The sequence below is a fragment of the Myotis nattereri genome, assembly GCF_964212035.1.
Source record: "Myotis nattereri genome assembly, chromosome: 9".
In the NCBI taxonomy this organism is placed as follows: domain Eukaryota; kingdom Metazoa; phylum Chordata; class Mammalia; order Chiroptera; family Vespertilionidae; genus Myotis; species Myotis nattereri.
The window spans coordinates 39,672,307-39,743,612 of record NC_138084.1 but is presented as its reverse complement, the minus strand read 5'-3'; the positions used below and the strand labels follow the sequence as shown (position 1 = coordinate 39,743,612).

General features: G+C 44.7%; 6 protein-coding genes across 9 annotated transcripts in view; 4 read left to right on the top strand and 2 right to left on the bottom strand.

Annotated features, from left to right (window-relative positions):
* Positions 1-1,860, top strand: part of LOC308525437 (olfactory receptor 56B4-like) — a gene marked incomplete at both ends in the record, with an annotated part of 6,951 nt that extends 5,091 nt beyond the window's left edge. Inside the window, one exon of the mRNA XM_081100258.1 lies at positions 865-1,860. Coding sequence (XP_080956384.1) covers positions 865-1,860 — 996 coding nt within the window. The remainder of the gene's footprint in view (positions 1-864) is intronic.
* A 9,398-nt stretch (positions 1,861-11,258) lies between these two features.
* Positions 11,259-12,233, bottom strand: OR52B2 (olfactory receptor family 52 subfamily B member 2; the record flags this gene model as incomplete). Its single annotated transcript, XM_081098300.1, has 1 exon — positions 11,259-12,233. Exon 1 carries the CDS (start codon positions 12,225-12,227, stop codon positions 11,259-11,261), a length of 969 nt encoding a protein of 322 aa, XP_080954426.1. The 5' UTR covers positions 12,228-12,233.
* Positions 12,234-26,676: 14,443 nt separating this feature from the next.
* On the top strand, positions 26,677-27,639 carry OR52W1 (olfactory receptor family 52 subfamily W member 1; the record flags this gene model as incomplete). The annotated part of the gene is made up of 1 exon (XM_081098219.1): positions 26,677-27,639. The coding sequence occupies one exon, from the start codon at positions 26,677-26,679 to the stop codon at positions 27,637-27,639; it is 963 nt and encodes a 320-aa protein (XP_080954345.1).
* A 6,584-nt stretch (positions 27,640-34,223) lies between these two features.
* Positions 34,224-37,573, top strand: LOC308524650 (uncharacterized protein C11orf42; the record flags this gene model as incomplete). Its single annotated transcript, XM_081099232.1, has 3 exons — positions 34,224-34,295; positions 36,408-37,206; positions 37,443-37,573. The coding sequence occupies 3 exons, from the start codon at positions 34,224-34,226 to the stop codon at positions 37,571-37,573; spliced, it is 1,002 nt and encodes a 333-aa protein (XP_080955358.1).
* A 541-nt stretch (positions 37,574-38,114) lies between these two features.
* FHIP1B (FHF complex subunit HOOK interacting protein 1B) lies at positions 38,115-62,094 on the bottom strand. Of its 4 annotated transcripts, none has more exons than XM_081099229.1 (12): positions 61,979-62,094; positions 51,804-52,133; positions 51,033-51,671; positions 50,529-50,687; positions 50,255-50,341; positions 49,882-50,049; positions 45,899-45,978; positions 45,551-45,714; positions 44,348-45,127; positions 41,432-41,610; positions 41,113-41,275; positions 38,115-38,637 (listed from the first exon to the last, which is right to left on the bottom strand). In XM_081099229.1, exons 2-12 carry the CDS (start codon positions 51,939-51,941, stop codon positions 38,276-38,278), a joined length of 2,919 nt encoding a protein of 972 aa, XP_080955355.1. In that variant the 5' UTR covers positions 51,942-52,133; positions 61,979-62,094; the 3' UTR covers positions 38,115-38,275. The 4 variants fall into 4 exon arrangements, with proteins under 4 accessions (XP_080955355.1, XP_080955353.1, XP_080955354.1 ...); XM_081099227.1 differs by having other exon boundaries at positions 45,509-45,714; positions 49,849-50,049; positions 61,979-62,077; XM_081099228.1 differs by having other exon boundaries at positions 45,509-45,714; positions 61,979-62,077.
* A 3,203-nt stretch (positions 62,095-65,297) lies between these two features.
* Positions 65,298-70,266, top strand: CNGA4 (cyclic nucleotide gated channel subunit alpha 4; the record flags this gene model as incomplete). The annotated part of the gene is made up of 6 exons (XM_081098391.1): positions 65,298-65,359; positions 65,493-65,594; positions 65,784-65,890; positions 66,208-66,853; positions 67,593-67,942; positions 69,806-70,266. The coding sequence occupies 6 exons, from the start codon at positions 65,298-65,300 to the stop codon at positions 70,264-70,266; spliced, it is 1,728 nt and encodes a 575-aa protein (XP_080954517.1).
* Positions 70,267-71,306: the final 1,040 nt, after the last annotated feature.

Genomic DNA, 71,306 nt, shown 5'->3' with positions numbered 1-71,306 from the left:
CGGCAAAGGCGCCTGATTCTCCGATCTCTTAGCTCCCCCCTGGGTTTCAGATCACTGTCAGTGGCAGGGGGCTTCTTCCTGCTTTCCCTTTCGCCTCCCTGCATTGTGCCTACATATGCAAATTAGCCGCCATCTTGGTGGCAGTTAATTTGCATATAGCCCTGATTAGCCAATGAAAACGGTATCGCCGTACACCAATTACCATTTTTCTCTTTTATTAGTGTAGATAAAGTGCTCATTAAAATTAAGACTCCACATTGCTTTTAATGATACTGGAAAGTCATGTTTCATTTATTTATTCATGTAGTAAATTTTTACTGAGCTCCTTTTTTAGGTCTCAGAACATATTGTTGAAGTCAAAGGCAAGATACAAAATTATCTCCAAATGATGTAAACTGCTGAAACCTAAAACAGAAAAATGGAAGTCAGTAAACCAAATATGAATATTTCTTATCTGTTGGTGATAAGATTATTGTTGATGGATTTGGACCTGCTTATTAGGCATTCAAGTGGTGATGACAAACTGCTATTCCAGCCTTTCTGTGTAGAACCGATCTTGGCTTTTTTTTTATTGCTCCTCTGTAGAATACTTCCAAGAGCCAAAAAAAAAAGTTGACAGTTTGTCACAATTAAAGAAACTGGGTCATTCATGGACAACAGTGTGGTGATTGCCAGGGTGGAGGGGGATCAGAGGAGGTATTAGAGGACACAGAGAGAATAAAAGGTGATGGGGAAAAAATAAATTTTAAAAAATAAGAAATAAGAAGCTGGGTCATTGGTAGGAGTCTCTAATTAGGGCCCTCAGCTGAATTTTCAAATGTAACCTCCTTCATATTTTAGTTTTAGGAAAGACACTGAGAACAGGGAACCTGTGCCGTGGACACCTCCACCAGTGCTACCAACAGTTCCAGCCTCCACATCTCCCAGTTCATCTTGATGGGGCTCCCAGGCATTCACGAGTGGCAGCACTGGCTCTCCCTGCCCCTGGCTCTGCTCTACCTATTAGCTCTTGCTGCCAATCTCCTCATTTTCATCACCATCCAACATGAGCCCACGCTACATGAGCCCATGTACCATTTCCTGGGTGTATTGTCACTCGTCGACATTGGCTTGGCCACCACCATTATGCCCAAGATTATGGCTATCTTCTGGTTTGATGACAAGGCCATCAGCCTCCCTGAATGTTTTGCTCAGATGTATGTCATCCACTGCTTCTTTGGTATGGAGTCTGGTATCTTCCTCTGCATGGCAGTGGACAGATACATAGCCATCTGTCACCCTCTTCGATACCCCTCCATAGTCACTAACGCTTTTATGGTCAAAGTCACAGGATTCATGGTGCTCAGAAATAGCTTGTTGACCATCCCAGTGCCTGTGCTGGCTGCCCAAAGACTCTACTGCTCCAAGAATGAAATTGACCACTGCCTGTGCTCTAACTTGGGGGTCATCAGCCTGGCTTGTGATGACATCACTGTGAACAAATTTTACCAACTGTTCTCAGCATGGATCATACTTGGGAGCGATATGGCTCTGGTTTTTTCTTCCTATGCACTGATCCTTCACACTGTGCTGAGGCTGAACTCAACCAAAGCAATGTCCAAGGCTCTGAGCACCTGCAGCTCCCATCTCATCCTCATTTTCTTCTTCTACTCAGGTATCATTGTGCTATCTGTCACACACCTTGTAAAAGAAAAGATTCCCCTTATCCCTGTACTCCTTAACGTGCTGCACAATGTTATCCCCCCTGCTCTCAACCCCATGGTCTATGCTCTCAGGATGGGAGAGCTCAGACTGGGTTTCCAGAGGATACATGAGTGGGTGAATTTTCCACCCACATCAGAAGTAACCTTAGCTTTATAAGGCCATACAGATGTTAATACGACAGAGGTTGTGGCTCTGAATAGGCCTAGATTGTAAAAAATTGGGGAAAAATACAATAACATCATGAAAACTGTCAGCCTCACTTATTGAAATAGGCATTTGAAAAGTATAATTCAATTGTCTATTACTAAAAAAAAGAGTAAAAACATGAAATATCTCTGACCATTGTTGCACCTAGAGATCAACACACTTATACACAGCTACCATACATTCAGATATAATATATATATATATGGAAAATTTCTTTTAATTGTGTGGTAAAGTGTTCTTCCTAGGAAATGAAAACAAAAATGGCCTGAGAAAATGCTCTAGAAAAGTAGTTCCAAATAACCAATTAATTAAGTATAAATTAATTTTAGCATTTGCACATCTCATAAAAATGCATACTTTTGATTACAAGGATCCTCAACCATGTTCATGTTGTACCTTCTCTGAGCCTAGTACACCTTTGTACATAATACCTGCTTAATAAACACTTCATTAATGATACAGTCAGTCAGGAGGCATAGGTCTGCTGAATCCTATATAGTACAGAAAATGTCCTGGACCATGGTCTGAAGAATGACCTCAGGAGGTCACCTTGGAGAACAACCTCTTAGAATCAGCGCTGTGACTGAAGCAACAACAGAAGCCACGAGCTCATACACTGATGGTGGGAATGTCAACTGGGGCAGCTCTTTTAGAAAAGAGCCTGGCAGCTTCTCCAATGACTGAACAGAGTTACCATAGAACCCAGCTATTCCACACTTAGGTGCATACCCAAAAGAAATTGAAAACATACATCCTCACAAAACCTTTTTCCCAAAATAATAAGACACATCATAATACCAAGAAATGAAAACAACCCAAAAGTGGATCACCTGTTGAATGTGTAAACAAAATGTGATATATCCATACAATGGAATAATAGTAGAAAAAAAGTAAAGAAGTAATTATGCTATCTGAAAGAAGACAGACAGCAAAAGACACATTTTATTATTCCATGTATATGAAATGTCCAAAATAAGCAAATCCATAGGACAGAAAGAAGATAAGTGGCTGCCATGGGTGAAGGGAAAGGAAAAGTGGGGAACACCTATTCAATAGGTACAGGGTTTCTTTTGAAGGTGTTGAAAATTTCTGTAGTTAGAAATGAGAGCTGCACAACATTGTGAATGTACTGAAAGCCACTTTAAAATGGTTACAATGCTGAATGTTATGTTATGTATATTTCACCTCAATTTAAAAAAACATGCAACTTACTTCTTGCAATTTTTCTTCATTCTTTTCCTGCTAACAAAACTGAGCATCATTTCAGCTGACAAAGGCATTTACAGGGGCCAGATGCACTTTCACAGAGCAAGCCAAAAAGCATGAGTTGGTAACTGAGTCACAATAAGTTGATTACCAGCAAGACTCACACCTTTGACTACTCAACTTCCATATAGACCCTTTTATATACATTTTGAATTCTCATACAACAATGAAACAATCGGATTTTAAATGATAAAGCTATTCTTCATACAAAGGAAGAAATTTTCAATTTTTCCCAACAGTAACAAGATGCACAGTTCCAACAGTCATTATATGCATTGCTGGATATATTACCTATTCCTCAAATTCAGTCACAGTCCCATTGAATAATTCTGTCACCCAGAGACTAAATTATGAAGTTAATTTCTAATAATGTATATATAAAATAAAAATTGAAAGGAGAGAAAAGAAAATGATTAGCATATAGAAATAAAATCTTGCATATAAAAAGCAAATAGAAGATAATCAAAGCTACTAGTTTTAATGCCTATAATTGTTTACTAGTTCATAATTGATATGTGCCATATATCTTCCAACTTTGTCAAAACTTGGTAGAGTAACCAAAACCTTTATTCCTAAAGGGTCTGAATTCTCATTCATCCTGCTAAAGATTTAGAATCCTGCTGTGGATTTAGCGTCTTTTTTCATTGGTATACTTTTCTATTAACCTTTACTGTTGGGCATGGAAAGTACTAAGAGGTGCCTCAGAGAATACCCTGCATTTCCAACACAGTCTACTTGCTTCCATTCTATAGAAGCAACCTCATTTGCTCTTTGGTAATTAGAATTAATCACTCCAGGTAATATATTAATCTTTTCTTTTTTTGGATTTATGGTGTAAGGTAGTAAAACGCATCCCTTGATATGAGGATACATAAACAGAGAGCCCATTAAAATATTTTTTTCTAATCCTCTGATGATATTTGAAGTATTTGTTTTCATTACCAAAAATGCAAATCCAAATCTAGGATATGTGCCTATCCCATTTTTCAAGATATGTCAGTACCCTCCTGGGCATGAAATCCACTGAGAGCGTCATGTCAGTCTGGATAGTGTTCCATGGTGGTCTTACGTCTCTGGTTAGGACTGTTGACAAACAGAAATATTTTGAGCTTCAGAGGAAGTCAGTGGATTCAACCGAACACTTATCTATTTATTTGCTTATTGCCCATTATAGCATCATCAGAATAACTTCATAACTTCTCATCTCACATGCCTAGGAAGACGCCCCCAGAAAATGGATTAGAGCATCCACCTGTTGATTCTAGTCACTTCGGAAGTCAGAAAAGGGTTTTTCTGATGAGCATAAATATGCTCCTCTTTAAATTATCCTTTTCCAAGTTCATAATATTCCACATTATTTTGCGCACCATACTGAGACTCCTTTTATTATTTAGTCATCTGAGATCCATTTTTGATAACATCAGCAATTTATTGTCTGTCATCAAAAAAATAGATAAAATTGTATCCTCTTATATTGTCATCATCATTTAGTTTCTCTAATGCCATGAAGAAACCCATGGAGCAGACCCACCCTTCCTTTGGGTAAGTTGATTGTTGAAAACTCTCACAGAGAACAATCTTTCCCAGAGCAGACTGACATTCTGTTAGAGAAGGTAATTTTAGGTATTTATAGATTTTCTGAGTTATCTTTTGATGTCAGCTGTAAAGAATAAGCCCATCTAAGAAACGTTTGCCCATGTTCTTCCTTTGGAAATCTATGCTATTCTCTCCATAGACTTTTTAGTGGCCTGAACAATACATTATTATTTCCAAATACTTCTTGATTAAAAATTCACATTTTTTATCAATATGTAAATTTATTGTTACCAAACATAAGAATGTAAATTACTGTTCTGCCTGAACTACTTATTTTCCTGACCATGTTCCTTTACAGTCAAGAAGCAAATTTCCCAAATGTTCTGACAAATCTGTGATTTTATTTAGCTATAACTTGGCAATAATTTATGACTCAACATACCCTTTTTTAATTTTATTTTATTGCTTAAAGTGTTACAAAAATGTAGTACATATGTTTCCTTTTTTCCCCATTGACCTTCCCCCAGCCTCCTCTACCCCCAGTACCTTTCGTCCATTGGTTATGCTTATATGCATGCATACAACTCCTTCAGTTGATCTCTTACCTCCCCCACTCCAAACCTCCCCAGCCTTCCTGCTGTAGTTTGACAGTCTGTTCAATGCTGCTCTGCCTCTGTATCTATTTTTGTTCATCAGTTTATAATGTTCTTTATTGTCCATAAATAAGTGAGATCATGTGGTATTTTTCTTTCATTGACTGATTTATTTCACTTAGCATAATATATGTTAATTTTAGCAAGCTGCAGCTCACCTTACATCATATTAAAACCTAACCAACTTAATATTCTACTTAACAAAATTGCTGAAACACTAGGTATATTTGGTGTGGCAAAAAAAAAAAAAAAAAAAAAAAAAGATGTTTCACATATTGATCAAAAAAAATTAGGGAAACTCCAAAAATGAAAGGTAACTATGATGGAATTATGAAAGAATAGATGCCAAAAGGTATAGGAGAAAGCACTAATACAAAAATAAGGTATATGCAGATAAGAAATGTCTGATACTAATAGAAACAGAAGGCTATGAAAAAAACAACCTGGGGATTAATGGGTAAGAGAGCAGAAGTAGTCAGGCATGTCTATCCTCCTGCACATACATTCTTGGACCAAGAAGTGGGCTAAAAGTCAAGCAATAGTGGGGGGTGTGCCCAGCATATTGGAGATTGGGTCAGAAAACAGGGCAGTGATCAACATGGCTATAAACAACCATGCCCCATGAGCTTCAACCATAAATCAAGCCATAAGCACACCTCTTACCTCCCCTACCACAGATTGCATCAAACAAATACAGCAGCCAGAGATTGCCTACTAGAAAGGAAATCAACTAACCAATGACCAAGATGGCTTGATCTAAGACAAATTTCTTCCTGACTATATTGCTTCCTGGCCTCTCTTTTCTTATAGCATTTTCTTCAGAAAACATGTAATTGTAAATTCATTCACTGCCCCTTTGTAGTGTATATAAATCATCTCCTATCTTCTTGCCAGTTATACACCCAGGAAATGTCTTTCTCAAGGACCTGGAAACTATCTCCTGAAATGTAAACATTGAAGGAGATACCCCATCTCTCTGTCTCTGTGGAGAGTAGGAGCCTAACTTCCTTGGGTGCCAATTAGCAAACACAGATGGCCTCATCACAGACAACAAGATGTGCAATCTCAGGAATAACTCAATGTGCTTGACACATCTCATTGATCAACCTCCTACTAAAGTCCTTCAGTATTTTTCCACTAGCTCACCCCAGGGCTTAAACCCATTGTACCTGACACCTTACCTCAGCCCAATCTGGTCTTTTGTTTTACTAGAACTGGGTATCCAGACTTGTCTGTGTTCTCTTCCCCATTGCTGGCAATAGTATCAGTATAAAATCAACTTCTGTTTGCTCATCCTGTGTAGTGCAATTTTTCTTTAACACCAGATACAACCATCTATTTGAGCAAAACCAACACAAAGAGTGGCATTGAAGTTAATAAGCCCAACTCACACCGAAAGAGATAGAATAAATTCAAAAAGTTCTTCTGGAAGTAACCTCTCTATGCCAACTCTCTACTTCAGGATTTCAGGGTCACTCATCCTTTCAGGTCTAGAGGTGGTGACAAGTGCTATTATTAGCCCTAGGTAACTGTACTATCACTTTGGAGCTTTTAGTGATCACATCCTTATAAATAGGCTCTTTGTAAGTAATCCCTTCTCAAAGTATTCTAATTTGAGAAATAACCAGTGTTGACAAGGTTGAAGAGAAAGGGATCTCTTGTGTACTGTTGGTGGAAATATAAGATGGTGCAACCACTATAAAAAACAGTATGAAGGTTCCTCAAAAAATTAAAAATAGAACTTCATATGACCCAGTGATTCCACTTCTGGGTATTTAACCAAAGAAAACAAAACACTAATTTGAAAAGATATATGCACCCTCATGCTCACTGCAGTATTATTTACAGTGAACAAGAAAAACAACATAAGTATCCATCGATAGGTGAATGAATAAAGAAAATGTGAGATTTTATATATATACTAGAAGCCCATTGCACAAAGATTCACCTGGGACCCAGGTCTTTGGTCCGGCCTCAGAGGAAAAGCCAAGCCTCTTCAGTCTTCAGTCTTCACTCCATGCCTGCATATGCAAATTAGCCGCCATCTTTGTTGTGTTAATTTGCATAATCATCTGATTGGCTGGTGGACATAGCAGAGTGACACCAATTTGCATGTTTCTTTTTATTAGTGTAGATAAAATTCCACCATATATATGTGGTGGAATATTATTCAACCATAAAAAATAATGAAATCTTGCCCTAACCGGTTTGGCTCAGTGGATAGAGCATCAGCCTGCGGACTGAAGGGTCCCAGGTTCGATTCCGGTCAAGGGCATGTATCTTGGTTGCAGGCACATCCCCAGTAGGGAACGTTCAGGAGGCAGCTGATCGATGTTTCTCTCTCATTGATGTTTCTAACTATCCCTCTCCCTTCCTCTCTGTAAAAAATCAATAAAATATATTTTAAAAAAATAATGAAATCTTGCCATTTGTGATAATATGTATGGACCTTGAAAGCATTGTACTAAGTGAAATAAACCAGACAAAGACAAATACCATATGATCTCACTTAAATGTGGAATTTTTTTAAAAAAACATGTTTATGGATACCGAGAATGGATTGGTGGTTGCCAGAAGCAGGGACAGGGGTGGGAAGGGAGTCAAAAGGTACAAATTTTCAGTTATAAAATAAATAAGTCACGGCATGTACAGTGACTATAATACAGTTGATCCTTGAACAGTGCAGTACTAGAACTGTGCAAGTCTACTTACACGTGGATTTTTTTCAATATATATATATTGTGTGCAATCTGTATTCTGAGGTTTTCCATCCACAGATTCAACCAATATGGATCACAGTGTTTTTGATCAACAGATGGGAATCTGTGGATGCAGGGGGTAGACTGTATACATTGTTTTATTCCATGTTATATAAGGCACTTGAGCACCACAGAGTTTTGGTATGGGGCTGTGGGGAGTCCTAGAACCAGTACACATGGATACTGAAGGACGAATGTTGTTAAGTTTTGAGGGAATCAAAAGTTATACGCAGATTTTCAACTTCGCTGGGGTTGGCACCCTTAACCCCCATGTTGTTAAAGGGTCAACTGTATTGCATTGCATATTTGAAAGTTGCTGAGAGAAGGTAACTCTTAATAGTTGTCATCATAAGAAAAAAAAATGTTTATAAGTATGTGTGGTGATGGATATTAACTAGACATGGATGCATGGAGCAGACTGGTAGATCTCAGAGGGGGTGGAGGGAGGGAGGACTGAATGGGGGAAGATGAAGAGATTAGCCAAAGAATATATATAGCTCATGGACACAGACAATAGTGTGGTGAAGGCTAAGGGAAGGGGGTGTGGGCTTGGTAGAGGTGGATGAAAGTGGAGGTGGGGGAATGGGAGACATCTGTAATAGTGTCAACTATAAAAATACATACATAATAAAATTTAAATATATATATTTAAATTCATGTCCTGGGTGTGCTAATCAGTAAACATCTCAAATAAATCAAGCAACTGAGGGCAAAGGTACCTTCCCACTAAAGCATCACTATCCCAAATTAGCCTTTATTTAGTTCAGAAAGATGTACATGGAAATAATGAAAGGAAATATAGAAAACATTTGAGAATTATATATTTAAGAGATTTGGGGGTGGGGGGTGTTTACTAGCACATAAGTAAAACCACATAGATGAGAAGCCTACTAGGTTATTAATAAACATATAATGCCAAAGAAACCAAGAACTCAGCTAAGAAAGACTTTGACTAGTCAAGAGCTAATACAACTCTTGGATCCAAGCTTTCAGCACCAGGAAGTAGACTGAGAAAGCTGTGCTGTCACCAAGAAGAACATATTCCCCAGAGCCCATTTTAGATATGGCCTAAGAAGATAATGGAAAACAATAGGGACAGGACTGGAATCCCAGTATCACTCCAAATACTATCCAGATAACTATTTGGTTATTATCAATATGAGTAACAACCAATAACTTCTTGATGAGCAGTCCAGGAAGGAAGAAATTGAGAAACTCCCCCAGGGTTTCCAGCTTAATGAAGTTGATGGGATCCTCATGATCTAGTTTCCAAGGAAAGGAACAGGAACATGAAGAAGTGCTAGCATGAGTTCTATATCCTGGAGAAGATATTCAGTTGACAGATGAGTTTACGCATTTAAAACTCAAAAGAGCTCTAGCTCAGTGAATAGAGCTTCAGCTTGCAGCCAAAGGGTCCCAGGTTTAATTCCGGTCAAGGGCACATACCTTGGTTGCAGGCTCCTCCCCAGCTGGGGTCATGGTCAGGGCTCGTGCAGGAGGCAACCAATCGATGTGTTTTTCTTACATCGATGTTTCTCTATGTCTTTCCCTGTCTTTTGACTCTCCCTAAAAATTAATGGAAAAAATATCCTTGGGTGAGGATTAACAAAAAATAAAAAACTCAAAAGAGTTCTAAGATGAAACGAGAGATGTGGGACTCATTGGTAAAGGTGGAGGTGGAGGAAATGAGTGTAGATGACCTTTGCTGGAAAAAAAAAAAATGAAAGAATGAGGGTCAAGAGTGTGAACTCCAAGAGCCTACTCTATTTTGCTAATCTGGCCATGAACAACATGCTATGATTCCTAATAATGTGGATGTTCAAAAGCCAGGTAGAAGAGAAAATCAAAAATAACCTGTGTCCTCCTACTCTTATCTATTCCCTGGAGTTGAAAACACTGTAATGAGCAGCATATTTGCCTCCATGATACTTACACTGTCTTTGTGAGGACCTAGTTTACTAATCACTAGGTTTGTGGACACATTAGCTGATCATTTCAGTGCATGATAGAGATGCATGTTCTAACTTCAGGGAGGTAATTATGCTTTCATTCATTTCTCAAACATTTATTATGTACCAGGTATTTTATAATGTACTAAGAGTACAAATATTAATGACACACACTATTCTGGTTTCAAAAAGTTTATATAGTCAATTGAGGGAATAAATAAATAAATAACCCATTATAATTCATTACTATATTTGGAGACTTGTACAAGATACAATAGACATACAAAGATGACTCTTGGATTGCCTAGAAAAATTTAGGAAACACTTCTCAGGGAAGACAATACTTGAAATTTGAAGAAAGAACAGGACTTTTCCAGATGGCTAAATGGCATGCATGCATGGTTGTTTTTCAAAAACACCTGCCAGGAGCTGCTTCGAACAGACTGTCAAACTACAGTGGGAAAGCCGGGGAGGGTGGAGGTGGGGGCAGGAGGAGGGGGTAAGAGATCAACCGAAGGACTTGTATGCATGCATATACGCATAATCAATGGACATAAGACACTGGGGGGTAGGGGAGGCCAGGGGATTGTCAAGGGCGGGGGGAAAAGGAGACATATGTAATACCCTTTGTAATACTTTAAGCAATAAAACAATTTAAAAAATAAAAAAAATTAAAAATAATAATAAAAAGAAAAAGAAAAAAAGAAGAAAAAAAAAAACACCTGCCAGTATAGAAGTGGATGGAGAGCTACTTGAACCTGTACAAATAATAAATGCACATTTGGGGATAAAAACTGGAACCCTTTCAGATATTAAATATAAAATTATTTTTATCCATTCATGCATAACTTACTTTATGTGCTGTTCAGCTCCCTGTATTTCTGGAGTACATCTGATCTACTGAGGATACCAAATGTTCATAATTAGAAGCATGAACACTTGGTTGTTATTTGTGGGTTGTGTGGGAGGAATATGAGAAAAGAAGAGGATAAAGGAAACAAAGAAACAGGGGAAGGAGGCAAAGAGGAAGAGGCAGAAAAGAAAAGAAAAAGAGATAGAAGAGGATAGGATGATGAAGAAGAAGGAAGAGACTGAGGAAGAGAAGGAAAAGCCTTCTCAGGAAATCTCTATATTTTATACCTAGTTTCCTTGGAAAGCTGGGAGTGGGGATTTATGGGGAGCCATCAGCCCAGAGGGGAAGCACAGCACCAAGCCTTCATGTCAAAGAACCGGTTGGCTACACCCTCCCGGATCTGCTTAGTCTTCACACCATAGACAATGGGGTTGAGCATGGGTGGCACCACTATATAAAGATTGGCCAGCAGGATATGGACATGTCGAGGAATGTTATGTCCAAAGCGGTGGGTCAATAAGGTAAAGAAGGATGGAACATAAAACATGAGGATGACACAGAGATGGGAGCCACAAGTGCTGAGAGCCTTGTGCCGGGCATCCTGGGAAGGTAAACGAAACACTGCTCGGAGGATCAGTGAGTAAGACACAGTGATGAGGATTACATCCAAGATGACCATGACAATGGGCACTGAGAAGCCATACCAGATATTAACAGTGATGTCAGCACAGGCTAAGCGGGCCACTCCAATATGCTCACAGTAGGAATGGGGGATGATGTTGGTCCGGCAGAAGGGCAGCCGCTTCAGCAAGAAAATCACTGGGAAGATGATGCAGAAGCTTCGGGTGACAATGGCCAGAGCAATTCTTCCCACAACAGGCCATGTTAGCACTGTTGAATAATGCAGAGGAGCACAGATGGCCACAAAGCGGTCGAAGGCCATAGCTAATAGGATGGCTGACTCCCCCACAAACATCACATGGACAAAGAAAACTTGGGTGACACAGGCATCAAAGGCAATGTCATGGGAATGGAACCAAAAGATGGCTAGGGCCTTGGGTACAGTAGTGGTGGACAGCAGGATGTCCGTGATGGCCAGCATGGAAAGGAAAAAGTACATGGGCTCATGAAGGTTAACGCTCTTGATGATGACCATTATCAGGACGCTGTTCCCCAGGACGGCCGTGATATACATGAGGCAGAGGGGTATGGACAGCCAGCTGTGATACGCCTCCAGCCCAGGGATGCCGAGTAGGACAAAAACTGCAGGGTGGAAGATGGTAAGGTTGGTGTGAGTCATGATGAACTTTAGGATCCTCTCTATAATGACTTAGAAGTTGATGGGTCTGCTGAATATAATAGGAACAGAAAGCATCTCTGAGTGTGAGCTGAGATCACAGAAGACAGCATGGATTTCTAAACTGTGGGATTCTCCCGGGGAAAGTCCTTCCAGAGACTACTCACTTATAGGGATAACCTCTGGCCCTTTGTGCTTATTTGCACGTAGAATGTCTTCATCAGCCATGCTTCACCCTGCCTCCACTTGCACGTAGAATGTCTTCATCAACCATGCTTCACCCTGCCCCCAAAGTCTGGGCCCACCCACTTTTCTGTCCTCATTCTGCATTTCCACACAAGCAGCATTTTCCCTCTTACCCTTGCTATACTTTTCCTTCCAAGACTTTGCTCATTCTGTGTTTACAGGAATTTCCCTTCCCTTCCATTTCTGCTTATTCAAATTTTAAGACAAACCACTTTTTTAAATGGCCCATGTCCATAATAATATATCTCCTTCCTGAAGACCTATTAGGCAAATTGTATTTTAACTTGATTATATGTAATCACATTAAATTTATCTGGCTATTACCTTGAAAATTTCACATGACACTTACCTAATAACTTGGCACTTGTGGCTCCCTATTCATGTAAGTGGAGCACAAAGTAGAAATCCAGAAGGAGCCTAAGGGATGTGTTTCTCCATGCTGATCTAGATCGAGATCTTCTCTAAAGGCAGTGAGGAGTGGGGCAGCTGTTGAAATTGAGAAGCTATATTCATTACCTGCTCTTTGTGAACTTCTCGCGCTCCTCCCCAGATAATTCCATAAAGGTTGTGTTTAGATCTTCATGTCCTTAGGAGCCACCAGGAAAACTATTCTGAGTATAAGAAATCAATACACTCCCCTCTGGCTCCATTAATATAGCCTTCCTCTGGCCCTTGTTCCTTAACCCTCAAAAATATTTAGTTTTCCCTCCTGCTATGAAGGATTAATCCTAGAGACCTTCTTGCCTTGGCTTTTACCACCATTCATGTAAGATTTGTCTGCTTCTGAAGCTCTGTTAGCTATCAGGGCTAGGGAAAGAATGAGTGATTAAGATTCTGAAGGGAACATGGAGAAAAGAGGCCATGGAGAGGATAAGAAGAGAATCAGGAGTATAAAGGAACAAGATAAACATTAGGTGGAACTACTGATACGGATTTTCAGAGGGTCCCTTGGAGGAAGGCATCCAAAGAAATAAGAGACAAAATTTATGAGTCTATCCTTCTTCCTCAATGCAGATGCACTTGCTCAGATCATGATGGCTGTAGGGAGGAAGCAATGGGTCTCCACATAGATACAGGAAAAGGGACAGAGCCAGATTCAGACAAGTAAGGGTCCCTAATAATTTGATACCCTTCCAGACAATATATTCTAAATATTAATTTATCTTCGATTTATAGGAGAGGCTGAACTTTACTGGCATAAGCACCAAGAGGCCACATTGTTCTGTCTCTATTCTAAAGCATAGGCCCCAAATTTATATAAACAAAACTTCATCAGAAATCAAATTCAGGGGAGAAACTAAGATGGCGGCATAGATAAACACCGGGAAATAGTCGCCTCTCACAACAATTGAAAATTATCCCAAAGGACAGAGCAAACATCGTCCAGAACAACAGGAAGGCTGGCTGAGTGTAATTTCTACAACTAGAAGAAAAGAAAAGCACGCTGAGAGCCAGAGGAGCTGCGGAGGCTGAGTGTAGAGGTACGGCGGCGGCTCGCGCGCGCGGAAAGGGGGTGGCACCTGAGGACGCGGCTGTCTTTTTGAATCACAAGCTCCCGACTGCTCTGATCTCCGGTTCTGGGAAGTCTCTGGGGACCCAGGACTCTTACGGGGAGAGGCTGCTCTGTCAGGCGGCAGCAGGCGAACTTGAGGGCGGATTTCCCTCAGAGGTGCTTGCAGCCGTTACGGGGACACTGAGACGCGCGACTCCGGGCACGGAGAATCAGCCATAGCTTCTTTCTCCGCCCTTTTGACTCCCTGAGACCCCGCCCCACCCAGGCTGCAGCAGAGGCTTTTGCATGTGAATGTACCTAACTACAGCCCAGCCAAGCAGACCCGGAACTTCCAAGAGAAGGCCCAAGGCCCCGCAGCGGCTTGCATTGCTTCACAGCTGAGCCTCTTCGTGGCCCCGGCTGTGAGGCCTCAGGCAGGGTCTGAATTAGCACCTCCTTAGATCCAGGAGCCACTGTACCCAGTGGTCAGAGGGGGACCATTCTCCCACTTCAGACACAGCTGCTTCCCACAGCCAATTGGCCTGGAGGTCAATTCCTCCCAGTGATCCTACATCAACCAAGGCACCAAGAGTGCACCAAGAGTGTCCACCCCAGGTAACTGGGGAGGCTGAGCCACTGGGCCCTACAGGACACCTGGCGTGCAGGGCCACTCTATCAACACAGGGAAGCAGCCAAAATGCGGAGACAAAGAAACAGGTCACAATTGGCAGAAACGGAGGAGGGCAGACGACTGGATATAGAGTTCAAGGCCACGTTTATAAGGTTTGTCAAGAATTTTATGGAAACCGCCGATAAATTTAATGAATCCCTCAAGGAGTATAGTGAGACCATGGAGGACATGAAAAAGGACCAACTAGAAATTAAGCATACACTGACTGAAATAAAGAATAATTTACAGAGATCCAACAGCAGACAAGAGGATCCCAAGAATCAAGTCAAAGATTTGAAATACAAAGAAACAAAAAATACCCAACCGAAAAAGAAAAAAGAAAAGAGATTCAAAAAATATGAAGATAGTGTAAGGAACCTCTGGGACAACTTCAAGCGTACCAACATCAGAATTATAGGGGTACCAGAAGGAGAGAGAGGGCAAGATATTGAAAACCTTTTTGAAGAAATAATGACAGAAAACTTCCCCCACCTGGTGAAAGAAATGGACCTACAAGTCCAGGAAGCGCAGAGAACCCCAAACAAAAGGAATCCAAAGAGGACCACACCAAGACACATCATAATTAAAATGCCAAGAGCAAAAGACGAAGAGAGAATCTTAAAAGCAGCAAGAGAAAGAAAGTCAGTTACCTACAAGGGAATACCCATACGACTGTCAGCTGATTTCTCAACAGAAACCATGCAGGCCAGAAGAGAGTGGCAAGAAATATTCAAAGAGATGAATAGCAAGAACCTGCAACCAAGATTACTTTATCCAGCAAAGCTATCATTCAGAATGGAAGGTCAGATAAAGAGCTTCACGGATAAGAAAAAGCTAAAGGAGTTCATCACCACCAAACCAGCATTATATGAAATGCTGAAAGGTATTCTTTAAGAAGAGGAAGAAGAAAAAGGAACTCTTACCATTTGCCACAGCATCGATGGAACTGGAGAGCGGATAAATACCACAAGATCTCACTTATTTGTGGAATTTAATGAACAACATAAACTGATGAACAAGGACTGATCCAGAGACGGAGAGGCTTTGATTGGACTGTCGGGCCTTGGAGGGAAGGTAGGGGAGGGTGGGGGCCAGGGGGAAGGATCAACCAAAGGACTTATATGCAAGCATATAGGCCTAACCAATGGACACGGACAACGGGGGATGAGGGGATGAGCTGGGGGGGGGGGGCAGTAGAGGGTACACATATGTAATATCTTAATCAATAAAAAAATATAAAAAAAAAAAGAAGAAAAGAGTAAAAAAGAAAAAAAAAAAAGAAATCAAATTCAGCCCTAACTGGTTTGGCTTAGTGGATAGAGCTTTGGCCCACTGACGGAAGAGTCCTAAGTTCAATTCCAGTCAAGGGCATGTACTTTGGTTGCAGGCTCTATCCCTAGTAGGGGGTGTGAAGGAGGCAGCTGATCAATGTTTCTCTCCCATCTATGTTTCTAACTCTCTATCCCTCCACCTTCCTCTCTGTAAAAATCAATAAGATATATTTTTAAAGAAAGAAATCAAATTCATTTTCCTTTTATATATTACTTCTCAATGCAAGATACCTAATATAAGTCATCAAAAAAGAAAAACCAACTCTGGCTCTGCTTATAATTCTAACAATGCTTTATAACCTCAATAGTGAAGACAGCAAAGGCAGGGAAAGATTTGGTCCAGGCTAAAAAGAAATAGAGCCACTTCTTCAATTTTCTGCTTTCTCTTTTTCTTCCTAGTATCTTTTCCTCTTGTGACTTCCAAACCTATTTTTTGGTTATACCCATTCCCTCCTTAGGGGAAGGCCCTTTATATCTTTATACAACCTTAAGTTTGGAAGACTCCTGACATCACAACAACATACTAAAATGTGCCCACAATCCACCTCAAATATAATTGTTAGATAACTATATAGGGGTAGAGTTGGTTATTTTTTGTGTAGTTATATTATTTAGACATTTATTTAAACAAGCATGATTTTCATTTTGCTATTTTCCTTGTACATGTGCTTGTGGTCTCATATTTTTCACCACCTACAAATGTGCAGGCTGTACACCCTGAAGCCATGTTCCTAATGGGTAAAATAGCCTGCCCCCCACACTAGGCTATAAGGGTGGCCTCTGTTTGCAGCACAATATATGGAAGGATTCATTGTGAGATGTATCACAAGAAAATTATTTCTAATAACAAAAAATAAGGCATCAAAATTTGTAAATGTTTACCCTTTTAATAAATTGAAACTAATTCAAATTTATAGCTCTAATAACCTTACTCTTGCTCACATACACTCAAAGCCAGCATGTAACATGGTTTTATAATCTAAAACCAGTCTTACTGCACTGCAGAGGCACTGAGATACCCTTAATCCACTGACTCGTCCTTTATACCAATTCATTTTTTAAATAAACAAACATCTCAAGAAAAATTTCTATCTACCCATTTGTTTCACCCCCCACCCCCCATAAAAATTTTCGGGTTTTTGTCAAAATTTGAGTAAGCATATGATGGTGTATTGTGTGATTTTCATGATTTTATGATGTGATGGAAAACGTGATGGAGAATCCCAACTTCAAGGCATAACTTCTCCTTCTCCCCATCGCTATACCTGTTCTACAAAATGCAGGATGGGAGACAGACGGAGGAGGACTTTTCAAATTTAGACACTCCTGAAATCCAGATTACAAAGAGAAAGTTCCCTCAAGAGTCCCTACCTTGGGACTGGGGAGTTCACAGCACTAAGCACATAATCTGGCACATTGTAGATACAGTGGAACTATTTGAACAAATGGACCATGGAATTGGTAAGTTAGCCTTTTACTAGTGGATTTGTTTGTTGCACCAAGGTGGTGATCAAAACCTGAGCCATTTTCATGAATAGCCCCCCAATGATAGCTTCCATCCTGGTACAGTCTGCTCTTTGAACTGCACTCAAACATTTTATTAAAAAGTCTCCCCCGCCCCGCATTCTCCTAGTGCTTTTCCTGACCCACCTCTGCATGCCCATTTCTTTCTCTAACCAGTGTCATCCTCCTAGTCCCGCTGACATCCTTTGACTCACTGACCCCTTTTATCCCACATATCCATTTCCTCTCTCCAAGCTCTAATCTTTGTCTTTTATATAAATTTCTAAATACACACACACACACACACACACACACACACACACACACACCCCTGTCAATCCCTCTCCCTGACACCGTCAGTGCTCTTAAACTCACATTCTACATCACAGTATTAGCTGAAGGATCAAGGAAGTGGTAGAGAAGAGTTAAAAACTTTGCTTTTTCTAAGAGATGAGGAATGAGAAGACAGAAGACTGGACCGATCATGTTGGCATGCGGCGTGTCACTAGTCCTGCCCCATACAGAGTGCTTATATTTAGAGACAGAGAGGCCACATGCTTCCTCCTTCTGGAGGCAGGTGCCAGAGTCACCCATGGGATCACTGAGCATCTAGGTCAATGAACCAATGGAGAAATGAAAATTCTTCCTCTAATGCCAAAAGGGAGCACTAACTCTAGAGGTAATTAGTAGCTCCAGACAAAATACATTTGAAAACACAGCATAAGAGCAGTGACAAAAATCCTACTAGTAAAATAATAACAGCTACCATTTGTTGAGCCTTTACTATATCCTGTCACTGTGTTAGGGTTTAACATGAATTTTCTCACTTAATTATCAGAACAACCCAATGAGATAAGGCATTGTTAATCTTTTCATTTGGCATTTTTATAGAGGTTTAGAGAGACTAAGTAGCTGATAGGGAGAGAAGACAAAAGCCCTCAGATGAGCATATCAAAGTGTTCAGACTCAGTCCCCAAATACTGATTAAGGGAGATGAGAGGGGTCATTTTGAAGCAAGCCTGCAGGCTCAATCACTCAAGGTAAGTTCAAGAAAAGAAAAGGGACAGAATACATGAACGCTGAATAAAATGTTTACACTCTTAAAACCAAATTTTACTTTGTGTGCACTTAATTAAAGCACTCTAACATTGTTGGGAGGAGAGAAATTCTTCCCAACTCATCTTGTAACTTTTGGAGCAAAGAAAGTTGTTAGGAACCAAATAAAGGGGGGAACCGAATATTGCGGGAAAGACATTAACCCAGCAATTCCACTCTTAGTTTACAGCAGTTTAATTTATAGTAGCCAATAACTGGAAACAACCCAAATGTCCATAAAAGAAGAATGGATAAACAAATTGTGATATACTCATACAATGGAATACTATTCAGCAATTAAAGTGAACAAACTACTAGAACATGCAACAACACAGATGAAACTCAAGATTATTCCATGTGTGAAAGAGGCCAGATACAAAAGAATCATACACTGTATGATTCTATTTATCTATATATATAAAAGCCCAGAACCAAATGGCAAAACAACCAGAACGGCGACCAGGAGCTGCCCCTTGGTGGTCAGTGCACTCCCACAGTGGGAGTGTCGCTGGGCTGACTAGGATGAGCAGCACTCCCATAGCGGGAGCAGCCACTCAGAGGCCGGGTCCACAGTGGGCTGATCCCCACAGGCCACACCCCTCCACCAGTGCATGAATCTGTGCACTGGGCCTCTGGTATTTATATAAGGTTCTACAACATATAAAAACTAGTCTGTGGTAATAGAAATCAAAATAGTAATTGCTTCCAGGGTAGAAGGAAGCAGAAGGAAGTTTCTTTTTTTTTTTTTTATTAAATCTTTATTGTTCAGATTATTACATTTGTTCCTCTTTTTTCCCCCCATAACTCCCCTCCACCCAGTACCCACCCCACCCTCCTCCCTCACTCCCCACCAACTGTCCTCATCCATAGGTGCACCATTTTTGTCCAGTCTCTTCCCGCATCCCCCTCATCCCTCCCCCTCACCCCAAGAATAGCCAGTCCACTCCTTTTCTATGCCCCTGGTTCTATTATAATCACCAGTTCATTCTGTTCATCAGATTATTCACTTGATTTTCAGATTCACTTGTTGATAGATGTGTATTTGTTGTTCATAATTTGTATCTTTACCTTTTTCTTCTTCTTCCTCTTCTTAAAGGATACCTTTTGGTATTTCATATAATACTGGTTTGGTGATGATGAACTTCTTTAGCTTTTTCTTATCTGTGAAGCTCTTTATCTGACCTTCAATTCTGAATGATAACTTTTTCTGGATAAAGTAATCTTGGTTGTAGGTTCTTGGTATTCATCACTTTGACTATTTCTTGCCACTTCCTTCTGGCCTGCAAAGTTTCTGTTGAGAAATCAGCTGACAGTCGTATGGGTACTCTCTTGTAGGTAACTGACTTTCTTTCTCTTGCTGCTTTTAAGATTCTCTCTTTGTCTTTTGCTCTTGGCATTTTAATTATGATGTGTCTTGGTATGGTCCTCTTTGGATTCCTTTTGTTTGGGGTTCTCTGCGCTTCCTGGACTTGTAAGTCTATTTCTTTCACCAGGTAGGGGAAGTTTTCTGTCATTACTTCTTCAAATAGGTTTTCTATATCTTGCTCTCTCTCTCTTCTTCTGGCACCCCAATAATTCGGATGTTGGTATGCTTGAAGCTGTCCCAGAGGCTCCTTACACTATCTTCGTATTTTTGGATTCTTTTTTCATTTTGCTTTTCTGGTTGGGTGTTTTTTGCTTCTTCGTATTTCAAATCATTGACTTGATTCTTGCAATCCTCTAGTCTGCTGTTGGGAGTCTGTATAATATCCTTTATTTCAGTCAGTGTATGCTTAATTTCTAGTTGGTCCTTTATCACAACCTCGAGGGTCTCATTAGATTTCTTGTAGATCTCATTAAGTTTATCGGCAGTTTCTAGAAAATTCTTGAAAAACCTTAAAAGTGTGATTTTGAACTCTATATCCAGTCGTTTGCTTTCCTCCATTTCTGTCATTTGTGTCCTTTTTCTTTGTCTCTGCATTTTTTATGCTTCCCTGTGTTGATAAAGTGGTTTTCTGTACTAAGTGTCCTCGAGGGCCCAGTGATTCAGCCTCCCCAATTACCTGAGGAGGACACTCTTGGTGCACTCCCTTGTGGTCTTTGTGCACAGTCTTGTTGTAGTTAAGCCTTGATTGTTGTAGGTATCACTGGGAGGAATTGACCTCCAGGCCAATTGGCTGTGAGAATCAGCTGTGTCTGCAGTGGGAGAACTTCTGTGCTGGAGACACCCCTCTGGGGCAAGTCTTGCTTCAATGGGGCTTTGGTGCTCACTGAGTCTGCCCCCTAAGTGTGTCCTTTATGGTTCCACGGAGCTGCAAACTGGATGGTCCCACTCTGACCCCTGGGTTTCCTGGCTCCTGGATTTCTAGGGAGTTGCTAATCTAGCCTTTGCCTGAGGCTATCCAGCAAAAGCCTCCCTGCAGGGCTTGGGCAGGGCGGGTCCCACAGGATCAACAGGGCAGGGCTTGCAGTTATGGCTGCTCTCAGTCCTGCCCTCAGAGGCTCTGCTTCTCAATGTCCCGGTAATTGCTGCAAGCCCCTCGGAGAGAAAGCTGCCCTCGAGTTCCGACCAATTCTAGACAGCCCCGCTTCTCCCGTATGAGTCTGGGTCCCTAGAGACTCGCCCGGAACTGGAGCTCAGAGCCTGAGACTCCCTCCTGATTGAAAACGATAACCGTGCCCTCAGCCGCCAGCTCTCTCCGCATGCACCTCCGCACCTTAGTATTTTACTTCCGCACTGCGCCTCCTCTGAAACTCGGTATGCTTTTCTCTTTCCTTCTAGTTGTAGAATTTCCACTCAGCCAGCCTTCCTGTGGTTCTGGATGATGTCCGTTCCGTCTTTTAGTTGTATTTTTGAAGTTGTTGTGCAAGGCAGCAAACTCCGGTGTTTACCTATGCTGCCATCTTGGTTTCCCAGGAAGTTCCTTTGATGGGTATAGTATATATAGTGAAAGGAATGTGAATTACATGGTGTCTGCATTTGTCAAAAAAAATAATTTAGGGGAGCATCAGAAAGGAATAAAGAGAAATGGAAGGAGCAGAAATATGGGTAAATTCTTCTCTCGAGTTTTATTTCACATGCAATGATTAAAACAAAAATTATAACATTATCTGATATTAAAGATAATGATATTTAAAAGTGAGAAGAGTAAAGGGAACAAAATGGAACCAAGGTTTCTACTTTACTAAAAGTGGACTATAAGTCACAAATATATTTTAATAGAGCAACCTCAAAGAAAACTACACAAAACCATACACTCAAAAACTCTATAATTAAATCAAAAAGGCCCCCTAAACATGTTCAAATAACCCACAGAAAGGCAAGAAACCAGAAACTGAGGAATGAGACACAGAAGAAGCAAACAGAAAACAAATAATAAAATAGTAGACTTCAGCCTTAATATATCAATTACTTTAACTGTAAATGGTCTAAATACACTAATTAAAAAATAGAGATTACTCTTCAGTTGCCTAAGAAGAAGGAACGAATGGTTTTGGCAATTTCCATCATACCAACTATCACATTGTTAATTTATTGGTCTCTGGTCTCTGTCATGTAACTTAAGTTTTAATTTCATTATGTGTTTATGATATTATTCCATTTAATTAATACCTGAATTTTACATCACACAATCATGTTGACTTGGCTCTGTGACTTTTACATGGTTCTCCAACTGCGACTTATTTAAACAAGCAACAAGTCCTAACATTTCAAAGTAAAAATGGTCTACGGCTATACCACCCTGAACGCGCCCGATCTCGTCAAAGTAAAAATGAAAAAATCTAACCTGAAATTTCTTAAAAGGGAAGAAGTGAGTTTCCAAGGGTAAATCAACTGGTAATTTTTGGAGCACTGAGCAATTTCTATGTTCCTTCCTTTCCCCTAACATATCAGTGCAGGATAGCATATAAAAATTGTCAAATGTAGCCCCTGATATGGGATTCTAACTTAGCAACACTACTTATAAAAATTATATTTAGTTGATTTAAAGGGCTCATCAATCCACTATCCTGGGTACTGGGGACTCCCAATGCCCTAGAGAACTATGGAATATTAAGGACATTTTCATGAAAGAATTGGGAAGCCTCAGATGGATGGGAAGTGAAGTTAGAAGACCAAGAAGACAGAATGGAGTGATGGGTTTAATGATTCTTCCACTTCTCCATAGGATAGTGATACCTGATCTTACCTTGGGATTCCAAGTCCCTCTTCCCCTTCTGAAACTGAGGGAAGGTGAAGCCCGGACTACTGTGGTGCTACTGGTCACAAAGGGGACATATTAACCTGAAAATTGTGACAATTGAGAGTTTGCTGTAGGAGGTTTCTAGAAGAGGATTCAGTGTCAAGTGGTACCACTTGGACCCAAGGCTTTGTGATCTGTAATCTACTGTGCAGATGGATAATCTGCTCTTACGTGTTGTTGTTCATTGGTCATTGTAAACAGGAAACCATAGACCCACATGGACACAGGTGTTGGTGGTAGTAGCTGCATTAGTCAAAGCAGTGAGAAAATCAGGGTCACTTCCCAAAATAAGAGGCGTCTCCTATCCCATGCCAGTAGGGAGCAACCGAGAGACCCAATGAGCCTTTCTTCCTCCTCCCATTCTACCTCCACTCCTCACAAAGGGCTGGAACTCACCTCTGGGGAGCAGGCTCTGGCATAAAGTCCCCCAAAGCCACAGGTGTATTGTCAAATACCTTCTTCTAGTGGCCAATGTCACAGGGAAAGATCAGCCAGGTGCTCCCCAACATGTGTTTAGAAACCTCCTATAGTCTTGGGCTGGAGCCTAGGAGACCAACAAAGAAACTTTCCTAGAGACAACGTCAATGATATCCCCCAGTACCTCCTGGACTACTAGGCAATGAGAAACACAGAATACATCCAATTTGCAGGAACTTAATTCATTTTTGTTGGACTTAAGGGGCCTGTGATTTATCTTATGAACCATCTTTGTACAAACAGTGCCCAGGATAGGCACATGTCAGCCAAAATCCTGTTAGTGTTCTCTTGAGGTTGTTTGAATATAATGGCATTCGAAGGCACTTTTTCCCAACCCTCTCCTTTATGGCTCTCAACCCACTGCTCCCACCTCCCAAGAGCTCCTCTCCTCCCTCACCATTGACTAACAGGTCATTGCAGCTCTTTCTACATTTCCCCATTCAGCATCCCAGACCACCTGCCAATCTGTCTCTGAACTACTACTCCTAGAACACTATTCATGTGCTAAATCTCAGTAGAAATGTTCGAAGTACTGGCCAAGAGCAGGGATGTTAGAGCCACACTGAGCTAGTATCCTGCTAATTACTAGCTGTGTGACCTTGGGCATGTTACTTTATCTCTTTGTGCCTTGGTTCTTTGTCTGTACAAAGATGGGGAAAATAATTGTACCTACTGCAAATGCATGTTGTACTAGAGCAGTAACTGCACATAGGACACTCCAGAGGACTATAGGCATCACTGTCATTCAGAGAAGACTTCCCTGACTCCTCCAAGAAGGGGGCGAGGCTTTCTCTGTGCTCCCACCATGCCTGGTACTGACCTGAGCTAACACAGTTACTTTAATTGTTCTCTGCCAACTGTGGGCATCACTGTGTCCACTAGATCATGAGGTCCTGCAGGGCAGCAGGGTCTTGTTATTGCCACTGTATACTCACCACGAGGCACAGGGCGAGGTACGAAAGAGATTCAATCAGTTCTGCTATAAAGCTGGTTTTGAAATGCAGATTTGGTCCAACCAATTGGTGTATTAGGGAACTGAGCATAATGTGAATATTCTGTTTACTTATGTGTGATTTCATTTGCAAGAAACTAGATGAACATGGAAAACTGCACCCAGCTGAACCAAACTGCATAGGAAAATGCAATGAGCACACATGCACATACGCTAACATTCATCAGCTGCCTCAGTTCACTACACCTGTACACATCTGGTGTTACAGCATCTCACCTGATTGCAGATTAGTGTCTCCCACCTCTTCACAATAATTCACAAGCTACTTCCAACACTCACTTCCACAAGGAAAATTCCAAGTCTTTTTCAAGGTGAAGTGTCATATTTATTGGTGCATGTGCTAATATGTACTTTGTAATCATTTAACATGTGCTACCATTTTTGTTGGGTCCTATCCTTTTTATTTTTAATATATTTTTATTAATTTTTAGAGAAAAGTGACGGGAGAGGGACAGAGAGATAGGAACATGAATGAGAGAGGAAGTCATCGATTGGCTACCTCCTGCCTGCACGGCCCCCACTGGGGATCAAGCCTGCAACCCGGGCACATGCCCTGATCAGGAATCGAACCAACAACCTGGTTCCTGAGTTGATACTCAACCACTGAGCCACACCAGCTGGGCAGTTCCTACCCTTTTTAAATATGTCACTGACAAAGTTTGCGAATGTTGTGTCCCTCCTCCCATTTTTTCTGTAAGCCCTGTGTTTTTTATTGCATTACTTTGCATATTGTGGTGATATTTAGGATATGTTTCATTATAACAAAAGGAATCATACTCAATGGATGTGGTTGATGGCAATTAATTCTTTCTTGTCTCCATGGATACGTAAGGCTCCTGAAGCTGTAGGAGCCCCTGTTAGTCAGCAAACACTGTTTGGGCCAGCACTTCTGCCCCACAATTAAAAGCTATAAATATTTATTCATAGACAACCGCATGCCAGGCACTGTGATGCATAACGGAGGTACCGGGGCTAATAAGAAATACTGCCTCTAACTCTTTCAGTCTAGTGGGAAAAGGAGAGACAAGTAATTATAATAAAGGAGATGCTATTAAAAAATAAAGCAAGGTCTTCTCTGCAGCAAAGACCTCCCAGGGGAAGTAGTCCTCTTTCCCAGATCTTCCTACTCCCCTAAGTTAGTCTCTTTCTTTGTTGCCCTAGCTCTGCCTTCTTACTCTACTTCCCGGGTTACCAGACCTATCAGCAATGAGCAAAGATGGAGCAGGGAAGAGTTAATGTGGCACAGGTGGGAGGGGTAGGGCCTGAGGGAAGCAGGTGTAGCAGCCACATAAAGGGCCTGGTAGGCACTGGCCAAGGCAAAGAACAGCTGCCAACACACCGCGCTCAGGATCCCTCCCCAGTCAAGTCTTCTGTTGTTTTCTTCCTCCATTTATTCAACCAAGAGGTACAAGCTTCCGCCGTGGGCTAGACTCCGGAGGAATCGGTTCTGCTCACCGTGACTCCTTCAGCACCAAGGATGCTTCTATCTCGCATGACTGCTCCTCTGAGTTGACTGCCATTTCCTCCCTGTCACCTCTCCCTCTGGCACATGAGGAATGAGACTCTAATGGGACCTCTTCTGGATTGTAAAGAAGGAAAAGAGAGAAGTTCCTTTTTCGCTGCTATTTCTCCCTTTCTTCATTGCATCCCAGGCCCAACTTCAACTCTTCGGCCAGTGTTCAAGTTCACGATTTCAGCATCGAGTTAAAGGAAATGTAAGCACCCCACACCCCAAAAACCTACCAGTTTTCTCCTGTCACACAAGGCTTCCACCTTCACTCCAGGTTCCACCTACCTCCTCTTCCTGTTTCTCCCTTTCTCTTTTAACTCTCCCCCTTTCTTCTTGGAGGGTAACTGCCCAGCATGTTAAAGCTGAGTGATGCTTAAATGCACCCCCATTGTAAAGATGAGGAACCTGAGGCCCAGGAGTTGTTCCTAAGGATACACAGTCAGGGACAGAACCAGCCTAAGGCCTGATCCCCACCCAGCGTTGGCTTTCTCCCCATCACCAGAGACCGAGACTGACTCTATTTGGACCCTGAGGGAGAAAAACATACATCTCAGCTCCACTCTCAGCTGACCTCCCACTGAGGGGCTCTGACTGTACCAGCCACTATAGCAGTGACCATGCCCTTCCTCACTGCCACTGTCCCCTCTCTCTCCCTACCCTCATAGCTTTCAAGTGCAAAGGATTCTCCCATCCTAGCTAGGTTATGGTCTTGATTATCCATTCAAATCCCCAACTAAAGATAAAAACCCTGTGATCTTCCCAGCCCTGTACTACCCTTTACATACTCTATGGATAGGTCTGTGCCACTGTGGCACCCCCAAAAATTCCTCCGTTTGTCCTTCCCTTCTCAGGAGTCATGCCCCCATGAGCCCTAAAGCTTTACCCCACACAGGATGGCAGAAGTTCCACAGCCCAACTCCACCTTCCCACGCCCAGCCTTCTTCCTACTGACTGGCATCCCAGGGCTAGGGGGGACCCAGGCCTGGCTGACACTGGTCTTTGGGCCCATGTATCTGCTGGCCCTGCTGGGCAATGGAACAATGCTGGCAGTGGTGCAGGTAGATTCCACACTGCACCAGCCCATGTTTCTCCTCCTGGCCACCCTGGCAGCCACAGACCTGGGCTTAGCCACATCCATAGGCCCAGGGTTGCTGGCTGTGATGTGGCTCGGGCCCCGCCCTCTGCCATATGCTGCCTGCCTGGTCCAGATGTTCTTTGTCCACGCGCTGACTGCCATGGAATCTGGTGTACTCCTGGCCATGGCCTGTGATCGCGCCGTGGCAGTAGGGAGTCCACTGCACTACTCTATCCTTGTCACCAAAGCTCGTGTGGGATACGCAGCCCTGGCACTGGCACTAAAAGCTGTGGCTATTGTTGTGCCTTTCCCTCTGTTGGTGGCACGATTTGAACACTTCCGAGCCAAGACCATAGAGCATGCCTACTGTGCACACATGGCGGTGGTGGAGCTGGTGGTGGGTAACACACGGGCCAACAATTTGTATGGGCTAGCGCTCTCACTGGCCGTGTCGGGTGTAGATATTCTGGGCATCACTGGCTCTTATGGGCTCATTGCCCACACTGTGCTGCGACTGCCTACCAAGGAGGCCCGTGCTAAGGCCTTTGGCACATGTAGTTCCCACATCTGTGTCATTCTGGCTTTCTATGTGCCTGGTCTCTTCTCCTACCTCACACACCGCTTTGGTCGTCACACTGTCCCCAAGCCCGTACACATCCTTCTCTCTAACATCTACTTGCTGCTGCCACCTGCCCTCAACCCTCTCATCTATGGGGCCCGCACCAAGCAGATCAGGGACCGGCTCCTGGAAACCTTCACATTCAGAAAAAGCCAGTTCTGATGGGCACTGAAAACAACGAAGCCTAGAGGTGGTGCTGGGGGACATTCAAAAAATCTGGAATCTGGAAGTACGAACTATGTCATTGGCCTCATTATCTGCATATGACTCTCATAACCACTCAACAGGTGTTTGCTGTGAAGCCGCTACTATGGGTACCATTAGAATGTGTAGTTAGGCCTAGCCACATATCCTGCTTGTGGGGAGGCAGGAGGCAGGCCAGTGTGTTACCATGCAAGGAAAATAAGATCAGAAATTATCATGGGATCCTAGCACACAAGATTTAAAGAAAACTCCCCTCCTTGCCTCTCCCCATCATTTTAACTTAAGTCTGCCCCTGTTCCCCTCACAATAGCCCCTCTGCAGATCCTGAATCTAGGTGTCTGAGAAGAGGGACAGTGCCTCTGGAGACTAGTTCTTGTCTGGGATCACAGCCCTATTTCTGGGGTCAGATTCTGTTTTAGCCAGAGTCATACAGGTTTATCCCCCTACCTTCTGAGAACCTAGATAATGTGTCCTGGGGTCCCAGTTTCACCAGGACACTGATCTTTAAGATATTCCCAGTTCAAAGAATCCTCTTGGTCTCCTGTGTAATCACTATCTCCCCACTCCACCCCACTCCCGGACCACACACTCCATTGCCAAAGTCTTAAGAGTTAATGGCTAGAAGATCTCTCCCGAGGCTTGCAGCCTCATGGGTCAGGAGTCCAACTGAAATAAATTTTTATATCCCAGAAAACCATTGTAATTATGTTGCCTGCTTGCCTGAAGTCCAGAATCCCTATGATCTCTTACCAATCTGCCCTTTTGCACATCCTCAGCCAAGAATGTAAAATTCCCAAGTAAAAGCCTCATCAACAACCCAATTTGTCTTGGCCAACATCATCAGAAGCACATGATGTTGGCGCAATATGATGAAACAGGAATATTTCACATAGCTGTGGCTACAGAGAAGAGATACTAACAGGTTGTGCCATGGTGTTGCCCAACAGCAGATTCACTTTGCACTCCACACTAGGAAGGATATTGCACAAAAGATCTCTCACACCAGCATGGAGTCCAGAATGAGTATAATCTCAGACATAAGGCAGGGAGTCACTGTTATGAGGTCATAGAAAGCTGCAGGCTGCACAAGCAGACCAAAGCGCTCCAGGAAAACTATCATAACCACAAATATTGGAGTTAGCCATGAAGACCTGATCCAGGTGGGATGCAGACCAGAGCAGATAGCTGGACCACACACCATGGGACACTGCACAGGAGGCCATATGGCTGAAAACGCAGGTGGATGCCATCTACAGGGCCACAAGGGGTCTCATCGGGCCTCATTTCAAGGAACTGGAGAGAGAGCCCAGAAGCTATGATTTTCAGAGGTGCTGTCACACTCCAACCAAGTGGAAGAGGAAGAAATCTACACTTCCTCAACCCAAATGTGAGTTCAGTCATTCTCATGACGTTCTAAGTTAAAAAGCGCTCCAGACAATAATTCTGTAAATAATTGTGACAAAATTCTAATCTTAAAGGGATACAGGTCTTTAAGATGTCCATATCCTTCTCTTAGGGGTTCCTCTTCAATAAATCTAGCCTGACAAAATAATTACAGATATGAACAAAGATGTATGCTATATTAGATTGTAAAAAATGTTGACAGTCCTGTCACACACACACACACACACACACACCATATTTTGCCTTTCCCCTCTGGTGCATGAAAAGTGAAATCGTGGCAGCCAATGTTCATAAGCAATGAATTCTGTCAGCCTCCCAGCACAGAAAGCCTCTCTTCTAAGGCAGTTTCGCCCCCTGGTTGTGCACAGCTCCCCAAGGCAGCTGATTCCAAAGCTGTGCATTGTTCATCATAAGAACTTTCTTCCTTGCAAGCTAAAAATCCACCCCCTTGGGCATTTGTATTTTGTTTTGGATTGGGATTACATACATATCTACCATGTGATGTGTTTAGAAGGCTTTACCAGCACTCACTTGCTCCTCGAAACACCTGAGAACAATTATAAGCCCTTATCTACAATTTCAAAGATAAAAAAAACCTCTCAACAAACAAGTGTTTTCATAACTTTGGCCCAGAATGTCACTTGAACCATTTACAATTGTATTTGTATTTATATTTATATTTATATTTATATTTATATTTATTTTCGAGTGACTATTCATATATTTAGCTGCAGATGTTGATCAGAGAGCACTGCCCTAACTCTCACTGGGGTATGTACATCTCTGTACCTCGGCATCTGTCTCCTCCTTGCACTGTCAGTCCATTTTGCTCCGTCTGTCTCTCACATAAGGACACTATATTACCTTTCTAAAATCTAAAACATTCTGAATTACAGGCCTTGGCTGATGTGACTCAGTTGGTTGACATTGTCTGGTATACTGAAAGGTCACTGGTTGGATTCCTGGTCAGGGCACATGCCCAGGTTGCGGGCTCCATCCTCTGTCAGGGTGCATGCGGGAAGCAGCTGATCATTGTTCCTCTCTCACATAGATATTTTTCTCTCCCTTTCCCTTCACCTCTCTCTAAAATCAATAAAAGCATGTTCAAATTTTTAAATAAATAAAAAATTCTGATTACAAAACACACTTATCCCTAAAGGTTTCAAATAATGGATGGATTAGAAACTTATACAATTATCCCTGTAGCCTGAAAGAAGTGAAGACGTGTTAGGGTTCTTGATCACTCTAAAGCAGGGGTGGGCAAACTTTTTGACTTGAGGGCCACAATGGGTTCTTAAACTGGACTCAGAAGAAGGAGCTGTGGCCCTGTGTCCCGACGTTGCCATGGTAACACTGCTGCTGGTGAAGGAACGGAGGGGAGAGCAAGAGAACCCTCCGCTCTTTCGGCTCTGCAGGCCGGATAGAACAGCTGAACGGCCCGGATCCAGCCCGCAGGCCGTAGTTTGCCCACAGCTGCTCTAAAGTCTTCGCTATCCACACTATTCTATCCTGCCCTAGAGGTTGCCTGCAGAGAACCTCGTGTTCTCTGGATAATCAGTCCCACCAGTTGGTTGATCTCATGATCTCTACTCTGGTCACCCCATACGCTGCAGATGATCTGTGTTTTTCCCAGGGAAGTCCCCAGAATTTGCCACACTGGAGGCAAACCCCATGAACAAAATATGGCCCACATAGCCCAGCCTTTGGGCTCATCAACTCCATCCAGAACTCAATTGTCATCTGTTTTCCTTCAGCGACTTTCAGTCTCAGACTTTCTGAGTCAAAAGGAAAGACAGACTTATTTAATGTCAGGATAGGGCAGTGTAGAATTTAGAAAACCTAGAGAATCATGGTAGCCCAGCCAGCATGGCTCAGCGGTTGAGCCTCAGCCTATGAACTGAGAGATCACGGTTCGATTCCTAGTCAGGGTTCATGCCCAGGCTGTGGACACAATCCCCAGTGTGGGACATGCAGGAGGCAGCTGATCAATGATTCTCTCTCATTGATGTTTCTCTCTCTCTCCCCCTCTCCCTTCCTCTCTAAAATCAATAAAAATATATTTTTTTAAAGAGAATCATGGTAATTAGACAATAAAAGACAAGACAGAGGTATGGACTTCTGGGTGCAAGGTTCATCAGTACTCAATTTCCCCTCAGTCTCCTCTATGAAAATCCAAAAGAGACCCTCAATCAACTTACCAATAGCCCATCACCCCTGCACCTACCTCATCCAAGCCCTTCTCATTCTAGAATCTCCTCAAGATATGGATGTGTACATTCTCTGCCAGTTTATCAATAATTCCCATTGTCTTTGTACCTCTGCTTCTCTGTCTCCTTCCACTGTCAGTCAGTTTTGCTCCAGGTCTGTGTCTCTTGTCCATGTGTATCTCTCTCTACCTCTGTGTACCTCAGAATTCCTTTCTGCAGGGAACAGAGGTACTAACCATACTACACCAGGTGACTTCTCCTTGTCAACCATAATTTAAAAATGTGCTAACTGGGCATTAGGAGAAACTTGGTTTCACTTATCTCAACAGGAAACGGGCTTTCTAATTTTGCCTATTGCACTCTTCTCTCCTCCTGCCCATTTCCTCCACTCCACCACTTTGCACTTCCATCTAGCATGTATGCACCTCTCCCATCACACACACAGGCGAGCAGAAGGAACAAGTGGGTTTCTCCCTTCACCAAAAGGAACTACTTACCACTTGATGGTAAAAGCTGGAATCAGGAAGACTTGCACTCATTTATTTAACCACTCTGAGCCTGTTCATTCACTTGTAAAATGGGGAAATAGTGCCTACTTCAAGAGGTTACTAAAAGGATGATCTAAGACAGTGGTTCTCAACTTTCTGGCCCTTTAAATACATTTCCTCATGTTGTGATCCAACCATAAAATTATTTTCGTTGCTACTTCATCTGTAATGTTGCTACTGTTATGAGTCATAATGTAAATATCTGATATGCAGGATGATGGTCTTAGGCGACCCCTGTGAAAGGGTCGTTCGACCGCCAAAGGGGTCGCGACCCACAGGTTGAGAACCGCTGATTTAAGATAATGCACTCAAAGTGCATAGCACAGCACATAAGAGTTCAACAAATATTTAATAGCAATTCCTCCTCTGGAGCATAGGCTCATGCCCACTGTCAAACCTTTGTTCAAGTACCTGGCACCCACATTCTTAGCTCTGTCTAGGGCAGGGGTGGGCAAACTTTTTGACTCGAGGGCCACAATGGGTTCTTAAACTGGACCGGAGGGCCGGAACAAAAGCATGGATGGAGTGTTTGTGTGAACTAATATAAATTCAAAGTAAACATCATTACATAAAAGGGTACGGTCTTTTTTTTTTTTTTTAGTTTTATTCATTTCAAACGGGCCGGATCCGGCCGTGGGCCGTAGTTTGCCCACGGCTGGTCTAGGGAGACCTGCCCAGTTACATCCTTTAGGAAACTTTTCTTGGCAACACTCTCCTACCACCTTAGGACCCTTTCCTGTGCCCCATACTCACACTACCTGGGCCAGCGCGGACAATGGCCAACTCTGTGGGATAGCTCTACATGCTGAGCCAGGACAGGGAAGACCCCCAACATGAGGGGTCTTACTAGGCACACAGGAAACTCAGCAGAAGGACTCAAGAGAGCTCTTTGGATAGATAAGGGGCAGAGCGGGAAAGTAGCTATCAGAAAGACTCTCTAGAGCAGCGGTCACCAACCTTTCAGACCTCCCAGACCACCCGTGGTCCATGGACCACAGGTTGGTGACCGCTGCTCTAGAGTACTTCTTTTTAGGAAATACCACTCTTCTTTTCCAGCAAAAGAGCAGTTTGAGATCTCTAAACAGACACAAGGGTAAATCACACACAGATTAGAGCTGTAGTACGACAGTATGTACTAGAAACAATCAGGTGAGGACAGGGAGTGGAACATGAAGAAAAATTTCGCCGAAACCGGTTTGGCTCAGTGGATAGAGCGTCGGCCTGCGGACTGAAAGGTCCCAGGTTCGATTCCGGTCAAGGGCATGTACCAGGGTTGCGGGCACATCCCCAGTAGGAGATGCACAGGAGGCAGCTGATCGATGTTTCTCTCTCATTGATGTTTCTAACTCTCTATCTCTCTCCCTTCCTCTCTGTAAAAAATCAATAAAAATATATTTTAAAAAAAAAATTTCTACAAATTTACCTGAGTAATTCTGACTTCCTGAGAGCTCTCTCCAGTTACTAAGGCAACAGTACCCCAATTAGAGTCTTACCCTCACACTATCACCATTCAGCATGGCACTCTCCTACACACACACCTGGTTTTCACTGCTATTGGAACCTACTTGTTAGTAATGGGTTTCATCCCAGGCTGCATATTAAAATTGCCTGAAGAGCTTTTAGAAATCCTGATGCCCACGCACACTCCAGACCAATTAAATCAGAATTTTTATTGACATTTGTTTGTTTGTTTGTTTGTTTTTGAGAGAGAGGGGGGGGGGGGAGAGAAACATCAATGCAAGAAAGCAAAATATCGATTAACTGACTCCCACACGCCCCCTATGGGAATCGAGCACGCAACCAGGGTATGTGCCCCTGACCAGAATCAAACCAGCAATCCTTCAGTGCACAGGATGACACCCAACCAACTGAACCACACAGGCCAGGGCCAGGCATCAGTAATTTTCAAAGCTCTCAGGTAATTCCAAAGTATGGCCAAGATTGAGAACCACTACTTGATTCTCAGTTTAAGTCCTGATCTGTTCTTCTCCTGTGTGCTTCAGGACTCCAATGCAACCTCACAAAGAAGTTATCTGCAGGTAACAAGACAGCATATCAAATTGTTTGAAGGAGGCTGCTGAAGGGAGGAAAGACCTGATCCTGTTTCCTTAAAGAACTACATACACACATACATACCCTAATGGTACCTGCATTTTCCTCCTCTAAAGCAGAATAGGTAGATGACTCAAAAGAATAGACTCAGACTGTGAGAACAGTGAGGCTAAGGTGACTGCCCTCTCCAACCCAATACCCCATCCCCCAGCAGGACCTCTATGACCTCATGCTGTAGTAGGTCAGAGCCTAAGGCCAAGCCTCACCTCTCTGGGCAGCTCGGGGTTCCTGCAGCAGCCATTGCCCTGCCTAACCCTTCCCATATCCCAACATGTTGGTTGGTACCCCTCAACTGCTAACACTGGATGAAGCTGATACCACATGGACCCTCATCAAAGACAAGGTAGGTAAAGTAAGAGGGCTAAAGAGGAAGCAACAAAGTGTGACCTAGGTGGGTCTGAGTAGCTTATGAGGAGGGAAGACAGAAGATAATAACTAACACTTATTCAGTGTTTGCTTATGGGCCAGGCACTGTACCAAGTGCTCTGTACAAACTGTCCAATTGAATCACAATTGCGAAAGCAGTAAGAATGGTTTTTTGAATGTACAGAGAGCTATGAGAGCAGAGAGAAGTGCTAAGTCAGGGGCAGGACTTAGGAGGTCACTCCTAAAGAGAGTGACAGTCTAGCTGGGCAGGTAGGAGTTATTCACACATAGAGGGAAGAATACCTGGCACATAAACAATGCTTAATAAACACCTGAATGAGTTCATGAGTGGTGGATGGGTGAGTGAACAGTGTACTAATTAAAAAGGCAGAACATATGCAAAGGCAGGAGAGGAAAATGGAAAATAAAGATTTATGAACTGCAAATGCCCTCTAGAGCAGAGTTCAAATTATTAGTGGTAAAAATAAGGTCAAAGAGGTGCAGGGGCTAATCATGAAAGGCCTTTTAAGTTTTCTAAAGTACCTGAACTTTACCTTTGACCCCTTCATGGCTAAGTGCAAAAGACAGTAATCTTCAAGTTACCTCAGCTTATCCAAAGTACACACAATTCCATTAGTTAGCTACCCTCCTCTTATGCTAGGGGGCAGCACTGGAGGGGAAGAAAAACACAAAACTATATAGCAAAAAGCAGATCAGCCTTAAGGGACCATTGGTGAATTCTAAGGGAGGCCAGCCAAGCGGACAATGCCAATGCCATCAATAGGGGCACAGATGTGGATCTTGAGGGCTGGGACAAAGAGTAGAGCACACGGCATTTAAAAAATAGGACTCTAACATGAAAGAGGCCCAAAGAAGGGATTTTGTAGGCTCCCTAGCAAAACACTGAGCCAGAAGTCTCAGCCATCCATATCCCGGATGAGTTATCATACCTAACTACAATTACTAGAGAGGACCTTACAGGGTTTCTTAGTGGTCATGAAGTTAAACTTTCTATAACTGGGTTACCAAACCCAAAAAAAGCCAAGATAAAAAGGACAAAACCAAGAGGAACTACAATCCCTAAAAGCATATTGAAACTAGATTTACAAAGATGAAGCTTCAAATCCCTAAAGGAACTATGTCCTGCCACTAGGGCAGAAAGTGTATTTAAGGGATGCTAGAAATAGTGTAAGAATGGATAGTCCAAGCCTATTTTTGTACACCCATTCTTGGTAAATGACATAACCCATCTAACCAATCACCTAAGAATAATCCTTGAGTTTTCCTTTTCCCACACTTCTTAAGAGACCAAGTTCTCCTAATTCTATAACCTAGATATCTTCCTCCATTATTTTAGTTGAAGGGCTCACCATGTCTTGCCTGGAGTATTTTAATACTCTTAACTGTTTTTTCTCTCTCCCCTCATTTCATGCCTTCCTGTTCAAAATTAGCTTTTTAAAATGCCTATCTAATCCTGCCCCTAACCAGAGCCCTTCAAGTGGCTTCCCACTATCCTCAAGATGAAAGTCCCCATCACTTACTATACACGCAGGCCTTTCATAATCCAGTTCCTGTGTGCCTGTACCTCCTCATACCCTACATTTACGCGATATGAAATTACATGTTCCTGAATGTGCCCCTTAATTTGTAAGCTCAGGGTTTCTTACCAGCTATTCCTTCTGCCTGGACTGACCATTCTCCTACCTGGCTAATTCCTTCAAAGTTCAAGTATTATCACGTGGAAACCTTCTTTGATCCTCTTCTATCAAAGACAAAGGCTGTTAAATAACTTCTAATCACATCTTGTTATTATTTTACTTAGCTGACTACTACTTACATTTTTGTCATTAGACTGAGCTATATTAGGACAAGGATAACGTCTCATTCTTTCATGTATTCCCCAGAGTTTGGCACATGATAAACATTCAAGGCTTTGCTGCAGGATAGAAGTGGGAAGTAAGCAGGAAGTATGATAGTCTGAGCACATTGTGGAGATGTAATCAAATAGTGACAATGGGAGGGTCAATCTAGAGTAAGCTACCAGGTAACTCCTAACCCTAACCTGCTCCCATAAACTGGCTATCTGCAGGTTATCGAAGAGCGCTTTGGGTCCAACGTAGTGGCAGTACCTTTCCTATCGGATGCAGCTTGCTATGATCTACTGGGTGTGCTAGTGAAGCAGTACCGCCCAGGCCACAGCCGCCTGGTTTTGACAGGTCGGCAGGGCCGGCGGGCATTGCAACCAGTGGGACCACTACCAAACCTCCTGGAGCAGGCAGGGTCTGAGGGTGCCTTTTCCCACTGCACACGGGAATACTCACCAAAAAGCGGAACAGAGCTAGCCTATGAAGAAATGCGACTCTTGGACGGGCAGCCCTGCCGGATCCACCTACATATGGGTGGCCTGCGCAAGAAGGTGGCCTTTCTGTTGCTGCCACCAGGGCAGGTGAGCCTACAGAAGACTCTTCCCTGGCTCCGAAGCACCCACAGCATCTATGTCATCTACCAGGTCTTCTCCTGTTCCTGGATGCAGCTGGGGTTACTGCCTACAGGTCATGAGCCCCAGATGCTCCGGTTACAACGGTCACTGCCTATTGCCTTCTCATGCCTCAAGTTTTCACTGCAGCCCAAGGGAGTGCTGGGACCACAAAAGGCCCTGACCAAAGGCCCACTACTCCATGGGACCAACTGGGTCAGACCCAACCTCAACATCATGCCACCTCTGGCGTCCCCATCAGCCCTTGACAATATCACTGAACCTGCTGATGTGCCCCCACCTGTCCCAGCCCCATCTACATCACCTCCCCAAGAAGGGCCAGAGGGCAGACTCACCAGAGTCTCCTACAAGGGTCGAAACCCATTCCGAAGGGGGCCCCAGATGCTATCAGGTACTACTGGGGAAATAAAAATGAAAGGGATGGGACAAAGTGCAGGGAGTATAGCTCAGGAATGTATGGGATACTTGTAACCCTGGTAAGGGGAATGGAAGGAGCCAAGGGACAGTGAGGTGGAAGCATGGTCTTGGTGTGGAGGTGGGCACAGCACAGAGAACCAGAGGGAGGGACCAGGGAGGCAAAAAGGCCAGGGCATTGAGTCAAGCTGTGACTATCCCCAACCCTGGCAGAGAACTGGCTCTTCAGCCCCCGCAGCCCCCCACCAGGAGCCCAGGGTGGGGGTCCCGGGGACCCCGACCGGCACTCCATGTCCCTGCCCCTGCTTCAGGGTCTGTCCTCGGAGTTCGACAGCGACGACTGAAGTTGCAGAGAAAGATGCAAGGGGCAAGGCCCCCAATATCTGGCATAAGGATACTGGTCCCCAATAAACATCAGCTGCTGCTCCCCCAAACCATCCTGAGCCCCTACTCATTCTTTCTTTTGGGGTCTGGAGAAGGGGGAGAATTCCTATATTTTCCCTAGGCTTCATGTCCCCTCACCCTCTAAGGCAGGGTGGGGAATCTTTTTCTGCCAAGGGACATTTTGGATATTTATACCATTACCTACAGGCATACAAAATTATCCACTTAAAAATCAGCCTGCTATATTTGGTCAAACATTTAATTAACTCACCCCTAATGTCTTGTCAGGGCCAAACCAAGTGATTTCGAGGTCCTTATACGGCCTGCGGGCCAGCCAGACATTCCCCAACCCTGCTCTAAGGGAATAAGGAGTACCTTGAAACTTTGGCATCAATGTTCTCACCATAAAGAAAATATCCCTGACCAATTTCCCATCTATGTACAACCTTTTTGAGTACCAGTCCCATAGAAAAAGGGTGGGAAAGAAGAATGAGCACAGAATAGAGATTTCCCTTTTATACATATTGCAACAAGTTCTCCATAAAACATTCATCTGAAATAAATTAAAAAGTCCTCTTGCCACTCCCTCCAAACATAAAAAGGAGCCTGTACCATGGCCCCAACCCAGGCCACTCAAGGCCCTGATTGTCCATGGGAGGAAGTTAAGGATTGAGGGGCCCGAAGCCTGAGACAGGAGGGACATTCCCCTCCTCTGAAGTATCCAACAAGAAAGGCGAGGTGACAGCATGGGCCTGGGAGATGGCAGCCAACTCCTTGAGAAACTCCGGGAAAATGACTGCACAGTAGACAGCATTCTTGACTCGCAGAGCCTCACCTTGGCGCTCAGTGGCCCCGGCCCGGGGAGGTAGAACCGGAGTGGAAGCCCCAGGGGAGCCCCCACCTAGGCCAAGTCCTGTGCTGTCTCTCCCAGGCTGATGAACCAACTGTGCCGCCTGCCGGGCCCGGGTTGGACTGTGTGCATGTCGCAGGAGCAACTCCCCCAAGGATGGCCTCCGGCTCTTCACTACAAATAAACAGAGTGAAGGTGCAGAGGTCAGGCAAACTCCCTTAGTCTAAGAGCTGAAATTTCCCCACCCCTCCTAGGTGCATGGACTTCTCAACTAAGAGTCTAACTAACACCAAAATGCTGCCTGCCCAGCCTTCTTCCCTCTATCCAGCCTCCCCACCCAGCAAACCATCCTCCGTCTTCCCAGTCAGTTAACACTTCAGCCACTACACTCCCAGCCAAGATCCTTCCTTTTCCATGACCCTTCACCCTGAGGGATTCTCTTACCTCTCCTCTTTCCAATGACTATTCTACCATCACCAAGCTGCTTCTCCTCAGTCCATAACACGGCTTTACATCATACTTCCTATCACCCTCTTGAACTAGTCAACCACTTCCACCTTCCCCCATCTATCTCACCTGACCCATATCCTCTCTCTTTCAATGCCCACAGATGCTACCTATGCAATCATATAGTTCAGTGACTTTATCATTTCTGTCATATTACACCATCTATCCAAGATCTGCTCTCCTGTGCCACTTCACCTTCTACCAGTCCCTCTCCTATATTCGCCAGAGCCACCTTCCCACTGGTTGTGGCCAGACAGCTTCATGTCAGCTTAAACTCAAATAAGCCACTTATAATATTGACTTCTTTACTCTAATTCTCTGTCTAGATTCCTGGCTGTGGATCTACGTCCATACCTAGGACATAACTCTAAGCATCTAGTCTCTAGATCATGATATGGTTCCCTTTCTCTGCCTCTAATTTTGAGTGATGTTGGACAGATTTATTAAAGTTGGCATTCAGAACTCTTCACCACACAACCAGGCCTACACTCCTCCAACCTCCTCTCAAAACTCTCTAGACCTGCTTTTGCACCCACATCTAGCTGCTCTTCCTGGAACCCTCCAAGCTCTTGCCATGCTTCTGTAGCCCTCTCCACCTTAATTCTGCCCTCTCTACAGTTTCCATCCTTGGACTAATTTCACTATCTCCACCTCTCTGAAAAATCCTCTCTGATTTTCCCTCCACTGATTTCCCATTTCACTGCCCTAATCACACTGTATTACTAACTTGCTTACATGTCATCTATCTCATACACTAATCTGTGAGCTTAGGGCTTGGACTCTGTCTCATTTACCTTTGTATCACTGGCCCCTTCACAGAGAACACAGTACTAATAATGTGGAAGGAAGAAATATGCACAGCACTAGACCATCAGGAAATCATGCAAAGGAACTTCCTGGGTTTTCACAGCTGCATAATAACCCTTCTAAGGCTCTCTAACCGCTCCATGCACTTTTTTCCTTAAGCCCCATTTAACATCTGCACTCTTGGTCTTGGCATATTATTTCGGCTCCTTCTTTGAGTAACAAAGGGTGACTTCAATACCCTAACTTTCCCTTCCACACCTCACAACTCCTTTGATACATATCATTTCCTCCTTTCAATTGCCCTCATTTGCCTCAAAGGAGGAAAAAACCTTTTCCTATCCAAAGTTAATCCTTCCTACTGCTCTAGATCACACCACCTTTGGGACCTTGCTCCCCTGGTTATGAGATTCCTCTAGTCTCTCTCTCCCCTCCTCTCTCTCCAGACTGTTAGCTCTTTGAAGGCCAAGATCTCATCTTGTCCCTCCCTGAGTCCCCTGTATCAAAGGCAATACATAACACATATGGCAAGTGCTCAGATATTTGTTGATGAAAGATTTAGATTTAAAATTTCCTTCTTTCTTATACTTCACAAGCACTCACCAAATTCTGGGGTTACTTCCATCCCATTTCCACCTTATCAAATTCTTCCTTTCTATTTCTACTATTCTAGCCTTAGAGGTCACATCCTAAATACATTTCCTCCTACCTCCAATTCACCTAGCACATGAACTAATATACTTACCTCTCCACTCCCAGATCTAAGAACGTCCAACGGTTTCTCACAGCCTGAAACTTCACAACTTCTACCTAGCCCAACTTCAACTCTGAGAACCTTCTGTTCTAGTCAATCTTTCTAGCCTTACTACCAACTGTTCCACCACCTTCCAAATCCCCTGCTCCAACTAGGTAGTTCACGCCGTTTCCTAAACAGAGGAATAAGGCCATCCCACTCCTTGCCTACCCAAATCCAAGAGCAAGAGAGCAGATGTCAAATGGGGCTTAAGGAAAAAAGTGCATGGAGTGGTTAGAGAGTACCATCAAGCCCATGTCAAATGGCACATCCTTTACAAAGCTGTAACAATATCTAACCTAGAGACTACTCTGTCCCCTTGCCTGTCCCCAACTACTAGAGCAGTTCTTGCTGGTACTGCTGATTTGGCTCTTAGTGGACAGAACTGTATCCTGATAAGAAGCCTGAAAACAAACACCAAAACTCAATTTGTTGCCAGTTCCCAGTTCCCAGCACAAGGCTTCACCCTTAATAAGTGTTCACTTGACCTACATTAATTAGCTGTGTAGGGAGGCTCAGGAGAGGGGTGGTAGAGTAGGCTTTACCTAGAGAATCAGAGCGGCGAGGAGCAGGTCCTGCTGCAGGGCCCTCAGCCCAGTCCAACTTGCCACGAGCAATGAGGTACTTCTTGGCTTTGGAGAGCAGTGCTGGGAAGTCCTCCTGGGAGGCCGCAAAGCTCTCAATCTTATTCTTCACGGAGCCCAACACCTACAAAGCACAACTTCATGATATCTCTGTGTAGCGCTAGACAGACATTCCTTTCTAGAAACAGTGGGCCTGTTCCCAGCCCCCCAGGGCCACTCCAGCTGCGGGCCTGGCCCACCATGGAGCCTGGACGCACCCATGCATGCATGCATCGCACACCTGCAGCAGGGACTTGACACTGGGCTGGAAGACCATGTTGGTGTTGAGCAGGAAAGAGCGGAGCAGGGGCTGGGGGTGACAGGCCAGCTGGGCCACCAGCCCTGTCAGCAGGAAGTTGACATAGACGGAGTTCTGCAGCATGTTCTCAAGTTTGGCAAAGAGCACAGCCATGAAGGGGCCTGGGGGAGGTGGGCACAAGGATACAAAGCCTGAACACAATGCACATAGCAACCATTCCTCCCCAAAACAAGAGACCCCAGACTAGATGATAATTATTTGTATGTCAGTCTTCGGGTATGTTTAAATATCCTGTGACCACCTATTCTGGAGAAGATAAAATGGCAGACACCATATAGATGCACAAGAGTCCAGATACTAGCTTTACACACACTTGAGCTGAAGAGGCAGATTGTAGACTCTGGAGTCAGAAAGAGCTGGTTTCAAATTTCAGCTGTATCCTTTACTACTTATTGGAGGAGTCAAAACTCTCCAAGAATAGTTTCCTACTTGGTAAAATAAGAAAATATACCTACTTATAAGGTTATTAAGAGGATAAAAAGGAGACTAACATAAAGCATTTAGTCTAAAATATAGCAAATTATAAGTATTCAATAAGAACTATAAGCTACATAACATTTCACAGGTCTTTTTAAAAGCTTCATCCAAGAGGCACAACAGAAGAAAGAATGAGAAAGTGAGTAAAACCAAAAGAAATCAGGTTACACACAAAACAGAGGATAACATTAGACTTGGGTCAAAAAGAAAGCGAGGAAGTATAACAAAGGCAAACAAGGTGACTATATAGGCCAACTTAAAGTTGGGGAGAAATCTTTGGAGGACCAGAGAAGAAATCAGCTCTTCTGAGGAGCTGGGAATCAAGAAGGTGGAAAAGAATCTGTAGAAAAAAAGAGCTTGAGAGTTGAGAGCCAGTGAAAACCAAGTCACGGCAGCCTCTTTCATAGGAGACAGAATAACAGAAGGGGTTAGATAGTTCCACTGGGAGAACTGGCCTCAATGAGCCAGAGCCCCAGCCTGAGCACTCCAGACCATCACAGTCTGTCTGACCAGAGATCTATGGGGAAAAGAAAGTGTACCTAAAAACTGCACTATGAACTGAAACAGGAGAGCAATGAAAGGCAAGAGGCAGTGAATCCTGGAAAATATTTTAGAATGTTCTCCACTTCAGATGCACATAACTAGCCTTGGCTCCAAAACAACTCTAGCTTAACAGGGTCCTAAGATACCCCATAACTTTGTCCTCCTGTTCCTCTCATTTCCTGGCACTTTCTTATAAAAGAAAATTCAAAACGCTCAGGTGAGTTCACAAAGTAAGAAGGTATAGCTTCAATGAATGCTTCAAAAATGTGATAAAATCTGCATGCCACCTTCTAGTGGTACTGAGCAGAAAGTAGCAAAGCAAAGACTAAATAAATAACTGAAAATACATAGTTTCTGAAGCCTGCAAGAGGGAGTCATCATGAATCCCTGATGCTGTGCAAGCAGGATGGCAATATATCTCAGGCCCAGTCAGAACAGGTACTGATCAAGGCATGACAACTAGACTACAAACAACAAGAGATGGGTGGTTGCCTTGGTCAACCAATATCTGCCATGCACTTGCCCTGGCTAGTGTGGCTTATTGGTTAGGCATCATCCCATGGATCGAGAGGTCATGGGTTCAATTCCCAGTCAGGGCACATACCTAGATTGCGGGTTCGATCTTAATGGGGGCATATACACCGCAGCACATACAAGAGGCATCCGATGTTTCTCACATCAATGATTCTGTTTCTCTCCTCTCTCTCTCCCCACCCCCCACCCCCTTCCTTTCTCTTTAAAATCAATGAAGCATGTCATGCTTCATTGAATATGACATGCTTCATATATATATCTGCCATGGACTCAAAAGATGATAATCATAGTGAAAAGCTACCACCACCTGCTGAGTTCTCACAATGTACCAGCATTGTAGTAAATGATTTACATGCATCAATGGCATAGATGGGACCTTAATTCAAGGTATGTCTAGTCCAAAGCACTACACTGCTTCCCAGAGGTGGTTTTTGGTTCATTTTTCTTCCCCCTCACACAGGTATAGAGTAAGAATAAGAACCAGCTGAGGGCTGGGCTGGATAGAACCAGCTCTCAAACAAAAACAAAGAGGAGTTAGCCTAGACACTCAGGTCAGGTCTAGCTCCAAGGGCATCCTGCAGAGATCAAAAGAACTCAGCAGAGGAGCTCAGGGCCACACTTGATCATCTGCCCTAAAGAGGTATTTTACTATCTGCGTCATTCCTTATTACTAATCATAAATCTTTAAGTCTTATTAGACAGTAATGGCAACCAACAAGGTGCAAGGACAGGGAATAGGAGAAACTTGAAATTCAGTCCTTCTGAGAAGAGGCTGGGAGAAAGGAGGCCAGGGATGGGTAGGGGAAGAACACCAGAAGATCCTGGGCCACAGAAGAGCTGACAGGAGAGCTAAAACCCAGACAGATACCTGGTGGGGACAGCATGATTTACAGATAGGTGCCTCCTACACAAGGCAGCAGGTATGTCTTCCACATGGTTCGGATATATTGCTGTGATCCACCAGAAAGCACCAGACAGAAATATCCCAATCACAAATCCCAGGAAATAGCCAGAGTGGGGAAGAGGAGGAACATGCACACAGGACAGACATACAAGGCTCAGACGTAAGTCAATACTCAAAACAGCACAAGCGTGGAAGATGTACACACAGACACAAAGACACAAGAATGACATAATGTGAATCTGGAAGGAATGCAAGCAAAATGGATGATGAGCTAGGCAAGTACACAGAAGTGACATGGCCAAGAAACCTCAGAAACCAGCATAAACACTTCAAAAACATGCAAAGTACACAAAGGAGAAGGCTTAGGCTAAGTAGCTTACCAGTGAAGGGCTGGCTTGGCAGCGGGTTGAGAGTCCGCAAAGGGCTGTTGAGGAAGGGGCAAGGGGGCTCAGGGGGACAGGTGAAGCTTGCGTAGGCCTCCTCCTCCTCAAGAGGTAGTGGAGGCTCTAGGGGAGGCTCTGAGCTGGCCCCCCCATTACTCAAAGCCACCTCCAGATCCCGGAGCTCCTGCCCAAAGCCCTCTAGTCCTGCTATGCCCTCAGAGGTGCCCTCTGGCAGGTCCCCTGCTCCCTCCTGCGGCACCCGACGAACTTTCTTGGCCCCCTCAGGCCATGGTCCTGGCATCCCATTGAGCTGAGGAGGAGGCAGGTGGCCAGGGCCCTCCCCTGCACCCCCAGCCAGTCTCCCACTCCCCAGCTCCTCCTCCTCCCCTTCTCCCACATTGTCCTTGTCCTCCTCAGGCAGTAAGCTGCGTTTCTTAGTCCGGGAGCCAACAGGACTGGGCTCAGGAGGAGGCCGCTCGCCATCATAGGGAGCAGACCAGGTACGGCAAGCTCGGACACAGCGGTCCACACCACGGCGCGCCTCACGCAGATACTCCAGGTAATTGTCTTCCAGTTCACCAGGCTCCTCTGCAGGGCTTGGCCTTCGGCCAGGGCTGGAGGCGGGGGATGAAGCAAGCCCTGGTGAGCGAGGGGCTGGGGCTGGGGACTCGGAGCCACCTAAACTCTGCTGTCGCAGGAAGAGAGCCAGACGAGATGGTGTAGAGGGCCGGGGTACGGTCACCACAGAAGAGGAGTCAACACTTGGGCTTCCGGGGCCTGCAGATGGGAAAAAAACATAAGAAGGATCGAAGAGACAGAGGCCCAGGAAGAAGGATGAGACATCTAGGGAAACTGAGGGAGAAGGTAGCGAGGCAGCAGAAACATGGTACAGTTCAGACGGCTAACGTTCCGCCCTCCAAATGAAGCTTTTCCTCCCCCATGACTCCATCTCACCACCACCACCACCAAAGGAACAATGGGTACAGAAAGAATACTGGACTAGAAAGGAACAATTTACCCCAAAGCTAAATTTCTGTGGTGAAGTTAAGGATCCACCCTGCAAGATTCCTCATGTACTTCCCCAAAGATAGAATGCCACTCATGGCCACCTCCCTAACCCTCCCTTCTTGTTAGGCTCCCCCAGAATCCAGGCCATACCCGTGACGTCCTCCCTTCTCCCTGACTCTCTGCTAGGCCCACCTCGTGCCCACGAGGCATGCTCTGGACGGGGTGGGCTGGGGGCACAGTGCCGACAACAGCGTGGGATTAGGGAGAGAAACTTGTCTGCTGCTCGTCCATATAGATCCACATCACGCACAGCTGGCTTCTGGCTCAGCATCACATGGTTGCACGGGACAAGATACCTAGGAAAGACAAGAGAAAAAGGATACAGGATAAGTCAGGAAAGAAGGACCGGGTTTTGGAAAACATCAGGCCAATGGAATTGCCTCCAAGAGGAAACACATGAGCAACCCCAATACAAGCCATTGCCCCAGCAATGCACAGGATTCAGGATCAGCCATCCCTCAGCCCTGACCGCACAGGTACCTGAGAACCAGCTGCAGCAGGACATCCTCACAGCTGAGGTTCAGCAGGGTCCTGAAGAGACTGAGAGAGACCATGCAGAGCTGGAGGGGTGGGAGAGGAGGGAAGGAGTCACCATAAGAGCTCTCTACCCTCCATGATGTTTCCCAAATGGGAACCCTCCCAGACCCTGGCCCAACCAACCACTCCTAGAACAACAACGTGCACAGGGCCTAGCATATAAAAGTCATTCAATAAATGATAAAATGATGTTTGTGGGCAAGACTTCACTATTAACAGATAGGAATGAACCATATGTCAAAGTCAATGTATTTCTATAGACCCGTGGTCGGCAAACCGCGGCTCGCGAGCCACATGCGGCTCTTTGGCCCCTTCAGTGTGGCTCTTCCACAAAATACCATGTGCGGGCGTGCCCGTACAGTGCGATTGAAACTTCGTGGCCCATGCGCAGAAGTAGGTATTTTGTGGAAGAGCTGGTATTTTGTGGAAGAGACACACTGAAGGAGCCAAAGAGCCGCATGTGGCTTGCGAGCCGAGGTTTGCCGACCACTTCTATAGACCATACACATATCAGCAAACACTCTAGCTATATTCACCAGTCAGCAGAGATTCCAGCAATACTTAAATAGAATGAATATCCATGAAAAGAGACCCTAGGAAATACTAAAACTGAATAAGTAACAAGATACAATAGCAACATGATAACTAGGTGAATACCTGTCAGCAGAGATTGTAGCAGCACAGTAACTGAATGCCTACCAATAAGAAAACAGAGGGAACCTGGAAAAATACCAGCTGGGATAAGGGCGGGGCTGTGAACAGGTGGCAAACAGGCCGTGAGTCACCTCTCCAATACCAGTGTTATCTCTCAGAAGGTAGGCTAAAGAAAAGCTCAAGGGCAGCTGACAGGAAAAGGAAAAAATAGGTGGGTCCATAATAGGGGAAAGCTTTTGTTTTAGAAAAGAAAGGGAAGAGAACAGACACACGTAAAGTCTCCCTCATTCTGAATCCCCACAGCACTTTGTATAAACTTCCCTTATGGCAAGTATGTCAGACCTTGAGCTCCCTAAAGACAACTATTGGGTCTCAGTCTAGGGCACTACATGCATAGTCTAGGTGCTCATCATTTACTAAATGAGAATTAAAAGACAGCCACAGTGGGAAAGAGATGAGATAGCAGTTCACATTTTGGACAGCATGGTTGTCTAAATGACAATTTTAACTGGCAATAAAAACATTCGGACTCACTGAAAGGTCCTAATCTCCAGAACCTGCAAATATTTTGCCTTACATGGCAGAAGGGACTTTGCAGATATGATTAAGGGTAACAGAATTTGACATGGTTAGATAATCCTGGCTTATCAAAGTGGCCCAATCAAATCACAGGAGCAAGCAAAGAACCTTTTCCTGCTAGGTTCAAAAAAAAAGCGGGGGGAAAAAAGCGGGGGGGAGAGAGATTTGAAACATGAGAGGGACTCAATCCACCATGGATGATTTTGAAGATGGAAGAAAAGGACCCTAAGCCAAGAACTGGTGGGCCTCTAGGTGGAAATGGTCCTCAGCTGACAGCCAGCAAGAAAACAGATCTCAATCATAACTACAATGAAAGAAATTCTACCAAAAAGCCAAATGAGCAAGAATCTTCTCCTAGAGCCTCCAAAAAGGAATGCAGCAACCGCAACACTGACCTTAGCCTGGAGAGATTGTGGCAAACATATGACCTACAGAACTGTACTATAATAAATTTATGTTGTTTTAAGTCACTATGCTTGTGGTAATTTGTTATTACAGCAATAGAAAACTAATACAAATAGGCAGACAGGCTGGCTAGTGAGCATGCTTTACTTTATGCCACAAATGAGGCCACAGAAGTTATGAAGTTCAGACAACAGAATCAAACTTTAAAAGGCCAAACAACAAAAAGGAAAGATCTGCATGATCAACACAGGCATCCTGAAATCAGAAGAGATCTGGTTCATCCAAGAACCAGGAATCAAGGTTCCTGAGGACAGGGGACCAAATGTGAGGCTAACAGAAACATATGCTAAAGACAATGAGGGAGAACCAAAGAAGTTAAGATTAAGACAAAAGCAAGATGGGTACAGGCCAGCACAGAAGAAGAAGAAAATGACCTAAAGAAGGAAATCAACAGTCCCAAAACATAAACAGGATATTCCTTGAGGTCAAACATAAGCATAGTGAGAAATAAAATTTTTTATATCTTTGTAAAATTAAAGTTTTGACATCTATTCTCTTGGTTTATACCAGTAATTCTTAACCATGACATCTATCATAATTACTTTTTGAAACATTTTTAAAAATACACATTGTACGTCTACTCCCAAAGATTATAACCCGAGACATCTAAGGCAGAGCTTAGAACCTGTTGTAGTTATTTTCAAATTTGGAAGTGTATACTTGATTCAAAACACTGGTCTGATCAGAATGAGATTCAAATATCTCACATATACTCTAACTTAGCTATTCAAAAACCTCACCTATACAAAACGTATCGATCTGGGAACCTCACCTACCTGGAACCCTACTATCAAGTACGTCAATTATCTAGAACAGTTCTCTAGAACCTTTCATGATCCAAGAACTTCTGTTTTAAACACAAGGACCCAGGGAACTCCAATTATTTATAATTAAAGGAAACCAAAATGACTGCAGAGCTAAAATAAATGCCATGAAGTCCATGGTTAAACTAATACTTTACTCTCCCAGAAAGACTTCAGGTCTTTATCACTTGGAAACTATTTGCTCCTGTTTTATATACATTTCTATTGGTTAAAATACAAACTTCTTATCATGGTCTGAACCCTGCCTACTTCTCTACTTTCATCTCATTACCTTCTTTCCCTTGGTCACTACACCGCCAGTCACACTGGTCTTTCATTTCCTCAAATACATTAAGCTCTTCCCCATTCACTGTCCTTTGCATGTTGCTCCCTCTGCCTAGACCAGTGGTTCTCAACCTTCCTAATGCCGTGACCCTTTAATACAGTTCCTGATGTTGTGGTGATCCCCAATTTCATTGTTACAAATTGAACATAATTAAAGCACAGTGATTAATCACAAAAACAATATGTAATTATATATGTATTTTCCGATGGTCTTAGGCGACCCCTGTGAAAGGGTCGTTCAACCCCCAAAGGGGTCGCGAGCCACAGGTTGAGAACCGCTGGCCTAGACTATTCTTCCATTTGCTCTTCAATAAGCTACCTCTCTCATGACCTTTAAGTCTTAGCTCAATCTCACCTCCTCGAAGAGGTCTTTTTGTGTGGCTTTTTTTTTTACCACCATTTTATTTTATAAGCACCCTGTTTGCTTTTTCATTACAATGACTACAATTTTCAATTATTTCAGTAATGTGTTTGTTTGCTTATCTATCTCCTCTACACAGGAAGCACCATGAAGTCAGCATCCGTGTCTACCTAATATACCATTATATACTCAGTACCAGAGAACAGTATGGCACATAGTGAACAATCAAGAGGAAGTAATGTAAGTAGATAGATGGGTATGTACCCCAAGTTATAGCAGCTCAAATGCAGCAAATACAAAGGGGGAAAAAGATAAGCATGCCAGTAGCAGCTGGGCCAGCTATCAAACCTGAAAAAGCAATCTTAAGTCACCTAAAACAGGCCACAGAACACTGCATGACTATTTCATGTCAAAGATGTATCATGTCAACGATACATCCCAAGTGTAGTAAAATGGAAAAACCTAAAGCCATGATGAGCACCCAAAGTCATCCAGAGAAGGAAATTGTGTTCTAGAGTCATAAATTACAGAAGCAGGGAGGCATATTAAAACCTGTACCAAAATGGTTAAAAGTTAAATAGTAGAAAGTAAATACTGTCAACTTTAAAGTGACTGCTGGAGACAAAGGCCAAAGAAGGGCAGTGACACCCTCCCAGAACAAAGGTCAGAGAGAGAAGATGGCTCACCCAAGTAAGCCAGGACAGAGGTAGGGGCCATACCCGGGAGTTGCTGCCAATACGGGCAACGAGGGTGTCAAGGATGGTGTGGGTGTCATGCCGGTGTAATAGCAGGAATCGCAGGAAGGTACGGAGCAAGGCAGGCTCTGAAATACTCCGTAGGAAAAGTTCCAGATAGGCGGTACTGGCGATCATCTCCTCCACAGAGGTCTGGATGAAGGGAAGGGAAAGTTTGGAAATTTAGGGCTTCCCTGCACATATACTGGAGTCATTTCCCGAGTTTTAAGGAGGAACTAGGAGCGGACAGGGAAAAGGGGATGAGTACCTAGACCATCGTTTCCCACATTCATCCTGGCGGTGAAGTTGCCATCATCAGCCTAATCCCCTATTCTGTCTTGCTACCCATGACTCTCACCTTGTGCAGGGCAGGGCCCATGACAGGTACCAGGAACCCATTATGGATATAATCAACCAGCTGCTTCTGCACCAGAGGGTGAGCCACCTACAGGGGTACGAGAAAGAGGAAGGAGGATTGTGAGGGGAGCCACTGTCTGAAAGGGAATAGAATGGTACAGTAGGCACCCTACCTTCAAGATGACAGAACAGCAGAACTCCAGGGAATGCACCCCCTCCCACTCCATCACCACAGAATGCCCAAGCGCCAGACCTGCTGAGAACCCCAGTCCCACCTGAATGACTGCATTGCAGAACTCTAGGGAACTCATGAAGAGTGCAAGGGCTGGCACTCCCAGCCAGTCCTCCCGTCGCAGACAGTGCCAGTCATCCCCTGGAACTTCAATCTTTCGGGGCAATGAAGAGTACAGGGCACTCAGCCCTGTGGCCAGCACCTGGGGGCCATCCCCAAGGATAGGTTACCAAAGGTTCACACAATATAAGAAAGGGGAACAGGGCAGCTATTAACCCAGAGTTTTGATTAGAGTAAGGGGAAGGTCTATGACCAGAGCAGGTATTTAATTACCCAACATTCCAAGACAACCTGGAAACACTGGCCCATGTAGAGCCTTAGTTCCTGCCCCATGCACCTAAGCCATGGTTTCATCCCCACCCAATTCCAGGCATTCCTTTCAAAACCAGGGTCTACTTCCTGAGGAGAGCCCTGATACACAGACCCTCTACATCTCCGATCCAGTGCCACACACCATATCCTACCCCCCATCCCAGGAGGTGCTGACCGGGCAGAAGTAAGAGTGATCTGCGATGTAGCGGCCCACGGTGGGGCTCCCAGCTGACAGAGCCATAAGCAGGAGTAGGGCATCTCGGGCCTGCTGGCCCAGGGTGCCCTCTCGATGGACGAAGGGAACAAGGCGAGAAAAGAGGAGAAGACGTGGAGCAGCTCCAGGCTCAGGAGGTGGCTGCAGGAAGAACTCAAGCAATGAAGGCTCCCGGGCCAGACACACACACAGCTGGCTGAGAAGTAGCACCAGGCCGTCATCCAGTGCTGGGCTACTGGGCACAGGGCGGCCACAGGCATCCAGCAAGGTCAGCAGAGCCTCACGAACTGGACCATGCCGCAAGAGTGGCTGGCGAGCTTCGCTCACCAGCATCTCAAATAATTTCAGTTGCTCAGCCCGCCGTTCCTCAACCCCATCCCCAAGCTCATCCCATTGAAGCTGCCAGGCCAACACACGGGTTAGCAGATCCTCGCGCAGAGCAAACTCCAGCAGGGGCCCAGGGGCATTGGGGGCTGAAGGGACTGCATGATCCTCTGCCAGCAGCGTCAACATCTGGTAAGTATGGTTGCGCACAGCACTGAGATCATCTGCACCCCCAGGAGCTACCCGAGGGCCTTGTCGCTCCAGGATTCGCACCACCTGGGGACACAGGACAGAAGATAGAGGGAATCTAAGATGATAAGGTGACTAAATGACACACTGAGAGAACAAAGAAAGTTAGGAGGACTCAGGAAGCCAGTAGACAAGACCCTTTGGCATATATTCTCCTACCTGGGACCAGTGATTCTTGAAGACCATAAGGCAGGTCTCAGGGTCAGCCACGACAGGGGTCTGCAGACTGGCCCCTTGAGGTACACGGTGCCCAGGGCCCCGGGAGGCCAGTCTGCTCAGCCAGTTCATCCTCTCCATGAGGCCAGCTGGGCAGGGCCAGCGGCCAGAGGACCACACTCTGAGAATTTGCCAGCTGGAGGCTTTCTCCACTTGTGTTTCCAGTCAGCTTCATCTGGTCTATAGGAGCCAGTAGCTGGCCATGGAGCCAGAAGATATACCAGGCTCTGAGTGACAAGCCCAGAGGTTGCTGACCAGTCCAGACTTGCAAATCTAATTCAAAAAGAGAGAATGGAAGAGATCAACAGAAGTTTGCCACTCTCTCCTACCCAGCAGGAAGAACTCAGAGCCACCACGCCACTGAAAATTACACACACACACACACACACACACACATATAATTAGCATCTTAAACTTAACAAGTCTAAAATAAAACTCATTTCTACCACTAAACCTATTATTCCCCCAGCCTTCCCTATCTCAATAAATAGCAACATTTTCACCTACATGATCAAGCCAAAATCCTGGATATCATCCTCATTTCTTTCTCTTACTTCTAATATCCAGTTCATCAGCAAACCCTATCATCTCTATCCTCAAAACACATCTCACTATTACAATAGCTTCCAATCTGGCATCCATACTTCCAGTCTTACCCCTGGGAGTCTATTCTACACACAAGAAGCAGAGTGATATTTTTAAAACCTAAATTATCTCTCTCCTAGTAACTATCCAATTTCCTTACCTTGGCCTATAGGGCCCTATATAATCTAATCTGTGCAACCTCCTACCATCCTCCTCCTCACTCATACTTTACTCATACAGGCCTTTGTGAATACTTCCCCATTCCCTCTGCCTGATGTGCTCTTCTCCTAATCTTCACGTTACTCAGTTCTTTACAAATGCCATCTCCTAAGAGAGGCCTTATTCAACAATTCTATCTAAATAGCACATCTTCCCACCTTCACTCTCTAACTTCCTGATCCTGCTTTCTTCTTAGCAGTTTTCACTACCTGAAATTATTTATCTATCATCCCACTAGAATGTAAGTTCAGAGAGGGCATAGTTTATCTGTTTTATTTAAAGTTGTATCCTCAGTGCCTGAAGACTCAATATCTGTTAAATATATGAATGCTTAAGTGAATGAAGTAATAAATGAATGAGTGAACAAATGAACAATCAAGAAATCCAGTCCTGATCTGACTACAACCCTCTGATACTGTTGAGGAACAAACTTGTTCTGCCTATCACAGTTCCCTCCCTAGAAGCCTACCCAGTAGGAAGCGGACAAATAGACCCTTAATGTCTGAATACTCTTAAAAGGTGGAAATGCAAAGCCAACTGAAAGAGCACAACAATTTTAACTCTACCAAGGAACACAGGGACACACTCCCATATACACACATATTCCCCACTCTTGTCAGATACATTCAACACTCACTCTTGGGGATATGACATGACACCTTCACTAAAGAAAGGGAAAAAGTAACAAAATAGTTGTTGGCTCACAGTTCCTTCTCCATCACACCTACCACCCCCCTGAGCAGTATTGTCTCTCAAGAAAGTAAAAACTTCAGAGGAAAGGTGTGGTTCAGTTGCCCTTCCTCTTTATACTCAACAAGGGCTGAAGAAACCCAGAGACCTGGCAACAGCCCCACATTGCCATCCTCTTCAACCCAGATATTCTCTCTCACCATTACCAGCTCACATATAAAGGAATGTAGCAACTATGCTTAAGGAAGCCTTCTATAGAACCGGAGACAGTGTGTATAACGGGTGGGACCAATCCTAAATAGCAAACAAGATTAACTCAGTATACATCCACACTGATAAAGTACTGAGCACTGTGCTGCATAAGCACTGGAAATACAAAAATGGATAAAAACTGCTGGGGGAGCATAAACAAAAACTCCAGTAAAAATTATGAACAGAGGGATTTACAAAAGTGCCGGGGGGGGGGGGGGGCCATAAAGGGAAGCAACTAATTCTGCCCAGGAGGTTATAAAATTTCAGAAAGGTGTTATCTAACTTAAATCTTTTAACAACAGATACTGGCCACAAAGAGAGCAGAGGGAAAGAAAGGCCTTCTTCATATTAAAAACAGTAGGTAAAAAAATATGGCACTATAAAAGAGCATAACGAATTTGAAGAACAGTTGCAAGTTTGGTGTGGCTTACAGATTATCTAGAGAAGAGAGATACAATATTGAGTTGAAGGGTAAATATGGGTGAAGGTTATAAATATCACTGAATATCATATTAAGGAGTTTGGGTTTTATCTATGGATACCCTAGAAACAAAGGAGGTTTTTAAACAAGGAAATTACAAGATCAAAATTGCCTTTAAAAATATGCCAGATAGCAATATAAGGTGGAGCAGAGAGACAGATGGGCGTGGACAATTTATAAGAATCTGTTTCAACAGTCTGTTTTAACCCATTGTATACCATGAGCGTCTGTAGAAGCAAGCAGCGGGCCTTCCCCACACACCATTAACATCTATAAAAAAAAAAATGTTTTCCCTAAGTGGCAGCCCTGACCAACTTTAAAATCATTTTCGTGAGAATTTTCAGCTGAAAATATTCAAGAATTATGAGTAATGTATTTACTTTTATAACATTCACTGCAAACTGATTTTTTTACTTAAATTCAAAATATCGTGGTGTGTAGGGATGGTTTCCATTTGGGACACATGGCAGTTAACTGGTTAAAGAAAAAGAAATGGAATGAACTAACATGGTAAGTTCAAGATTAGAAAAGAAAAGGTAAATCTGAGGTTCACCTCTATCTTAGCATGTCATATACTGAATTTATACCTATACTATATCTGCCATTAATAACAAGCTCCTTAATGAAAGTGACCATATCATTCATTCTTCCCTGAAACTCAATGGCAACATAGTGCCTGGCATTCAAAAATGCTTGTGGAACTGAATGATGAATTAAAAATAATTATAACAGCTAACACATACTGAGTACTTACTTTGAGTCAGGCTCTATTCTAAGCACTACATGTAGTACCTCATTTAAACCTAGGTGTACTATTATCTCCATTTTAGACATGGTGAAATCAAAGCCTAGAAAGGTTAAATAAATTGTCAAAGCGAGCCAGCTAGTAAGTGCAAGACTGGGATGCATACGCAGAAAATCTGCCTCTGGCTTTAACTTATTCATGAAATAAAAGCAACATGACATGGCAAACAAATGGAAGATAAAAGAAGATCTTAATATGAAGTATAGGAGACTCAGTAAAAGATAATGCCATTAACAAACTAGGAGTATACTAGTATAACAAAGGGAATTGTGTTTTAAAAAAGAGAATGAGTACAATTTTGACATACTTATAGGATATCTATCATGTCCAAGATTTAAGAAAGTAAAGGAGGAGGATTCTTTAAAAAAAAAAAAAAACTGTGAAGGTAATCAGAAATGGAAGGAGAAATCCAAGAAATAGTGGTAATCTAGAAATCAAGGGTTAAAAAAAATGTTTCAAGGAAGTGGTGTTTGTTTGTTTTTTTTAATATATTTTATTGATTTTTTACAGAGAGGAAGGGAGAGGGATAGAGAGTTAGAAACATCGATGAGAGAGAAACATCGATCAGCTGCCTCCTGCACATCTCCTACTAGGGATATGCCCGCAACCCAGGTACATACCCTTGACCAGAATCGAACCTGGGACCCTTCAGTCCGCAGGCCGACGCTCTATCCACTGAGCCAAACCGGTTTCGGCGGAAGTGGTGTTTTTACCATAAGGTATAGTCTACAGAGAGATTAAGTAGAATGAAGATTGAAAATGGTCAGTTGGTTTTAGCAATCGTATTTTAGATAAACTTAGGAAAGTAAATGGTTAAAGAATGACTAGGAGCTAAAGATGAGTAAGATGCAATTTCAGGAAATTTAGTAATACTAGGAAGGATGAAAATAGGGCAATAGTTTAAAGAAGCTGGGAGGGAGGGCGGGGAGTCAAGAAGAGTTATTATTGTTTGGTTCGGTTTGGCTTGGTTTGGTTTGGTTTGGTTTGGTTTGGTTTTGGATGGAGAGCCTCAAAGATATTTATCAAATGAGGAAAAGAAATCTGAAGAAAGTAACAGGTTATGAAGAAAGTAAATAAGGTGAGAATAACTGAACAAAAAATAAAGTATAGGATTAGTCTGAGAAAAAGAGGTATACTACTTTCTCTAAGAAAGATTAACAGTAATAAAGAATGGGTGCTACTTTAGGTAAATCCAAACTCTGAAACAGAGAAGCTAATATCTACCACTACCTCCTCCACCCAACCTTTTCTCCATCACGCACTCAGAGAGTGTTGGGGGGGGGGGGGGAGAAGAGAAGGGGTGAGAAGGTGGCAGAGACACAGAATGGATGCTCAGCCTTTCACACGTGCTTTTCTATAAACCATCAAACACAGTCATTCAAACTAGTAACCATCAGCAGCATGAATATACCAGAAAAGGACTTACCCATCTTCCCAAAAACTTACCGTCCCAAGTAGGCATGGGTTGGAGAAGGCAAAGACTACAGCTGAGAATCTTTTTACCAAGTCCCTGTTACTAGCCTTACTAGCCCTCTCACTGTTATTAGCCCTGAGAGGCTGTATCATCTCTGCTGAATCCCTTAAACTGCCCCTATCTCCATAAATATCATCCCTTTATTAATTTTTTCCAAACCTAATTTGTGTTATCTGCTATCTAAAAAGATCCTGACTGAGACAAGAGTATTACTGTTTACAGACTGCTTTCTCAGTCACATCTCATTTGAGGACTGAAAACAATAGAGGCCCTAAGCTCAAGAAAGAGAAACAAAAAGAAGTAGGTAAAGCATGAGTTCTGGAGTCCCTCAAGCAAAGGCTTGAATCTCAGTCCACATTTTCCAGCTATGTGACCTTAAATAATCACTTCACACATTGGAGCCTCAGTTTTTTCATCTATAAGTTTCTTATGAAATAAATAGTGACTGTTTTAGGAATTAAATAAGATAACCTATGTAGCACTCCAGGCATAAAGCAGGTCCTCTGAAAAAGACATTTATCTTTCCCCACTTCCTGCTCCTGATTCTGTCTCACCAAGGTGCCCTCATCTCCGACTGAAAGACCTAACCTGTGCTGGAATATCCATTCTCACCACCTCACACATACCCTAGGGAGCTGAAGAAAGGCCAAGCATCCAGTCTCGGCAAAGTAAGGCAGTAACATGTTCCAAACTGAACTGCTTCCAGCTTCTAGAACTTAATTCCAAAAATTAACAAACCTACTTTGCAATATACTTGGGGTGTCCACTTCTGCTCCACTGCTTAACTAACAAAGGGCACTGCTTACAGGCCCAAGGAGAACTGGCCTCCTGTACCTTTCCTCAGTCCCACCCCATCTCTTTACAAAGACCTCAAGGACAAGAGCCAGGCTGGAATCAGTGTCCCAGAACCTAAAAGCCAACACTTAACCTGGGCCCTGTTTCATATACTGCAGAAACACAAGAAATCATAGCTTGATGTCCCTTATCACCTAGACTTCCTCACTCCCTGTTAACCCTGTAAAGTTCAGAATAAGACAAAGAAGACTGTGGAATCACCACTCTATTACAGATTTACCTTCAGGTTCCAGCCACAAAGAAAAAAGGGGAAGAAGGCAATGATCTTTCAGACCCACAAATAGTCAGGCACTCTTCTTAGGGCCCAAAACACTCAGCAAGTGTTCACCAACCACAGAACAGCAAGCACAGGGCAGGAAGTGGCTCGGCTTCACTTATGAACCTTTGCCCTGGGAGAGGCAAAGAGGAAAAGGGAGCTGGGGGCAGGGATACACCTGCCAACATGTACAGCAGGCAGAAAGGGACCAGAATGACCTTCTAACAACAGGTCAATAAAATCCTAAGGCTCCTCCTCCCGCAGTGGCTCTTTCTAGGCAAGATGACTGATACTGATATAAGAGGTATGGGTGGGCTGTTATCCTAAATAGTGAAAATAGAAAGGCCGGATTAAAACCTAGTAGGAATAAGGGGATAGGGAGAATGGGGGAAGATCTACTCCAAAGAAGCCTACCAACCTAGAGCTCAGCTTACGTTATCTTGTCTATCCCTCTGCCTATGTGTGTAAAACAAATGGGCTATCAGTATATGGTCCTAACTCACTACCTTACCTCTCCCCAGGACCTCTGCTTCTCACAGGGAATCCTCTCATCTGACTCCAGCAAAGCACTTATAACTCACAACATGAATCACATCTTAACTTCCATTTGTAACAGTGAATCCCCATGTCTCACATGACTATCTCTACCCCTGCTGGGTATGTGTGCCAAAGAAGGTGTCATAAAAGAAGTGAGGCTGAACTAGATCTTAAAAATGAGTAAAGTTCACTGAGTAGAGAAGAAAAAGCATTTCTAGTAGAGGAAGCAGCTATTACAAAGATTTCAAGGCTCAAAAAAGTAACAAATGTGTTAAGGAACTGTGAACAATTTCTTCAAGCTAGAACACAGAGTAGGGAGTGGCAGGAGATGAGGCCCGAGAGGTGAGTTCAGGCCAAGTGATGCATATTAAAGAATTTGGATGTTGTCCTGCAGTACACAAAGAGCCAAAAGTTTTTAAGCTGAGGAGTTCCATGATCAAATTTGTATTTTTAGAAAGATCATTCTAGGGACAGACTAGAAAAAATCAAGTTTGAAGGCAGGAGATTGTTGGAGGTAAAATGTCTGGATGGGAGAGAGGAGGATGTAAACTAATGCTTTTAACAGTGAAGTTATAGCAGTGGAAATGAAGATAAAAGAAATAACAGAGAACAGAATGTAGTAAGATTTTAGTGACTGATTAAATGCAAGGACTGAAGGAGCAGAAATAATGGAAGATGACACCGAAGTCTGGATTGAGGTGGGGCCTACAGTGCAAAAGCATGCTTTCAGAGCCAAGACAATTTCTGTTCTGGACATGTTAAATCTGAGATACCTTTGGAGATGTACAGTAGATCCCTGAATACTTGTGTATATAACTGGAATCTAGGGAGAGACTGAGAGTACATACAGAGAAGTAATCACCTCACGATGCATTTTTTATTTCATATTCTCTCTCTAAATTGAAATTATTTTTTCATGTGTCTAACTTTCCCAATCAGATTGAGAATTCCTTGAGGTCATCACACCTGCGTGGCTAAAAGAGACCTCAGAGGACCATGTCTTCTTTATCTTATGATCTAATAAAATGTGAGCATCACACAGGCAGACTCTATGCTAAAGAAGTATTTGCTGAATGAATAAATGAATGGATGAATGAATGAATTTGTTCTCCCAGAACTTGGAAGAATGCCTGACACTAGCAGATGTGAAATAAATGGTTACACACGTTTCTATCTCTACATTCTCATCCTCATCTATGTTCCAACTTCCCAGATCTACCACTGAGCTGTATGTCATAAGTCAAAATCCATTATACTTAATGTCTGACTATTCATCAAAGAGTTCGTATAGCAAACAATAAGCTTACCAAACCCAGTGCTTTCTCCAAAATAATCCAGAACTTGGACAGTCCCAAAGAACCCTCTGACACGTGACTTGACTCATCCTGTCACTATCATAATGTGATCCAGGTATTATGTATACCTGTTCCTATGTCATTGCGACAATTTAAGCGGAACCCTCATCCCTGTCACCCTCAAACTAGAACAATTGCAAATCATTACAAAAAAATGCTTTCTGCCAGTATAATGTCCTCCATGTCATCACAACCCTTCCTATACGCCATGTGTCTTTTAGTCCACATCACCTTCACTCTCTATTACAAACTTTCTCTCTCCAAGTCACTCTTACTCTCAGAAGACCAAATTTGGGTTCAGCTTTGACACTGTATCAGTAGGTGACCTCTGGCTTCCTAATTTGATTCCTCATCTATAAAATAAGAATTCCTGCCCTTGCCAACTTCACAAGTTATCTATGTAAATCCAGTAAAATTTGAGATTGTGATGTGAAGTATAATACTGGTTCAGATGTCAGAAATTATATAGAATTACTATATAAAGACATGCTTCCTCAACATAATAAAACACTCTAAATGTCTGGAATTCACTAACCAGTAGAAATAATTTTCTTTTTTATATATATATATATTTTATTGATTTTTTACAGAGAGGAAAGGAGAGAGATAGTTAGAAACATCGATGAGAGAGAAACATCGATCAGCTGCCTCCTGCACATCTCCTACTGGGGATATGCCTGCAACCCAGGTACATGCCCTTGACCGGAATTGAACCTGGGACCCTTCAGTCCGCAGGCCGACGCTCTATCCACTGAGCCAAACCGGTTTCGGCAATAATTTTCTTATTAAAATATAGGGCTGTTACTTTTTATTTTGGCAAATAAGGCCATTTTTTTAAACCCACCATCTACTATCACCATTATTTCATTAGTGGGAGAGCACTTTAACACCAAAAGAACAGAAATAATTATCTCCAAATAAGTTTCTTTATGAAAAAACTCATGTTTCCTATGCAGTCTTTCTCTCCTTCCACCTTGGATGGATGAAAACTTTATCATGGGCTGGCAAAATCCTTGGCCCAAAGTTTAGGAATCACTGCTCTAAACCCTGTTGTGATACATATAGGTTCTACAGGGTTCTGACTGTCTGGGCAGGTTGCCAAAGGTTCCACCAGCATGAAAACCTGTTTGGCACCAGAGAGAAGCAATGAAAACATACCATGGGACAGAATAGTAGTTGGTTCTGATGCTGGGAATCGGGAGCAGAATGGGAACTTGGGCTGTCCCCAATTCTCAGAGAAGGGTCTAGATAGGGAAGGTCTCGCTCCTCCTCATGTTGGGGAAGGTGTCTAGCCTTTGTGGTAGACCGTCAGCACAGAGGTAATTTATTGGTGGGAAAGTGGCTATTATCGCTGAGTGCCAACCCAGCTTTCCAGAACTTTCAAATTTTTCCTGTGCATGTGGGTTGGCAGGGAGATAGGAAACCTGTAAAATGCTAATAAAGTGAAACCAATATCCAGTCGCAGAGGAAAGAACAAATTGCAAAGGTACAGAAGAAAACTGGGGGGGGAAGGGAGGGAGTAGAAGAAATGTTCAATATCTTGAAAGTGGTGATGACTTGACAGATGTAAACATGTCAAAATGCATCACACATGTATATTTTAAATATGAGCAATCTACTGTACCTAAAATTTACCTCAATAGTTTTTGTTTTCGTTTACCTGTAAGAATATGAGAGCAAAGGCTTCCTGATTGGGAGCCTAAATTTAGTGTCCTATGCAACGTAGAATCAGTGACCAAACTTGGTTAATCCAGTCTATATGACAACCACCAAAGCCCCATTGCTCAGCACAGGTGAGGAGCAGCGCGGGAGTAAGGTTGTCCAGAAGCGGGTGGAGAGAAAATCTAGGCAAAAACAGCCCCAAAGAATTCCGTAAGAGGGACCATCTTCAAGTTTGCAGTCCCAAGGAGGAACCGGAGGGAACGGGTCCCAGTGATTACTCTGTTGAAGACTAAGACTAAAAAAATAAAATTAAATTAAAAAAACAAACGATTTCATAGCTACTATCAACTCATGATGCCTTTCTTTTTTTTTTTTTTTTTTCCTCCGAAATGTGTAGGGCCCACGGGAGCAGAAGTGCCAGGTGCACAGCACTTAGACCTCAGCTGTCCTACTCAGGCTAGAACTACCGCTCTCACTGGCCAGGACAGTCCACTGCAGCAGCCTCGGAACCAAGCTCCCACCCTTACCCAAACCTCGCCACCCTCAGCCCTTCCTCCCGTGCCCCGCCCTCAGCTCCCTCCCCAAATCACTGCCAGCCCACCTTCGCCCTCGCCTCTCCCCCTCCCAGCACGGGCCTGACTCCCACACTCGGGTCCCGGGGCGGCCCTCACCCCTGCCCGCAGGAGCCCCCGCCCCTCCAGTTCACAAGTCCCTTCCACCGGGCCCTTCGGAAGGCGCCGCAGCCCCTCCTCCAGGCCAGCTCCTCACCTGCGCACACACCCCTATCTAACCCGGCTCCCCCACCTGAGACACTCACACCCGGCCGCTCGCCACACGCCAGCCCTCGCCCTGTCCCTTCACCACCCCTACAGTCACCAAACCCGGGGCCGGGATGGCCAGTGCCTCGTCCCCTCGCGCGCTCTCCGAGCCCTCCCACCCCTACTTACCGTTCACGCACGGAACCCGGACCTTGACCAGGCCCGACCGCCGTGGAACCGCTAGGTGAGTTCAGGCCGCCGCCATCGCTCTGGAGGCGCACCAGCCGCGCCCCGCCCCGCGCCCCACGCAATCCGCGCCCCCGCGCACCACACGTAACCGCCCAGAGACGCACGATTGGGCAGTGGCGCGCCAGCTCATTGGCTAGACCGGGCCTGAGCCAGAGCGTCGCTGCCCGTTTCCCGGCAACGGCCGAGCGCCGGGGCGGGGCCACCACGGCCTTCCGAGCGAGGAGTACCGCCTCTTCCCCCCCGATCCCGCCCCTTCATACTGTACACCCCGCCCCTCGGGAGGACTCCGGCATGTCACTGGGGAAGACCTCTGGGGAGGTGGAGGCCCACGGGCGAGGGGCGGAGCCTGGAGGGTGCGGGGGAAGGTCGATCCGCTGGACCGAAGGCGGGACTGACTTTAAGAGCCCGGAAAAGGCCTGAGAGCGGGGGATTAGGAGAGAGATGGCCTGAAAGAGACGAGCACGGAAGGGACTGAACCCCGGGTCCTGGGCGGTGCTTGGAGTGGAAGAGTGGGCGTGGAAGGGGCGGGGCGAGCACGAAAGGGCAGGTCTGGAGGGGGAGTGTCAGGGGGTGGGCGGGGCCTGTGAGAAGCGGTGCCACGGAAGGAGCTGACCGCTAACCATCAGGGTTGTTTTTGCTCCGACTGTGCGCAGGGCTTGGACAGTACCTGGGCGATGACCGCTCCTCTGGGCTGCTCAGCACTTTGCTGCCCCGTGACCCCTTGCGCCCTGTCTTACTCAGTTACTCAGGAACACGGAATAAGCACCTCCTTGTCAGGCGGGGTTCCAGATCAATTAGAACCGGCCTCTGTCCTCCAGGACCTCAGTCCTTTAATGAGACGATTGCAGCATAGAATAATAAGTGTCATGGAAGAACAGCTCTTAGCATGGAGATTTGTGGGTATAGAGGGTGAGGGGAAGAAGAGCTCAGGAGGAGATAATGTCTGAGCAAGCTTGTGAAACAAGCAAGAGTAAGATAAACTAAGAGATACGGACGTTTCAGATAAGGTCTGCAGTTTAGCTGAAAGTATCCTATCAATGTTAATTCCTTGGTTTTGAACATTGTACTCTGGTTATATAAGATGATAACAGAAATGTGGGTAAGAAGTTTACAAGAACTTTCTGTACTGTTTTTATAACTTTTCTGTAAGCCTATAAATAGTTGAAAATAAAAAAGTATTTTAAAAGAAGTGGAAGTTTCAGTTCAAAGGCACATACCAAGGCAAGGAAGAATGAACAACATGTCAGGGATTGAAAGGCCAGAGACTGGGATTATAACAGAAAAAGCAGATGGGAGGAGATAATTAGCTCAGATATAGACCCCGTGGGCTGCAGGTGACTGTGGGCTGGGCTATCCAAGCAGGGACATACAGTGAGCACTTACTGGCATTGATAGGTCTGCAGCTAAGAGAAAGTTCTTAGAAGTCACTAGATGGGAAAGGAAATCCTGTGGCTGACCGAGATTGGCCAGAGGGAGTTGGGAAGAGGAAAGGCCTCAGACAGAGTCCTAAAAACACCAACACAAGGAATGTGCAGAGAGGCTTATGGAAGAGATTAAGGAGAAATAAAACCAAGAACTATGGTGTCACAGAAGCCATGGGAAAAGAGGATTTCAAAAAACTAAAATGAAGTGTTGAAGGCTATAGATGTTTCTTCCAAGAAACACTCCGAAACCACAAATCTGATCACATCACTTAACTGTGCAGACACTTCATAGGTTCCCTGTTGCCTTTAGATTAAACCCTAGGTTTATAATATGGCTGACAAAGCTCTCCCTGAGCCATCTTCTGTTCACCATTCAGCCTCATCTCACACTACTAGCCCCTCAAGTTCTCTTCAAAAAACAATTGCTGTTCCCCCGGTCACCCATGCTTTTTGAAGTCTCTATACCTTTTCACACACTATGCACGTTGCCTCTAATGCTCTTCACTCTCCCACCTCTATACCTAACTCCTGTTCATTCTGTAACACCCAGGCTCAGTTGGGAACTTTCCCATGTACTGCAATAGCCCTCTGAGTACCCACCTAATAGAGTACCCATCACATAGATAGATGTGTACTTACCTATCTATCCAACTACTTCCTCTACCAGACTATGAGTTTCTAGAGGCCAAGGATTGTTTCTCATTCGCCATTTATCCCCAATACTTAGTATAATGTTGGTCTGGCACATAGCAGGTATTCTCATTATGACTTGTTGACTGAAAAATATGATAGTAGTAAAAGGGACATCAATTTGAAGAAGAAGTTTTAGGTTTTTTGTTTGCTTTGGTATGAGAGAGTTAAGTATATTCACAGAAAGGAAAGCGAACGAGTTGGAGCATCTAGAAAACACATCTAATAGCTGGTGGGATCAGGTACTAGAGGTAACAAGAAAGGAATGGTGCAAAAAAACACCTCAGCCGAAACCGGTTTGGCTCAGTGGATGGAGCGTCGGCCTGCGGACTGAAAGGTCCTGGGTTCGATTCCGGTCAAGGGCATGTACCTGGGTTGCGGGCACATCCCCAATAGATGTGCAGAAGGCAGCTGATCGATGTTTCTCTCTCATTGATGTTTCTAACTCTCTATCTCTCTCCCTTCCTCTCTGTAAAAAATCAATAAAATATATATTTTTAAAAAAAACCCTCAGGATGGCACCTATCACCCTCATCCAGCAGGAATTAGGGAGGTGGAGGTGGTTGTAAGATAGGGTACAGATAATGAAAACAGAGCTCACATCTGATATGATGGGTGTTTGTCCCTGGAGACTAGTTCAGCACCTAAAACAAATGATCCACTGGATAAATATTGTTAAATGAATAAATAATGAGGCCCAAGCAGGGAACTTGCACAAAGTAAAGCAGAATGAAAGTCTGAGCCTACACTGTCACCAAAGTCTTCTGTCTAGAAGGCCCCTGTGTAGTCAGTCCAGCTTGGCGGTGGTGGTGGGAGAGAAGAGGGTAGAGAAAAGGCCCAGCCTTGTCTCTGAGGCATGCACCCCCACCTCCTCCAGGGACCTCATTAGAGATGTTTAGCTGGGCAGGTGTAAACCCAGGACCTGGGAGACAGGGCGGGGTGCTGGAGCCACACTGCCTCCACCCCTCCAGTAGAGCTGGCCCTGGTTGTGTTGCTAAGAGCTTCAGAAACCAAAGACAGAGAAGTCACAGCTGGAGACTAAGGGCTGCCTCTTCCAGGCAGGCAGGCACTAGTCTGCACCTCCGGAAGCAGCCTGCCAGCAGAGGCCCTGGATATCTCACACCCAGGCACCAGGCCACAGAGCCATGAGCCAGGACAGCAAAGTGAAGACGACAGAGTCCAGCCCCCCTGTCCAGTCCAAGGCCAGGTGAGTGATCCTGGTCTCTTGTGTCAGATCTGTCTGCCTCACTAGATGGAGCCTGATTCTTCTTGGTGCCCCTAGTCACAAACTCAACATTGAATGATGAATAAATGTAACATGCCTTCCCCTCTTGCCACAGGAAGACGCTGCCTGTCCTGGACCCATCTGGGGATTACTACTACTGGTGGCTGAACACGATGGTCTTCCCTGTAATGTATAACCTCATCATCATCGTGTGCAGGTTTGGCAGGACTTTAAGGGAGGGGCTTTAGCACAGACACGGGCTAAAGAGCAAGGCTCAGGAGAGGGGCGGTCAGGGGGAGGGGAGGAGCCTAAACAAGGGCCCAGTGGGGAGTGCTCAGTGGCTTGGGGAGACCACCTCAGGCACAAAGGGTGTCTTAAGCCAATCCCTTCTCTCTCTGCCACACAGAGCCTGCTTTCCCGACTTGCAGCATGGTTACCTGGTGGCCTGGTTCGTGCTGGACTACACTAGCGACCTGCTGTACCTACTGGACATCGTGGTGCGCTTCCACACGGGTCAGTGAGTCCCACGACTGACCCTTTGTTTCAAGTTCCCTTCCCAAAGAGAGCCCCTTAGTATCACGAAAGTGCCCCCCGCTCCCACCCTCCTGAAAGCACTTTCACATGCCTCCATGCTTGAGGACATCCTTATGCATACCGGAAACCCTGCAGCAGGGTTATACCTGCCCTCCCGCCCTGTGACTCTCTCCCTGTCCTACCCTGGCCTGCCCAAGCTCATCCTTATCACTGGAGCAGGCAGGTGCCCGACTCGGCCCTATACCTGACACCCTCCTACCCCTGACCCCATCGCCTCCCTCTCTTCCTCCCAACAGGATTCTTGGAACAAGGCATCCTGGTAGTGGACAAAGGTAGGATCTCGAGTCGCTATGTTCGCACCTGGAGCTTTTGTTTGGACCTGGCTTCCCTGGTGCCCACAGACGTTGCTTACGTGCGGCTGGGCCCGCACACACCCACGCTGAGGCTGAACCGCTTTCTGCGTGTGCCCCGCCTCTTCGAAGCCTTTGACCGCACCGAGACCCGCACGGCTTACCCCAATGCCTTCCGCATCGCCAAGCTGATGCTCTACATTTTCGTGGTCATCCACTGGAACAGCTGCCTCTACTTTGCCCTGTCCCAATACCTGGGCTTCGGGCGCGACGCCTGGGTGTACCCCGACCCCGCGCAACCCGGCTTTGAGCGCCTGCGGCGCCAGTACCTCTACAGCTTTTACTTCTCCACGCTGATCCTGACCACCGTAGGCGACATCCCGCTGCCGGAGCGGGAGGAGGAGTTCCTCTTCATGGTCGGCGACTTCCTGCTGGCCGTCATGGGTTTCGCCACCATCATGGGCAGCATGAGCTCCGTCATCTACAACATGAACACTGCCGACGCAGCTTTCTACCCTGACCACGCGCTGGTGAAGAAGTACATGAAGCTGCAGCATGTCAACCGCCGGCTGGAGCGGCGCGTGATTGACTGGTGAGGGTGCTGGGGAGCCAGGACCCGGGGAGGGGTGCCGGATAGACTCGGAGGCAGGTGTCTGGGTTCTTATTGCCCGGTGCGCCAGGAAGGCAGCCAGGACATGGCACTCATCGGGGTGGGGGGAGCTCACCGGGTGGGGCTTGGGAAAGGACATCATCCACTAATTGTATCTGGGCTTCAGGGAAGGGGCTGGGTAAGAGACTGATGAGAGAGACTCTGCACTAGGTGATGGGAACTGCCACTGCCCGGTAGAGCCCCAGGAGGCCTCAGGGAGAAGGGAAATACCGCCCCCGCCCAGGGCATGGCCAAAAGCAAGATGGTTGACTATGTCACGGTAGTCCACACTGTGGGCTGAACAAGAGGAAGTGTCACCAACTAGAGCAGACGCCTCTAGAGAAGATGGGGCTTGGTGACGGAAGTGGATTTCAGTTGGCTGGTACAAGACATCACTGGCGGATGGGGTAGAAACTGACAGGCGGCCAAGGGTGTCTTATTGTCTTCTGGTGGAGGCTTCGAGGCCCTGGGTGAGGGAGAAAAAGTAAAAACATACCTGTGACCAACAAAGGAGATTTTTGATATTTCATCAGCCAACCCTCAAGTATTCCCATAACCCCTGTGAAACCTCAGCGTGGTTGGGCTCTTGGCTGAAGTTGAGATGAGCGCTGAAGGAAGGAGGCAGGGAGGCAGGGAGGCACATAGGATGCTGGTGAGAAACTGGTGCTGCCCTTGTCTCCAGGTACCAGCACCTGCAGATCAACAAGAAGATGACCAATGAGGTGGCCATCTTACAGCACTTGCCAGAGCGGTTGCGGGCAGAAGTGGCTGTGTCTGTGCACCTGTCTACTCTGAGCCGGGTGCAGATCTTCCAGAACTGCGAGGCCAGCCTGCTGGAGGAGCTGGTGCTGAAGCTGCAGCCCCAGACCTACTCACCAGGCGAATATGTCTGCCGCAAAGGGGACATTGGCCGAGAGATGTACATCATCCGCGAGGGTCAGCTGGCCGTGGTGGCAGATGATGGTGTCACACAGTATGCCGTGCTTGGTGCAGGGCTCTACTTTGGGGAGATCAGCATCATCAACATCAAAGGTGGGCACCCCAGCATTGTTCCCAGATAGGGCTGGGGCGGGGCAGGGCGAGGGTGGGGAGAGAGACAGCAGAAACCTGTCCTGAGACCAGATGATACTTCAGAATCTACACAGATTAAGGACACGTGGCCTTTACCTGAATCACTAGAGGGCTCAGGGCAGAAGCAGGACATAGAAACAGGACATGAGAAGCTGAACCAAGATCAGTAAGAAGGGTGAGTTCTTGGAAGAGAGAGTAGGCCTGCTCTGTGGATGTTGACCTGAGGCATCAATGAGCCAGTGGAAAGTGGCAGAGATGATAATAACAATACTTATTGTGTGCATTCTACATGCCCTTTTTAAAGTGCTTCTCATATACCAACTCTTTAAATTCTCACAGCAACTCTTAAAGTAGGTACCATTATCTGCATTTTAAAAGTAAGGACCCCTGGCCACTGTGGCTCAGTTGGTTGGGGTTGTCCCATGCACCAAAAGGTTGCTGGTTCAATTCCAAGTCAGGGCACACTCCTGGGTTGCAGGGTCAGTCCTGGTAGGGGGCATGCAGAAGGCAGCTAATCGATGTTTCACTCTCGAGTCGGTGTTTCTCTTCCTCTCTCCCTTCTCCTTCTTCTCTCTCTAAAAATTAATTTAAAAATAAAAGTAAGGAAATTAGAGCACAGAGAGGTTTAGGAACTTGTCCAAGGTCACACAGGTAATAAGTACACACACTTGGGTACAGTACAAGGAACAACTTTCTCACAGCCAAATGGAAATGGAGATATTCCAACTTATTGAACTCCATTCAAGGGCCAAATGCTGTCTGTACACTGGCTCATTTATTCCTCTTATCACTCTGTGCAGTAGGAGTTGCCTAATCACAGGTAGACACTGAGGTCATGGGAGATGGGACAGCCTGGAAAGGGGGTGAGCACAGTCACTGACTGAGGCTAGATGCTGTCTCACTGGGGGACCCCATTCTTTAGTTATCCTGAAGGCCTCACATCTGTCCTCCAAGGGCCCCCTCAAGCTCCACATCCTGTATGCAGTCGGCTGCTGTCTACCTGACTTTGGATAAGTCACTTCCCTTTTTTAGGCCTCACCTGTCCAATAGGGTGACATTAAAAACCCAACAAGTTATTTGTGAGGATTAAAGGAATAGTGCCCGGCATGTAGCAAGTGCTCAACAAGAAGTAGCCCCCTTGCCTCTTCTGGGGTCCTTCTAGCTCTGAGAGTTTGCAGCATTCAGCCTACCCTTTCTTCCCACCCGCCCTTCCCCCACAGTATCTTCCTAAAAAGTTAACGATGCCATACAGCTCCCCTGCTTAGAATATTTCAGGACTTTCCCATTGCTCTCAGCATAGGGTCTGAACTGCTCGCCTGGCTGTCCCCTCCTCTTTCCACTGTCCTCACACCCTGCATTTCCGCCACCCTGGACTGCTTCCTGTTTTCTACTCCAACCTAATTCTTTCCTACCTCCATCCCTCTGCTCATGTTCTTCCCTCTGTGTAGCTGCTCCAACCCCCCTTTCCCTAGCTGCAGCCCCCTCAGTCAGGCATCAATTACTCCAGGCTTCCCCAAATTCTCCACCCCACAGTTAGGGACTCTCTGTCTTCCCACAGAACCACATGCATATGTCCACACTGCACCAGCAATACTGTTATGTAACTATCCAATTAAATGTTTGTCTCCTCTAGACTGTGACTTCTTGGAGGCAGGTCACTAATTCCCTCCCCAGCACAGGGCCTGGTCCCAGTAAATTACTGAAGCAGAAAGAGAGGCTCAGAAGCACAAATATGGGGGGAGGGGTCCCTTGTTCAGGAGTGAAATGCCCACTCACACCCACCCTGACTACTTTTCCTCCCATCTGTCTGCCCATGTGCCACAGGGAATATGTCTGGGAACCGCCGCACAGCCAACATCAAGAGTCTAGGTTATTCGGACCTGTTTTGCCTGAGCAAAGAAGACCTGAGGGAAGTGCTGAGCGAGTATCCACAGGCCCAGACCGTCATGGAGGAAAAGGGCCGTGAGATCCTTCTCAAAATGAACAAGTTGGACATAAATGCTGAGGCAGCTGAGATTGCCCTACAGGAGGCCACAGAGTCCCGGCTACGCGGCCTCGACCAACAACTGGATGATCTACAGACCAAGTTTGCTCGTCTCCTGGCTGAGCTGGAGTCCAGTGCACTCAAAATTGCTTATCGCATTGAACGGCTGGAGTGGCAGACTCAGGAGTGGCCAATGCCTGAGGAACTGGCTGAGGCCGATGACGAAGGCGAGTCTGGGGAGGGAACTTCCAAGGATGAGGAGGGCAGGGCCAGCCAGGAAGGACCCCCAGGCTCAGAGTGACCCCATTCCTATCCCTAGGAATCCAGAATTATAGGACAGCCTCCCTGCAGGAACTCTGCCATCCTGTCTGCTAGGTTCCAGAGATGGGAGTGAATTGGGTCTGCAGATGCCCACCTGGAGATGTAGGAGTGTAGCACACATTCATTCCCCACTCACAAATGTGCGCACACACGTGCGCGCATGCACACACACATACACACACACCACAATTGCACATACTAGTACATACATTGGCCCCAAGAATGTTCATTCCATATAAAATGCTCTAGAATTTCCATTCTCAGAGCACACATGCTTGCTCACAAACATAGATATGCCTTATACCTACATGATATATGCACATTCAGTCATGCACCTCATAAACACAGATATACTGAGAGTCATACACCAGTAGACACACAATAGCCCTCCACACACTTGTAAATACACAAAAGCACACCCAGAGCCCTCTTGTTCCAAGATATCCTTTAAATGCCCCCCGTCACAGGTGTACCTTGCAAGTTGCACTTCAATAAAGTCCGTGCCTTCTCACTAAACACTTACGGAGTGGGCCAGATGACCTCTCTCTGAATTCTGAGTCACAGCAGTGAGGGGCATGAGCTGTGTTATAGCTGGTGGGTTGGATTCAAAGGGGCTGGAATACCTGATGAGTCGAGGTCTTTGATTTCCTTGAAATAATAGCCCCTAAATCTTTCTCATTTTCCAAATCTCTTACTCCCCCTCCTATGACAAAGCTGAGAAAGCGCTCTGCTTTTTAGGGCTCATGTGATAGCTCCACCCAGATAATCCAGGATAATATCCTGATCTTAAAGCCAGGAGTTAACCTTAATTATATCTGCAAAGTCCCTTTTGCCCTAATCACAAGAATAAGCCAAAATTCGACCTATCACAGGGTTTCTGGGAAGGAAAGCAGCCTGGACCCCACTTCCCCAGGGGTCCCAGGATAAGGAACACTGAGAATTGTGTCTTTGGAAACCGGAGAGAGATCACTATGGCCTGGCTGGCACGGGGCCTCAAAGCAGCACCCCCTAGGTGGAGAG

Bases quoted from the DNA above. Each gene is read 5' to 3' on its own strand.
- FHIP1B (XM_081099227.1), bottom strand. From the start codon at position 51,941: ATGGAGAGGATGAACTGGCTGAGCAGACTGGCCTCCCGGGGCCCTGGG. The intron at 50,342-50,528 runs GTGGGACTGGGG...GTACCCCTGTAG, and splicing joins TCTGCAATGCAGTCATTCAG to GTGGCTCACCCTCTGGTGCA. The intron at 45,128-45,508 runs GTATGGCCTGGA...TCCCATCTGCAG, and splicing joins GAGAAGGGAGGACGTCACGG to GCCCCGGAAGCCCAAGTGTT.